The 72,089-nt window shown below is 40.8% G+C and overlaps 1 protein-coding gene across 1 annotated transcript; it reads left to right on the top strand.

The window, feature by feature from the left end:
* Positions 1-38,360: 38,360 nt before the first annotated feature.
* On the top strand, positions 38,361-66,728 carry csf1a (colony stimulating factor 1a (macrophage); the record flags this gene model as incomplete). Its single annotated transcript, XM_083667692.1, has 9 exons — positions 38,361-38,393; positions 51,261-51,374; positions 52,219-52,281; positions 53,368-53,538; positions 55,913-56,102; positions 61,268-62,197; positions 62,506-62,711; positions 65,080-65,126; positions 66,674-66,728. The coding sequence occupies 9 exons, from the start codon at positions 38,361-38,363 to the stop codon at positions 66,726-66,728; spliced, it is 1,809 nt and encodes a 602-aa protein (XP_083523818.1).
* Positions 66,729-72,089: the final 5,361 nt, after the last annotated feature.

Below are 72,089 nucleotides of genomic sequence, written 5' to 3'. Positions count from 1 at the left end.
CAAACGCTGACTCTGCAGGGTTTTGCATGAAAAGTGATGGGACTAGGGACAGGTGTAATGTTGACAATTTGTCCATAATGATTCGGTTTGTATGTAATTCCTTGCCAGAGGAGCATCTGATTGGGTTGCTTGACTTGCGTCAACTTGATGCTGAGTACATTGAGATATCTTTCTGATGCTGGCTACAGTGCTGACAACATACTTAGCCAGTGTTATGATGGTGCATCGGTGATGAGTGGAGTACAAGGTGGTGTGCAAGCATTGCCTCAAAAGAAGCTTGCTAGATATATTCCATATATTCATTGTTGTAACCACCAGTTACACTTAGTGGTTGTGCATGCCATGCAGGGTGAGCCAGGTTTTTCGACCTCTCTAGTTCCCTGTATAAAGCAGGATTTGCTTTAATTTAATTTATTAAAAATAAAAAAGTAATCAGACCCTTTACTCGGCAGGTAGGTAGCGGCAGGTAGCCTGGAGGTTAGAGAGGCTGGCCAACAATCGGAAGGTTGCTGGTTCGATCCCCGCTCTAGGAGGGATCTGGATGTGAGCTGGTGACTGGAGAGTTACTGGCATCATATCCAGGTTGAGCAAGGCACTTAACCCCGAATTGCTCCAGGGGCGCCGAAAAAATTATGGCTGACCCTGTGCACAGCACTGTTGTCTCGGAGTGCAGTGCGTGTGTGTTGTCTCGGGGGGGATGTGTGCAAAAAGATTCATTCCAACAATTGATGAGAATTGATTGCATCGCAAATAAACAGTCTTTCTTCTTTTCTTTCTTCTCAGTACTTTGTTGACGCACCTTTGCCAGTGATTACATTGGGGAGTTTCTCCCATTCTTCTCTGCAGATCCTCTCAAGCTCTGAGAGGTTTACCAGAGGTGGACTCCAATCCGTAGAAACATCTCAAGGATTACAAATGGAAACAGGATGCACCTGATGCACCTGAGCTCAATTTCGAGTGTCATAGCAAAGGGTCTGAATACGTATGTAAAGGTGATGTTTCAGTTCTTTATTTTTAATAAATTAGCAAACATTTCTAAAAACCTGTTTTGGCATTGTCATTATGGGGTATTGTTTGTAGATTGATGAGGAAAAAAGTTAATTTAATCGATTTTAGAATAAGGCTGTAACAAAATGTGGAAAAAGTGAAGGGGTCTGAATACTTTCCGAATGCACTGTATGTTATTTGAGTCAAAAACAATGAGTATTTCTTGGTACTTCATGTGGTGAATGCTCAGGCAGTGTATACTGCTGCTGCTGTCATGAAATGAGGTATCTATTCACAAACTACTGGCCTTCACCTGTGCTAACCCTAACCCTAACCCTAACCCTAACCCTGTGAGAAGAGTCCTATGAATGAGAAAAGCAGAGTGTGTGCTTTATTTAATGGTCCCTTAATTACCTGGTAGTACTGTAGTAATACCAGGAAATCCCCAACAGTTACCATTGATTATATATAAATAACTGGATGTAGTGAACTACTGACTGCTCAATGGATTCCTATGAGAGATGGGATTGTCACAGTGAAGCCAGGAAATGCTGTTAACGGGCACTGCCATAGCGTTCATAGCGACATCTGATTGGTGGCACCAACCTTGACACTGATGGGAATAGTGATTCTGGTTGATTGATAAGTTACATGATACATTAGAATGACAGCTGTCAGATCACTTATGAGCTGGATTTGCTAAATTAAATAGCATAGGTTACAATTTGTCACATCTTTCACCATTATCGTGTGTGTTTTTATTGTGTACAGTATGTGACATTTTAAAACAGAATCTCTTGTCATCTTCTCTTCTCAATATCTCAGAATAGATCATCAGTAGCCTATAGAGAAGATGAGACATGAACTCGGAAACACTATCACACCTTCCCCCACAGTGTAGAAATTACAGAATTAGATTCCTAGTCTTTGGCAGTTTTTTTATAGCCCGTTAAATGTTCTTTTTTTCCATGTTTTAACGGAAAGTCTAGATTTACTGGTGATTGGCCTAGCTGTTCAAACTGCTTTCTATCATAATTGGTAACATGATTTGATATTTGGGTGATACAAATACAGGTAAGTACAAGCAAATGCCTCCGAATTCATCATAGAGTAAGAAAATGACCCAAAACATACTGCCATAGCAACTAGGGAGTTTTTCCGGGCCAAAAAATGGAAAGTTCTCGACTGGCCAAGTTGATCTACAGATCAGATTTAAATCCAATTGAACATGCATTTAATTTCCTGATGATAAGATTTTAGGCAGAATACCTCAAAACAAACAAAAATGTAAGATGCCTGCAATGCAGACCTGGCAGAGCATCACCAGAAAAGATACCCAGCGTCTGATGGGGTCAATGGATTGCAGACTTCAGGCAGTTATTGCATGCAAATTATTGTCCGCCCAAACTAGACATGAGTGCTTAATTTGGACGGTATATGAATCTGTCATATTATTTTTGATGCTCTGAAATAAAGGGACTATGTATACAAAGTGTTGTAATTTCTGAATGGTGAAACCAACATGTACAAAAATACTCATACTGTAGTAATTATTTGATTTAAAATCAAAACTTTTGGAGTATAGAGCCAAAAGAATAAAGAAGTACAGGTAATGTCACGGCCCTCTGGCCTCTGTGTCTCTTTGCTTTTCTTTGCTCTTCTAAATGGTGAAACCAATATGTACACAAATACCATCAAATACAAGCTGAGAATTTATACTTTAACCTCATAGTAATTGTTTGATTTAAAATCCAAACTTTTGGATTATAGAGTCGAATGTAAAAAAAATGCTTCACTGTCACATTACTTACACAGGGCATTGTATGTTCAGTCGATGGTTGTGTTATGGTGTGGTTGTTCAAAGATAATTCATGGGATCTTCTATTGAGGACAATAGCAGCCATGTTATCACTGCCATGTTTTCAGGCCATGCTGTCAGAATCTCACTACAACTGTCCAGTTTGAGGCTGCACAGATGCCTGTTCTTGTCTGGCCTTGCCTGGTTTCTAGTTGGTTTGGTTCAAACCACTCAAACTCACCCATAAGCTTCTCTTTAAAGTTCATCCTTAGGCATCAAGTGGGCACAGATGAGAGCCATTCATTCATGATTAGGTGATTTCACTCCAGCAGCAGTCCAGTCTGCCTGAACTTTCACTTCATCATTTAGGTCTATAAAAATATGTGGTGAAAAAAATGTGGTGAAACCCATGTGTTACCCATATGTAACACATATAGTGCACAGACACTACTACTACTAATTGCGTAGTTTATGCATTTATGGGTCCTGTGGGTCCTGTAAAATTATTGCGGCTGTTTTCATTGTATTGTGTTGGATTCTATACTGTGTGAATTTTGAACAGCCACCATACTATATGTCTTACACGTGGCCAATGCTTGAAATTGAATATGTATAAAGAAATGTATATTTTAATGGGACAAACCTGGATATACAAGATGAATAGAATAAAAACATATCATGTAATAATTTCAAGGGACTTTAAGAAGAGTCTAAAAAAAGTAATCCAAATGCCCAGGTTTCATTTGCAACTTTTCCACAATACTGGTGTTTTCTTGGTAACTGTCAGGGAAGCAATCCTGCTGAGATACTTTAAAACAGATTATACCATGTGGCCATGCAGAGAACTGTAGGGCACTGCATAGGCTGATGCCAAAAAGCATTGAAACTCCATTGAATCATTGCTGGATTATTCGTCTACTCATTGACTGCCTACCTGTGTACCAAGACCTTTTTTTGGAATTAAAGACTATTCTTTTGGATTTAAGTTTTTGTCTCTGAGTCGTGCATTTGAGTCCTCTGCCTGCGTACTACAGTCATTACAGTACGAACTGGCCAAACTATGGACTCAGCCGACTTTGTGCACGCTGCGCTTCAAACCCAGAAGGGGCGGATTCTTTGCCATGACAAGCAACTCACCTCAAACTGCCTAGGGGTGAGGGGGCTGTCAGAGCGAAACAAGAGCTTCCAGGCTCCCATTGGCGGCCAGGTTTACTAGCTGGCTGACCAGATTCAGCAGCTGATGGCGTGCCTCGAGACTCTCATCGGTTCTCCTCTGGTGCCGGCGTCAGTTCTGACCTGTGATCCCACTCCTGTTCCATTTCCAGCTCCTGCTCTCCTGCTCACACCACTGGCACCGGCTCCTCACCTCTCCAGCCCCGAGCGGTTCTCCGGGGACTCTGGTAACTGTCGGTCATTCCTGGTCCAATGTGGGCTACATTTCGAGCTACAGGGGTCGTCATTCCAGACGGAATGAGCCAAGGTGGCTTACGTCATCGCCCACCTTACCCACAGAGCTGATGCCTGGGCCACGGCTGAGTGGACTAGGGATTCTCCAGTCTGCAATTCCCTGGAAGTTTTTACTAACACTCTCCGCAAGATTTTCGACCACACAACCCCCGGTTGAGAGGCAGCAAGAGTGCTTATGGGCCTGCGTCAGGGCAAGAGGCGGGTTTCCGACTACGCCATCGAGTTCTGCACCCTAGCAGCTGATAGCGGCTGGAACCCATCCGCTCTGTTTGACATCTTTCTTTATGGGCGTTCAAGGACCAGTTGGCTCCTCTTGAGCTTCCCCCCGACTTGGGTTCTCTTTTCGCTCTGGCCATTAGAATCATTGACGTTGTTCCCCTGCCCAAGCCATTGGAGGCCAACACTCTAGATGGTCGCCTGTTGTGCAGAATCACTCACCGCACTCAACCGATTCAATTATTCATCGCCAATAACCACACTGAGTTTCTGAGCTTCCATCTTTTCAACTCTCCTTTACAGCCTCTCATTCTCACTCTCCCAGATCCCCGGCAGCAGTTCATTGTGGAGGTGGATGCCTTGGACATAGTTATCGGGGCTGTCCTATTCCAGAGGTCTCAAGAGGACAACAAACTCCATCCCTGTGCCTTCCTCTCCCGGAAACTCTCTCCTGCCGAGAGAAATTATGATGTGGGAAACAAGGAGCTGTTGGCTGTCAAGGCGGCCCTGGAGGAGTGGCGCCACTGACTGGAGGGAGCGGAGAACCCTTTCTTGGTTTGGACTGACCACAAGAACCTGGAGTACATCCGGACCGCCAAGTGGCTCAACTCCAGGCAAGCCAGGTGGTCCCTATTTTTCAACCGATTACATTTTTCTTTGTCTTACCAGCAAGAACATTCAGCCTGATGCTCTGTCTCGCCTGTTTGACCCGGACTCAGCCCCAAGGGCTCCCATCAACGCCTTCTTCCTGTGTGGTAGGGGCTCTAACTTGGGGCAATGAGGAAGAGGTTAGACAGGCGAGTACTAACATCCAAGTACCGGACAGTTGTCCCCCGAACCGGTTGTTTGTCCCTGTCTCCCATCGCTCTCAGGTGATTAATTGGGCTTACACCTCCCTTCTTTCCTGTCACCCTGGAGTACGGCAGACTCTCTTCGTTGTCAAGCAATCTGGTGGCCATCCATGGAGAGAGAGGTTGGGGAATATGTGGCTGCCTGTCCTGTGTGCGCCCAGAACAAGGTCTCCCGACGCCTGACTCTTCAGACAGATTTTCTAAAATGGTGCACTTCATACCTCTGTCTAAATTGCTGTCTGCTAAGGAGACAACGGAGGCACTGTGGTTTCATGTTTTCCGTATCCATAGATTCCCTAGGGATGTGGTGTCAGATCGGGGTCCGCAATTCATCTCTCAATTCTGGAAGGCATTCTGCTCTCTTCTCGGTGCCACCGTCGGTCTCTCCTCCAGGTACCACCCCCAGTCCAACGGCCAGAGCGAACGTCTCAACCAGGACCTGGAAACCTGCCTACGGTGTCTTGTGTCCCAGAACCCAGCTACCTGGAGCATGCACCTCATCTGGCTCGAGTATGCCCATAACACCCAGGGTTCTGCTTCTGGTCTCTAACCCTTCCAGTGCGCCTACCAGCCACCGCTGTTTCTGGACCTGGAGGCGGAGGTCAGCGTCCTCTCTGCCCAAGCTTTTGTTCGGCGGTGTTGCCGCACCTGGAACCTCGGCATGGAACAACTGGAACCTCCTCAGAACCTTGGCCCGGTACAAGAGGATGGCATAGCGTCGGCTAACCCCTGCCCCCACTTACCAGCCTGGGCAGAAGGTATGGCTGTCCACACGGGACCTCCCCCTAAGAGTGGAATCCTGCAAACTGGCTTCCCGGTCCCTTCCCCATCTCCAAGGTTATTAACCCTATTACTGTGCGGCTCAGACTCCCCAAATCCCTGTGGGTGCACCCTACCTTCCATGTGGCCAGGGTCAAGCTGGTGAATGAGAGTCCTCTCCATCCAGGCCCCCCCCCCACCCCCCGGGTTGTTGATGGAGGTCCGGTATATATGGTTAAGTGGCTCATGGCAGTTCGTCGTCAGGGTCGGGGCCGTCAGTACCTGGTGGACTGGGAGGGGTACTGGCTGGAGGAGAGGTCTTGGGTTCCCACCACAAACATTGTGGACCCTGACCTCATCCGGGAGTTCCACCGGGCTCATCCTGACATGCCTGGGACATCAGGTGCCGTCCCTAGAGGTGGGGGGTACTGTAACGTCTCGTCCTGTTCCTTAGTTTATGTTTGTCTTTGTTTCATGTTATTCATTTATTGTTTCCTGTTTGCTTTTGTGTTACTCACCTTGTCTCTCGTTTTAGACACTTCGCTATCTGCCCTTGTATGTTTCCCGCCTGTGTGATTGTCTTGATTGGTTTCATCTGTCCCTCATCATCCTTCCCTGTGTATTTAGTCTGTGTTCCTGTCTCTGTGACAGTTCGTCTTTGTACCTTCGTGTCATACATCCCAGCAATTTTCCTAATGTTAAGTTTTCCTGGTTTTTGATCTACAATTGGTTTTCTGACTTTTTTGCCTACCCCTTACTGGATTATCTGCCTACTCATTGAATGCCTGCCTGTGTACTGAACCCTGCTTTTTTTTGGAATTGAAGAGTATTCTTTTGGATTTGAGTTTTTGTCTCCGAGTCGTGCAGTTGAGTCCTCTGCCTGAGTACTACAATCATTACAGGAAGAATCTCTGAGAAGCCAAATGCCAGCCCTCAGTTTTAAGCTAAACTACAAGCAGTGGAAAAGTACTAGAGATAGCAATTCTATTGAACTCGCTCAGCCCCCACTCTTGCTCTCTGTCTTATCACATGGGCAGCAGGTGATCACCCTGAGGATAAGGTGTTTACCATGCTGAGTATGGAAATGGCACCAGCAGCTTGGCCTAAGACAAAACAAATCCTTTTGTGGTCAGAGAGACAAAGGCCTGATCGAGCAGCTTATAACTGATCTGACAGCTGTCATTCTAATGTATCTTATTAATCAACCAGAATCACTATTATCATCAGTGTCAAGGTTGGTGCCACCAATCAGATGTCGCTATGAACGTTATGACAGTGCCCGTTAACGGCATTTCCTGGCTTCACTGTGACAATCCCATCTCTCATAGGAATCCATTGGTCAATCAGTCATTCACTACATCCAGTTATTTATATATAATCAATGGTAACTGTTGGGGATTTCCTGGTATTACTACAGTACTACTTAATTAAGGGACCATTAAATAAAGCACACACTCTGCTTTTCTCATTCATAGGACTCTTCTCACAGGGTTAGGGTTAGGGTTAGGGTTAGCACAGGTGAAGGCCAGTAGTTTGTGAATAGATACCTCATTTCATGACAGCAGCAGCAGTATACACTGCCTGAGCATTCACCACATGAAGTACCAAGAAATACTCATTGTTCTTGACTCAAATAACATACAGTGCATTCGGAAAGTATTCAGACCCCTTCACTTTTTTCACATTAACTTTTTTCCTCATCAATCTACAAACAATACCCCATAATGACAATGCCAAAACAGATTTTTAGAAATGTTTGCTAATTTATTAAAAATAAAAAACTGAAACATCACCTTTACATAAGTATTCAGACCCTTTGCTATGACACTCGAAATTGAGCTCAGGTGCATCAGGTGCATCCTGTTTCCATTTATAATCCTTGAGATGTTTCTACGACTGGATTGGAGTCCACCTCTGGTAAACCTCTCAGAGCCTGAGAGGATCTGCAGAGAAGAATGGGAGAAACTCCCCAATGTAATCACTGGCAAAGGTGCGTCAACAAAGTACTGAGTAGAAAAAAAAGAAGAAAGACTGTTTATTTGCCATGCAATCAATTCTCATAAATTGTTGGAATGAATCTTTTTGCACACATCCCCCCGAGACAACACACACGCACTGCACTCCTAAACAACACACGAGAGAACAGAGCGCTGGGCTATGGGTCAGCCATCATTTTTTCGGCACCCCTGGAGCAATTCGGGGTTGCCCTCAAGGGCACAACGGCAGTGGTAGGGACCTGGATATGATGCCAGTAACCCTCCAGTCACCAGCTCACATCCAGATCCCTCCTGGAGCGGGGATCGAACCAGCAACCTTCCGATTGTTGGCCGGCCTCTCTAACCTCCAGGCTACCTGCCGCTACCGACTAAAGGGTCTGATTACTTTTTTATTTTTAATAAATTAACATTTCTAAAAACCTGTTTTGGCTTTGTCATTATGGGGTATTGTGTGTAGATTGATGAGGGCAAAAAATTAATTGAATCCATTTTACAATAAGGCTGTAACATAACACAATGTTGAAAAAGTGAAGGGGTCTGAATACTTTCCGAATGCACTGTATAAGCAATAAGTTCTAAGTGTAAACTCTGTCATTCCTTGAACCTTGAGGTACCCCACACATCATGCTAGTTCGCTCGGATGTGTAGTTGCCAATGGAAACAAAATAGTCCCTGTCTTGCAGATAGCACCTGAACCAATCTAAGACCGTGCCGGAGAGTCCAACCCAGTGTTCCAGTCTGTCTAGTAGTATTGAATGGTCAACAGGGTCAAAAGCAGCACTAAGATCCAGTAACTAGGATTGACATTTTGCAGGAATCAGTGTTCATGCAAATGTCATTTAGAATCTTAATAAGAACAGTTTCGGTGCTGTAATTGGGACGAAAACCTGATTGGAATTTGTCTAAGAAACTATTTCATGTTAAAAAGTTGTTAAGTTGTTGGTAGACAACTTTTTTTTGATTATTTTACTTATAAAGGGTAGATTTGATATGGGAGGGAGCTGTTAACTATTTGCAGTAAATCAGTCGGCAAGCAGCTGTAAACATTTTTATGGAAGCTCGTTGGCAGGGTGTCAAGGCAGCATGTTGATGGCTTAAGATGTTTTACAGTTTCCTCAAGAGTTTTATAGTCAATGGCATTAAACTGGGTCATGTTTATCAAGTTACTTTTATGTGAATGTAGTGGTGACACATTTTTGTTTGTCTTATGTTTTGAATTTTATCCCTAAAGAAAGAAGCAAACTCATTGCATTTATCAGTGGATAGGAGTTCAGGGGTTATTTGTGCTGGGGGGTTAGTCAGCCTATCAACAGTGGCAAATAAAGTGTGTGCATTATTAATGTTTTTGTTGATGATGTCAGGGAAGAAAGATTGTCTAGCGCTTTTCAATTCCAGATTGTAGGAATGAAGTCTCTCTTTATAGATGTCATAGTGAATGTGGAGCTTAGTTTTTGGCCATTTACACTCAGCTTTCCGACACTCTTTTTTTTTGATTTTCACAGATTTCTCCATGGTGCTTTTTGCTTACCAGAAGTTGATTTCACCCTAACAGGTGCAATGACATTAATAACATTCATAATTTTAGAATTGAAATTATCTAAGCTATCATTAACAGAGGCTGAGGTAAAAGTTGGTGACAGGGACATAGCCTCCTAAATAGTACACTAGTATTGTCATTGATATATCGTTTTTTAACAGTTTCCGATCTAATATGAATGTCAGGAGTAATAGACATTTCAAGGAAAATGCAAAGATGATCAGACAGAGCAACATCAATAGCCTTAACAATGATGACTTAAAACCCCTTGTGATAAATAAATTTAAGGTATGGCCCCGGTTGTGGGTGGGCCTGGATACATGTTGAAGTTAGTAAGTTATTACGTTTTTTGGCATTGTTATTGTTGGGGTTGTCAATATCAATGTTAAAATATCCTGATATAGATAGACAGTCATATTCCATGGAGATTATGGACAGTAGTTCAGCAAATTCATCAAAGAAACTACTAGAATATTTTGGCGGCCTGTATATAATCAGGAGTAAAACACAAGGAGAGCATTTCAGTACAGCAGCAAGATATTCAAATGATGAGAAGTCTCCAAGTGATACCTGCCTGCATTGAAACAAGTCTGAAAAGATAACAGCTACTCCTCCCCCTTTCTTAACAACTCTGGGTGCATCAATTTAGGGGTGCTGATTCAGTCAGAGCAGCCGCTCTGTTAGTCAAATCAAGCCAAATTTCAGTAAGGAATATGAGATCTAATTTATGATTCATAATCAGGTCACTGATTAGGAGAGACTTATTTGATAATGATCTTACATTAAGCAGTGCAGTTTTTATGGTTTTAGTGATAGGGTGTAGGGGCACCATGGGCTGTTGGGGAACAGCTATTAGGTTTGATGTACTACAGAGCATGTTGAGTACTCATCATTTAGTGGAGTAGTAATCAAAACAGGAATGACAGAGTTTACACTTAGAACAGTTTGATGGCCACTCTTTGTGGTGACTCTCTCTTGTCTTGACACAGTGTTCTTGACAGTGATGGGGGTAGACGTCGAGTTCTGACTACTGGGCGAGGTGGAGCTGCCTTGAGCATGTTCTCTTCTTTTGGCTCCAAAAGTTTGGATTTGAAATCAAACAGTTACTATTAGGAGTAGACATAATTGATGATTAACTGCTGATGGCAGCAGCAGAATGTATTCTGAAGGGAACAGAAACATATTGTCTGCTCAAGTACAAGCAAATACCTCCAAATTCATTGGATGGCGCTTCATCATACAGTAAGACAATGAGCCAAAACATACTGCCATAGCAACTTGGGAGTTTTTTTTAGGGCCAAAAAATGGAAAGTTCTCAAGTGGCCAAGTTGATCTACAGATCAGATTTAAATCCAATTGAACATGCATTTCATGTCCTGATGATAAGATTTTAGGCAAAAATACCTCAAAACAAACAAAAATGTAAGATGCCTGCAGTGCAGACCTGGCAGAGCATCACCAGAAAAGATACCCAGCGTCTGATGGGGCCAATGGATTGCAGACTTCAGGCAGTTATTGCATGCAAATTATTGTCTGCCCAAACTATACATGAGTGCTTAATTTGGACGGTATATGAATCTGTCATATTATTTTTGATGCTCTGAAATAAAGGGACTATGTATACAAAGTGTTGTAATTTCTGAATGGTGAAACCAACATGTACAAAAATACCATCAAATACAAGCGAAGAATTTATACTTTAACCTCATAGTAATTGTTTGATTTAAAATCCAAACTTTTGGATTATAGAGTCGAATGTAAAAAAAATGCTTCACTGTCACATTACTTACACAGGGCATTGTATGTTCAGTCGATGGTTGTGTTATGGTGTGGTTGTTCAAAGATAATTCATGGGATCTTCTATTGAGGACAATAGCAGCCATGTTATCACTGCCATATTTTCAGGCCATGCTGTCAGAATCTCACTACAACTGTCCAGTTTGAGGCTGCACAGATGCCTGTTCTTGTCTGGCCTTGCCTGGTTTCCAGTTGATTTGTCTCAAACTACTGAAACTCACCCATAAGCTTCTCTTTAAAGTTCATACTTAGGCATCAAGTGGGCACAGATGAGAGCCATTCATTCATGATTAGGTGATTTCACTCCAGCAGCAGTCCAGTCTGCCTGAACTTTCACTTCATCATTTAGGTCTATAAAAATATGTGGTGAAAAAAATGTGGTGAAACCCATGTGTTACCCATATGTAACACATATAGTGCACAGTCACTACTACTACTAATTGCATAGTTTATGCGTTCATGTGGAATTCATTTGCAACTTTTCCACAAAACTGGTGTTTTCTTGGTAACTGTCAGGGAAGCAATCCTGCTGAGATACTATAAAACAGGTTATACCATGTGGTCATGCAGAGAACTGTAGGGCACTGCATAGGCTGAAGCCAAAAAGCATTGAAACCCTATTGAAACCCATGTAATGGGCTGCGATTTAAATTTCTATGATTTCCTAATATTATATGTAGTCTTTTCTCAGGGACTGATTTATTTTTTCGTAGCACACAAGCCACGTCAGAAGTATATTTGTTTCTTTTCGATTTAAAGTCACATCACAAGCATATGTGCATGTCCAAGTCACGTGCGTCTGTGAAAAAGGTGTGAAAGATCAGATATGGGGAGAGATACAGCAAACAGCAAAGTAGGAAGGATCTCTGAGAAGCCAAATGCCGGTCCTCAGTTTTAAGCTAAACTACAAGCAGTGGAAAAGTACCAGAGATAGCAATTCTATTGAACTCGCTCAGCCCCCACTCTTGCTCTCTGTCTTATCACATGGGCAGCAGGTGCCCACCCTGAGGATAAGGTGTTTACCATGCTGAGTATGGAAATGGCACCAGCAGCTTGGCCTAAGACAAAACAAATCCTTTTGTGGTCAGAGAGACAAAGGCCTGATCGAGCAGCTTATAACTGATCTGACAACTGTCATACTAATGCATCATGTAACTTATTAATCGACCATCATCACTATTCCCATCAGTGTCAAGGTTGGTGCCACCAATCAAATGTCGCTATGAACGCTATGGCAGTGCCCGTTAACGGCATTTCCTGGCTTCACTGTGACAATCCCATCTCTCATAGGAATCCATTGGTCAGTCAGTCATTCACTACATCCAGTTATTTATATATAATCAATGGTAACTGTTGGGGATTTCCTGGTATTACTACAGTACTACCAGGTAATTAAGGGACCATTAAATAAAGCACACACTCTACTTTTCTCATTCATAGCATTCTTCTCATTCATAGCACTTTTTCAGCCTTATTAAAAAAAATATATAGAAAAGACAAAGAAGATAGATTACATAAAAGTATTTAAAAGTAGGTCCAGAGGTGCAAGCACAGGTGAAGGCCTTTTTCAGATACCTCATTTCATGACAGCAGCAGCAGTCTAAGCTGCCTGAGCATTCACCACATGAAGTACCCATTGTTCTTGTCTTAAATAACATATAAGCAATAAGGCATGTGAGGTCGTGCTTTATCGTGAATAAAATCACAACTGAGGGGTGTTGTAAGCCCTGACACAAAGCAGTTACAAAACAAAACAGATAATTGTGACAAGGAAACAATGCCTTAAGTGTTGATTGCATGATAGATTGTGGTGGTTTCTCAAAACAACCACTGTTGTCAAGGTAACATGATAAACAAATCTCTGTGATTCAAATGTTTGCACAGGGATATTAATATAACATATGGTAAACAGGAAAAAACGTGTCATCGGTTACGTTATCAGAGAATAAAGCACAGTTTGACACATGTCCAAACGACTAAAAGACTACTCCTAAAAGCATACATGATAGTACATTGTGTAAATCAAATGAGGAAAAGGGAAATGATAAAACATGTAATTCTCCACATCTCTGCAGGTTTTGTCCTTGTCCCTTATTTGCCCTGTCATGAAACAACTAACACTTCACATGTTCTGTAATTTTAGAGAGGGTTCTAGAATCAGCTACTTTCTGATGACCCCATTAAGACTCAGTCCTTCCCCCATCTTCCTGACACACACACATACACACACACACTCACAGCATTGTTAATTAAAATACAGTGCCCTGTGTAGGCTCTACACTCCAACAGTGTTACTATGAGGTTAAAGTAGAAGTTTTCAGCTTTTATTTGATGGTATTTGTGTACATATTGGTTTCACAATTCAGAAATTACAACAGTCTTTATGCATAGTCCCCCTATTTCAAGGTACCCAAAAGTATAAATTAAGCACTCATGTTCAGTATTTGGTTGACAATCCTTTGCATGCAATAACGTGCCCGAAGTCTGTGACCCATTGACCCCATCAGACGCTGGGTATCTTCTCTGGTGATGCTCTGCCAGACCTGTACTGCAGCCATCTTCAGTTGTTGTTTGTTTTAAGAACGTTTTGCCTTAAGTCTCCTCATCAGCAAATTAAATGCATGTTCATTAACATTTAAGTGTGGAGATTTACTTGGCCAATCCACAACTTTCCACTCTTTGGGCCTTCCTAGTTGCTATAGCAGTATGTTTTGAGTCATTGTCCTGCTGTATGATGAAGTGCCGTCCAATGAGCTTGGAGGCATTTGCTTGTACTTGGGCTGACAAGATGTTTCTGTACACTTCAGAATTCATCCTGCTACTGCTGTCAGCAGTTACATCATCATTGAAGACAAGTGAGTCAGTTCCAGTGGTAGCCATACATGCCCAATCCATAAAACCCCCTCCACCATATTTCATAGATGAGGTGGTATCTTGTGGATATTCGGCCACTCCTTTTTTTCTACACACTTTACTCTTGTCATCCTTCGGTTACATGTTAATCTTTGTCTCATCTGTGTTAGAAATTATTTTTATAAAAACAGTTTATTATTGCTATAATAAAAATACATTACTGCAGTGTGCTAAATTTACTAATGTGATGGCCTGTTGATAAATGAGCGATGAATCAAGCATTAGTCCCATAGTGCGTTGGATTAATACATGGAGAGGTTGAGCCAAGTCATCAAGAAAGATGTTGCAACACACGCTTACACAAAGAGCTATAGTGGAATAGTACCAGGCTAGGGAGGACAGGCTAGGGAGGACATACCAGATTAGGTATCTTATCTCTTACAGGGTGCTGACTCCGCAGATGGGATGAATGGTGTGACCAGCCCGTGAACAACAAGGGATGCCAAGTCTAAACCGCGGTTCCTCCCCAACCAAATAGCCAATCACAATCATTTTGTATACTGTAAATGCTTTATTTGACTGTTTGAATGCATCCATTTTTGGAGGGTTGGTTACAGATTAACAGCTTGCTGACTGTGATTTTCTTCTCCAAAAGTGGTCCTTGTACAAGTTTGGAATTCTGACATATAAATAAATAGCTAAAAGTAAGAAGTAGTTTGTCTTCTCCTTCAAATAAAGAACACGTTTTCTCACATCTGTCCACAATATCTCTTTTAGGTATTTATTTTTAGCTAGCTTTAGCTGGCCATGCCGCTTTTGTGGCTAACTAGTGGTTTGCACCTTGCAGTGTACAGTAGCCTCTGTAGTTTTGCTGGTGAAGTCTTCTGTGGATGGTAGTCTCTGACATTCACGCCTACCTCATGGAGAGTGATCTGTGGCACAGTTGTTTTGGGGGTTTTCTTAATCATAGTGAGCATTCATCGGCCATCCACTGTAGAAGCGATTTCTGAGCTCACCAGTGGTTTCTTCCCTTTTAATGATATTCCAAACTGTTGATTTTGGTAGGTTTAAAGTTTTGGCTATGTTTCTGATTGATTTTTTTCTGCAAAGCCTAGAATCAGTAGTAGACATTGAGAGCTCTCTTATGCACAAATGATGTGAAGGAACATATCTAACAAACCAGAAACACCTATCAAGCCAATTGTCCCATTACTTTTGGGTACCCTGATATAGGCGGACTACGCATAAAAAGTGTTGTAATTTCTGAATGGTATAACCAATATGTACATAAATACCATCAAATAAAAGCTGGGAATCTCTACTTATGTCTACTCCTAATAGTAACTGTTTGATCTTTGAACAAATCCAAACTTTTGGAGTGTAGAGCCAAAAGAAGAGAACATGCTTCACTCTCCTATTATTATTATTGTTATTATTATTATTATTATTATTATTATTGTAGACCTTTCCCATTACTTACAGTACACAGGGCACTGTATATGCCAAGGGGGTCAATTAGGTCATTCTCCCTAAGAAAGTGAGAGATCAAAGTCTTTAAATAAAAGTCCAAGTGAGTTATTCTTTATTGCATTCTATATAACAGTGTACAGCTTTTATTTGTGAAAGTTTGTGAAATATTTTTTCAGGAGGTTTAAAAGGGCATCAGGTTTCACCACAAAGCCCAGGTGGTGTTTGTGAAATTACCATTAAATGGAAACCAAGACATTCTTTCCATCTGTTGAATGAATCAGTATTTCAATGTGCTTCAATAAGAGTGTTATACTCATGGACTGTTATGATATTGTTAGGGGACTAAGGGAGGTAACCCAAGACACAAAAAGACAACACAGTAGACCAGACTGTCAACCTATTTAGTAAGTTTACTCTGACCCTTCCAATAAATACAGAGGGAAGTAATATCTGAAGGGGCTGTTGTGAAGAATGATGTTCCTTCAAGAGTGGGATGAGGGCCCGGAATTCGGCTCCTTTTCTTACCTCCTGCTGATCCGACGGAATGGTGCCTCTTTTCTGATAGCCATGCGTCTGATTCACTGAGTCAATGTAGCATACAACTACACCTGCCTCCAGGAGCTTCTGAAAAAGCCTTTAGTAACTTGGCTGGGTTGTTGGTTCTGGAGGTGGGAATTGTCCAATATGTCAGGGAAATCACAGCAACATCCACTAGGAATATGTTCCTGTGCATTTGTGCATGTGAGCTCTTTTGAGTTCACTTGAATTATGAGCACATGTTTATGTGTGCTTTGAGGCTTGCATAGTGTGTCTATATATATGCCATTTAGCTGACGCTTTTATCCAAAGCAACTTACATTGCAGTGAGTGCATACATTTCAGTATATATGGTCTCAGCAGGAATCAAACCCACAACCTAAGCGTTGTTAGCTCCATGCTCTACCAACTGAGCCACAGAGGACCACAGAGATCTATATGTGTTTAAGAAAGAAAACGTGTATGTTATCAAAGTGAAAGGTCCACAGATATGAAACAAGAGTAGCAAAGCTACTGTACAGTGCAAGACTGCACAGTCCTCAAGGATCAGTACAAGTGTTTGTTGGCTTTCTGACTTCTACCAGGATGTCTTGCTTAGGCGATGCTTAGCTGAAACATCTCTGAAGTCATTCCACTTCTTTTAGTAACATCATATTGCTGAATTGCTGATATTTTTAAAAGCATAGTTGTTCTAGGTTGTAGGGAACAGCCCACAAGGTCCCTGAATGTTAATTTTGACAATGAAAACACTAGTCAATGTGACCAAGGATTTCTAACTCCTTGATGTGACTACATATTCTGTCTACAATTTACTTGCATTGTGTAAAAATAACATTACAGAGACAGTGCAGTGAGTTAAAAGTGGGTGAAATCCGATTACTGTACAGTAGATGTAACCTGTCTGGCTATAAGTATACATGTAAATATATACAGTGTTCCAGGTAAACCCACCATTACAAAAATGTCTTCTTCCCACTGATCAAAGTACATGCCAATCAAGTGATCACAATGTGCCAATCACCATTGGCTGCGTTTTCAGAAAGGCAGGCTTGTCATTGCAAAAAGCCAGGCACGTTAGATCTACTGAGATAATTTTTCGAGCAAGATGTTCATTTGAGATTTGAGGAACGACAACTGATGGAGTTCTACCTTATACCTGTAGCAGATACAGTAGGACCTTCATTGGTTCACCATGTGCCAAGAATTCATTAGCTGGTTAACTTCCTGTGTAAAGATGTGATTTGTAATCAGGCGCTGGGAGAGACTTTATATGGGGTTCATATGCATGAAGGTAGGTATGAGAATACTTATTGTTTTTGATCATGCTTACATTCATTCAAATTCAATACAAAGCCCTTTGATGAAGGTCTGAGATGGCGGGAGTGGTTGTCTCCTTAAATCAACCATATCATTGGTCTTAATTGGAGGAAAGCATCATCACACCATTTAACAAACTCCTCCACCACAGGCCCATGCTCAGTTTTGGCATTTTGGAGCAGACTGATTAAATCATCGGCAAATTTCAGGATGTGCCTGTCCCTATACTCGCTTCTACAGTCATTGGTGTAAAGTATGTAGAGTAATGTGGACAGGACACACCCCTGAGGAGAGGCTGTAGAGGAGGATGTTAAAAAGTCTACAATCCAGCCCACAAGGTTTACATCAACATATAAAATTGCAAGCTATATGTTGGCTAAAACATGTGGCTGGATTGTATTAAAAGCAGACGAAAAATCCACAAATAAAAGTCTAGCATGTGTTTTGGGACATTCTAGGTGTTTATAAAGAAAGTTGAGTCAGGTTACCATCAGCATCTTAGCCCTATAGGCAAACTGCATGGGGTCCAGTGCCTCTTCAACCATTCCCAATAACTCCTTTTGACTAGCCTTGCATATGACTTCATGACCAGTGATATCAACACAACTGGTCTGAGGTCATTTAGCTCCTTGGGGGATCTACACTTTGCTATCGGGACAATGATGGAAAATGATGGACTCTTTCCACAGTTTTGGGACCCTCTGCTGGTCGAGTGACATCCTAAATATATAGTAGAAAATCTGTAACTTGGCCTTCTTAATATTTGATCTAACCTCTATCCTTGCCTCCCTTTTGTCTGTCTCATTGCCATGGATGACATGTTTTCTATTCAGTGTATTTTTCAGGGATTTATTGACCCAAGGCTTGTTGTTGGGATACATTTTAACATGTTTCTTGGGAATAACAGCGTCTTTACAAAATATAATATAGCTACAAACAGCATCAGTAAGTTCATCAATATCAGAAGTGTCCTTAAACACTGACCAATCCGTGCAATCAAAACATCCTTGTAACTCAAGAACAGAATCATCAGAATCAACAGAATCATCAGACCAAACCTTCACCTCTCTTGTATGTACCTTTTCCCTCTTCAGATCGGGCCTGTAAACGGAGGTAAGGTGGATGGTGCTGTGGTCAGCCTTGTGTGCCCCTCTTATACTGTAGACCCATAGCATAAATCCAGAGTCTTACTGTTCCTACTTGGGCAGGTGATGTACTGGTAAAAGTTCATTGATTTATTCAGCTTGCATTGAGTATTAAGCTTGGGGCATAAGGGGAAAGAGACTGTAGTTTGTGTGTGACTCTGTAGATGGTATCAGCAGCGATGTGGGCATTTGCTTTTGGGTGGATATATACCACGGTCACTTATATCTGGGGGAAGTCCCAAGGGAGATAGGGTTAGGGTTAGGGTCACTTGAATGGTAACATTGTTGCACCACTGTTGATATATGTACACACAAACGCCACCTCCCTGAGATGTCCCCGTGCCGGACAGGCACCCCAAATCCACTAATAGCCAAGTCTGAGTCTGTGTCTGCAGGCGTGAGCCAGGTCTCCTTAAAATACATAATGCAGGCCTCCTTGTACTCATGTAGATGGTCAGTGTTTGCCTGCAACTTGTCACTCTTGTTTCTGAGGAACTGGACATTTCCAAGGGTAATAGAGGGGAGAGGGATACGCCCAAGTTTTTGCCTTTTCAGTCTAAGTCGGACACCACCCCTTTTCTCACGTTTCCTCACTTTAGTACAGTCATTTCTGTCCCATCCATAACTTCTGTGTCTCGAAATCTCTGCATTTAACCCCTGAATACAAAGTGGATCCATATGCATGTCCACATGGTTTGAATCATCCCATTTCATTAGGAATTCTCGAGTATTGGATTCTGTTTATCGGTTGGTGTGGTTCAGGGTTAGGGTTAACTCTGAGCGTGATAAATTAAAGTCCATAAAATGACCACGAAAAGCACTGGATGTAAAAATAAATGCCACTTGCACACAACACCGGCAAAACCAACTTTTGTACACAGCAAACAAACAAAAGATGCGCAGACACAAACACAACACTGCCGGTCGCTACAAGAGCACGCAAGAGCACATCCGTCCATCTACAGAATTATATATTTCAACATAAAACATTTTTTTATTCTGGTGTACTTCTATAATTGATAATAATTGATCTTGATAAAGGTATGAGAACAGGGGTTGTATCATATAAGGTCCTTTGGTCTGAGAATGAAGTCTATTTGGTCTGACAACTGAGGACATTTGTTTAGTGGTTGAGAAATAGCTCTGTTTGAGGTGAGAACTGAGGCCGCAAAGGCTAAACATTGACTCTATCAGCTGAGAACTGAGGATGTCCTTAAATTAATCTCATTAGGCAATCATAAGTCTTCAAGAATCAACCTCTTCTTCAAAAATCAATGGGTATAAATCATACATTGAAATGACAACTAAAAAGCTGAACAAATCCCAGATTGTGCCTTTAATAATATGTATAATGCTATATGTATGCAATTTTCTATATCTGAGGCAACCAGCCTATGAATAATTTTGTAATACATACTGTAGTAAGTTTTCACAGGCTGTCACCCAAGCCATGGGGTTCTGCCAGCTGTGTTTTGTGTGTTCACATATTGCTAACCTCTCATCCTGTAACCCAGTATTGCTCAACTGCGGTGCTTGGGGTACCTCAGGGGTTGCACATCTTCAGAGATGTACACTTTCCCATAGCCTTTCGTCTCATCAGCCTAGTAGACAGTTGGTGAACGTGTGGAGGACATATGTTATGTCTTGTTCCAAGTATGTGTGATAAAGAACATCTGATGATGCATAATCAACACAAAACATCTTCTAGCAGCCAGCAGGCTATTGTTTGTTATTCATGCTGTAGACGCATAGAAATTAAATAAAAAATGAATGTTGGGGCGCTTAGTGGCATAGCACACTAATGCGCTTACCACGTAATAGCAAGGTTCCTGGTTCGATTCCGACCCTCGACCTATATTGCATGTCATCCCTCCTCTCTCTCCCATCCTTCCTGTCAATCTCTACTGTCTCTATCCCAATAAAGCAGAAATTCCCTAAAAACATATTTAAAAAAGAAAAGAAAAAAAGAACGTTAAGGCTCTGTTTAAATCATATGAGGAATTAGGGCTGGGCGATATGTCCTAAAATTTAAACATTTTTTGGCAATACTCAATACATATACATATATATCTTGATATTCTTTATTCTGTTCCTTATAGCCTGTATGAGGCTTAATATAAAGTTCAAATACACTTATTAATAAACACTCAAATAAACGTATTAATCAAATAAACTCAAATAAAGTCATTTCTATTTCTGTATTCATACAACAAACCAGCAGATTTTTTGCCTGAAATAAGGAACATTATACAATTACGCCTACAGATTATTTTCTATGAGAGGCTAGACTACCTTGTTTTGAGTTTTGGCCTATCCAATTCTTAAAACAATATTAGCTGTCAAAGTCATGGAAATATCTACAGTGCATTGGGAAAATATTCAGACCCTTTCACTTTTTCCACATTTTGTTATGTTACAGCCTTATTCTAAAATGGATTAAATTATTTTTTTCCTCATCAATCTACGCACAATACCCCATAATGACAAAGTGAAAACTGTTTTTTAGAAGGTGAAGCATGGTGGTGGCAGCATCATGCTGTGGGGATGTTTTTCAGCGGCAGGGACTGGGAGACTAGTCAGGATACTGGTGTGCCAAGTGTCATACCCAAGAAGACTTTAGGCTGTAATCGCTGCCAAAGGTCCTTCAACAAAGTACTGAGTAAAGGGTCTGAATACTTATGTAAATGTGATATTTTATTTATTTATTTTTAAAAATTGGCAAACATTTCTAAACCTGTTTTCGCTTTGTCATTATGGGGTATTCTGTGTAGATTGATGAGGAAAAAAATGAATTTACTCCATTTTAGAATAAGGCTGTAACAACAACATATGGAAAAAGTGAAGGGGTCTGAATACGTTCCAAATGCACTGTATATGTCACACTGAGGACAAGCTCATTGCAACATCTATGATCATGTTTTTATACTCCCCATTCTCTGTGGGCCATATCGTAGTCCAAAATGCACTCCTGGATTTCTAATGAGATATCTATCCAGCTGTGATGATTTTGTTGCATGTCTCCCCTTAGCTGCTCGAAAATAAGATACTGTCGTGTCTAACACTCATAATATTGTAGAAACATATCTGTGTGTACGTGTGTGTGAGAGATTGAGAGAGAGTGGGAGGGAGAGGTAATCACTGACCTCCTATCAGTCATAATCTGTTTTCCCCACTTGTTGGTCCCCTCTTCTCACTGCAGAGTTTCCTGTGGTTTCTATTGGTCCTCCCTCTCACCACGTCCAAGTCACTCAACTATCAACAGTATTGTATTCACAGACAAGCACAGCAGGGTACACACAAATATGATGTGGAAACAAGTTACAGTTATGAAAGAGGACATTCTCAGACATATTTTATTACTAAAGTTAATATGTCACCCGGTCAGATCAGGATAGGGAAATTGAAACAGGCTATATGTCTATTTTGACGAAATAGGACCTTACCTAGACATCTATTTTGATAAAATAGGACATTGCCTAGACATAGTATATGGATGTTTTGCAATGATACCATGTTGGTATTCAGGAACACAGAGAAAAATATATACCATGAGGCTACCAATAGGGCTCCGAAACGTGCTATCGGAATGTAGTTCGTTGAACTTACTTCTGGTTGAAGTCTAAAATCCCCATACATTTTCCCATTGGGAAACACCTAGTTTGATTAGTCTTTAGGTCTCTAGTCTCTAAATTAGCTTATTCATTTTCAAGTTTTCACTTAGAGCCAAACAATTCAGAAACGGATGCCTGAACCAAACTTGTTAATGTGAAAATGTACAAGAAACTGTATGCTTTCTGTCAGAACGCTTACAGTGCCTATAGAAAGTCTATACCCCCTTTAAAAATGTGTCTTTATAGGGTCCCTGATCCGAATAGGAATTGATTAATCAATTATCAATGACACACTTAGGCTGTCACTTCCCACTCTAAATGTTCTCTTGATCCTGACAAACTCTTCAATCCCTGCCGGTGACAAGCATACCCATATCATGATGCACCGACCACTATTCCTAAAATAGAACACAATGGAACGGAAACTGCGATGTGCTGGATTTGCATTCAAAATGTAATGCTTTGTAGTAAAACTAAAGAAATACATTTCCAGCCACTCTTTTTTGCTGTATCACTAGAATTCGTTGTTGCAAACAAATGATAGATATGGAATACATTGTTTTCATTAACACTACGAACATCTGTGCATGTTTTCACGTGTGTGACTTTAATAAATGATACAGTATAACTTTTCCGCTGTGAAAGCCACATCCCCTTCTTCCCTGACTTTTCCTCAATGGTTGTTTTTTACATGTTAGGCCATGCAAACTTGATTAATTGTTTAACTGATTTCATTTTCAGAAAAATGAGGTGAGCAAGCCAAACAAAACTAAAAAACTGTATCAAAGTCTATTGAGTGTACGAATATCCAGCTTCGATGGATAAACATGAAAAGTATGAGAAATATTATGCTACAGTTGAGTCTGATTATTAAATACATTAACATTGAATTAGGGGTCCCTAGGCAAAATCTTAGTTTAACAGTAGTCATCCCAACGGAGGTCCATGGGCACGGTGTGATAATTTATAATAAACTAACTCTGCTATGGCCTTGTTCCCTGACTTTTCCTAAATGTCTGTTTTTCACATAATAGCATTGTTACAATTCCTAAATCACACATCTGGAAGCATTTTCATGACTACCATATAGGCCAACATCTCCAGGTCACATACTGAGGAGCAATAAACTGTTCTGAAAAACTTCATCCTCATCATGCTGATTCAAAAATTACCTTACAGTTATGAATGGCTTACCCATTTCAAATATAATGGGTTGCACACATAGACAGAGACAATAACACTTAGTTGCATTATCAATGCATGATTACATGTGAATAGAAGCCAACACCCAGCCTCACAATGAAATTTGTTTTATCTAATGCCATTTAGCTGATGCTTTTATCCAAAGCGACTTACATTGCAGTGAGTGCATACATTTCAGTATATATGGTCCCAGCAGGAATCAAACCCACAACCTAAGCGTTGTTAGCGCCATGCTCTACCAACTGAGCCACAGAGGACCACAGTATGTAAAGTCAAATCAATTATATCCTGAATATGTTATATTCAATACGTAAGCCCTTCAAAATACAAAAGGTGGTATTCTGATTATTCTTAAATCTTGACTTTTGATGATTACACTGTTACACCAACTTAAAAAAATGCCTTAGGGTAAATGACTTGTAGGTCAGTACTTATCACTTTGTAGTGATAAGTAAAGCATAAATTCTCTTGACCTCATTCACCACTGTTATCCCCTGAAGCCAAGGGAGGATAATGCATCAAACACAATGTTCATCTTAACTTGTGTGCCATTTGATAAGTTGTAGGGCAATGAGTGCAGGCATCGCGGTCTATCTGTACCAGTTGACAATTGATTTAGAACCCACCATTCACATGGTGTAAATCATTCAGGATTGTTGGCAAACAAGGAATAACCTGGCATGTGACACAACCAACAATTTCTTAATCCAGATTCAACTTCCTCCATCCGGGACCAGCGGCTGTGCAAATCAAACATGCTTCTGAAACTGTAGTGTGGAAAACTGCTATGTGCAATGGATTAAATTCTGGCCTAAACATAGCAAAACTGTTTTTGTGGTACTACTATCAAAAGGATGGTCTAGTAACAGTACAAATCAGACATTCCAGCCTTGTTCTGGGACTAGAAGCAGATCAACATGGACAGCTCCATGCAGTGCAGTTGAAGCAACACAAACAGTGATTTCCAAGAGGCCTGTAGATTTCCCAGTGGGAAAATCTATGGGATCTTGTGTTTCAATGAACCATTTAGCAGTTGGATGAAACATAATCTATCTAACAGCGATCACAGTGGAGCAATGTAAAAAAAAAAAAAAGCATATTGAATTTGGTACAGCGTGGCATGTCAAAGGTGTTCTGTGTAGGCGATGGTTATCTTAAGCATATCGACAGAGACAGTGATAGAATATGCCTTCTACACCAGGGGGTGGAATTCAACTCCTCAGACAAACTGTGTGTATGTGTAGGTGTATGTGTGTGTGTGTGTGTGTGTGTGTGCACTAGTTGAAGTTCCATGCCAATTATAAGTACTGTATATATTGCTGAAAAGTGCTGGTGCCCCAAAAGCCAATTTCAATTGGACCGCTGAAGGGGTGGTCAGTCCTTGGAATATTAACTATATCAGAAAAGAGGTTCTGTGTGTCAACTTGGTCCCTTCAAAAATATTATTTGCTGAAGCATTTCAGAACAAGCTCCTTCGTCAGAGACAATGCAACACGTGAGACAACATAGTATATACAAGAACACACGACAAGGCAAACATGCTTGTAAGCAGCACCACCTGGCCAAAGGGAAGGGGCTATACAATGAAGGTGTTACTCCATTTACTCAATCAGGTTCCACTAGAGGACGAATCTGGCCTGTTGGACATCAAGCACTGATCTACATATCATCTGAATCTATACAAATATACATAAGTGATCCTTTTGAAAAATAAAAAAAGGATAAACAAAAGAGAGAAATTAGAGGCTACGAAAGGTCTGGTGTACATACCGTGTTTTGATGGTTAGTATCGTAAAGTATAGTAAGTAAGGTGTTGTTATCTACTGTGAAGTATAGTAAGTAAGGTATTGTTATCTACTGTAAAGTATAGTAAGTAAGGTATTGTTATCTACTGTAAAGTATAGTAAGTAAGGTGTTGTTATCTACTGTAAAGTATAGTAAGTAAGGTATTGTTATCTACTGTAAAGTATAGTAAGTAAGGTGTTGTTATCTACTGTAAAGTATAGTAAGTAAGGTATTGTTATCTACTGTAAAGTATAGTAAGTAAGGTGTTGTTATCTACTGTACGTCTCTGTTTGCAATTATACTGTTGACTCGTCTTCTTCTCTACCAGCTATTGCAGCCAGAAGGATCATTTAATGCATTTGTAATTTATCTTGAATTGATCATTCTTGACAGCAAAGACATAGCTACAAATGAAATGGGATTATCTGGCCATGCCCTTGGTGGTCTGTTTCTATATGACTATTTCCACTGATTAGACACATTGGCAGAGTCTGGGTTAGGGGACACAACTGGATGTTTTCCCCCTCCGTTGCAGCCACACCTTGCAGTAGCGTGATTCACAAAAATTTAATTTACTCAGTAAGGTCACTCCCATAGAATTCTATGTCCACTCCTGAGGCCACTTTGAGTGGTTGATATTCCAGGCTTGTCTGCACTGTGTGCAATAGCCTGGGGACGAGGTTATTCAGCGAACCACAATGAGGTGAGGGGTCTCCTTCATCTCCTTCAGATAACCTGGGTTACATTTGTAACCTTTAGTTCTCCTTCAGTCAACTCGGTTTGACCCCTCACTATGGGACCCTGCAAAACGTCCTGATTGCCTGGTCTGAACTGGAAAGGGTGTTACTGTTACCTGCTCTGAGTGGTTTATCGGACAGATTAATTTACATGATTTGACAGTACTTCATGACTCCTCCACATACCTAAACATTTCTCTAAAGGAGTGAGAAGAGTGAGTGCTTGGAAGTATCCCAATCTGAATGTTCTGGTATGTACACTCTTAACCTCTCCATCACAAACACCGTCAGTTCAAACCTCAGGGTATTATAGCCACTTTCCAGAAGTAAAGCTGCATTGCTGGGTGAGAATTTGTCAGAGATAATCTTTATCTATGACAAATGACTGGTTAGTTAGCAATTATGCTGTATCTGGCCTGCATGCATACCATAAACTTAATCACAACATGTTTCTGTCCTTCCCCTTGATACCTCTTTTCTTTCTTCTCTTTTTGAGGAAACAGTGATGTGGGCTTCTCACAAATGATAAAGAACTGCACCACGGAAAACAGATCCATATAGCACAAAGAGTAACACACCCTTGCTCTAGTCTTTGGATTGCACTCCTAGGATGGCATCACTGCTCTGGGATCAGAGAGAGGAGAGTTGGCAGGGCTGGCAGAGACCTCAAGGCCTTCAGCAGTGCCAGGGAGAAACCAGCCCCATGAACATTCCACAGGAAAGCTGGCACGAGCTGGTGTTTATAACATGTCAATATAATAATAAATAACATTTATGTAGGCCATTTTTTAAAGCACTTTTATTTGTATGTAATGATGTTTCAGTCTCCCAAAGCACTTAATCCACCACAGCCACTATCAATAATGTGCTTGACTCCATCAGTGTAGAATGTGCTCTCAAATACAAACACAACAGCAGGTTGTGTAAGCCTATTGAGAAAGTGTATCTTGGCCCAACACAGTGTTGGATTCAATTCTATGTGTCTACTACAGTAGCAACCTGCCCTTTGAAGTCAACTATTGGGACACAGACTTGGCATGGAAAAAAGTAAGATTGGGAAATTACTCAAGGCACACTGGGAGACAATAAATCCGTACTTACAAGGTAGATCTGTCAGTTTTCTATTAGGCTGTGGCTGTGAGTACGTGACCAGATTGAAATTTACTAGACTGTGCATCAGGACCCAATTGCTAACCCTATCTCTTACACATAACTCATCCATAACCATAACAGTTAGCCTAACTGTAAGTTAACCCAAACCCTCTTCGTCTTCGACATTGCAGTCTCAGGAGACCATAGATTTCAAAATCAATTCAAAAATGTGTGGATGATCAAATCTTTACATGTTTTTAAGTGTTAGTTAAACAAAAGGTAGATACATTGTTTTATTAAATAAGAGACTGTGACAGGATTAGAAACCATGCAGGGATGTAATGATTCAAGAGAGTAATAAGAGCTCTACATACACTTTATACTACCCCAGACCACGACAATCACAGAAATTGTCAGTAATGAAAGCTGGTAGAAAAAGTTAGTAATAACATAATAATGATGGTATGAATAGTCTGAAGACATATTCATGTTTAATTAAGACAGGATTCTCCAGAAGGCAACCCCTTTATTTGTATTCTAGGGGCCGTTTTATTCAAAGTGGGAACTTACTTATTGAAAGTCGCTCTGGATAGGAGCGTCTGCTAAATGATTAAATGTTTGGGAAACTGGCCCATACAGATTAACAACGTTTTTGGGTACACCAGAATCCCCGGGCCCTCTTTACAAAGTACACAGTACCCAGAGTGAGGTCTAGAGACTTCCATTTGTTGACATTAGTGTAAAAGTGTAAAATGCTTTAATTTTGTATGTGTGATTTTGAATTTGTAACAACGCTATTATGTTAAAAAGATATTTAGGAAAAGTGAGGGAAGGAGATGTGGGTTTCAAAAAAGGAGTGAGCTTAGTTTAGGTAGGACACTCTCAGTCAGTGCTATAGTAGCTGTCTGTCAGATGACAGATCAGCTGTTTACAACCGACACAATCACATGTTACACAATGATATGGCGGCATATACACCTCTATGCAGCTTACAATATTGTTCCTGGTACTGTTGGTCATTAATGTGGTATGGGAGTGTGCTATTGTTTTTGTTCCCACCACCTCCCCCAGTTCCCACCTGCTTTGGTTCTGTCTGTATCTATAAGAGGGTTGAGAGATGTATTGGCTTCCTGCCATGTAATATACATGTATGTTTATAACTCCCAGACAGGGAGCTCTCAAAAGAGGTGAGTGTCGTGTGTGTGACGTGAGTGTTGATTGTTTGTATCATCCTTATGCTGGTGCATTCCTCAGAAACCAAACTGGCTAGGTTTAGACCGTAGGTTTTCGGGCCGATGGAGAGCAGAGAGTGGGAATCCCAGATCAAGTCACGCAACGTTAGGTAGACCTACACACAGTTGTTTCGCGGGTGATCAGCTTGAATGATGGGTGCGTGTAATCAGCTACAGTATATGGTTGTACTATGCAGACCGTGGCGTGTGCAATGTGAAGTTGGAGCTAGATAGCCATTCTATGTAGACAGACACGATTATTTAGGACTATGCTTTGGCACCATCAACATTAAAGTAAGAAACTGCAATTTATTTTTAAGCACCAGAGAAGCAGGAAATATTGAGTTGTTGTTTAGATATGAAGCTAGGCTTCATCCCTCGCACCGGACGATTCCCTTGTCCAATAGCTACTGTATTGCGTCACTGTGAACTCAGGCTGCTGAGTAGTGGACTGCATGAAACCTCCGAAACACGGTGGAGGGCCCGCAAACTGTAGTCAGTCACCCCTGGTCCACTGTAGGGAGAGACTTTGCACATGTGCCACTACTCTGTATAAAGCATCAGGGTCCCCACTCATTCCTCAAGAGGCAGCCTACCTGCAGTGACAGCCGCCATGGCGGGGTCGCAGGGTCTGCCTGGTCTGAAGGTGGGGCTGACCTGCCTGTGAGAGTTTGGCAACAATGTATTTTTTTGTCGAAACCTTTGTTTGCAGAAGCTCCTCTCACCAAAGGCCCATGCACACTCAGGGGCTAACAGTGTTTGGGGGCTTGTGAATTACCTCGCGCTAGGCATGTGGCTCCTTCCTCCGAGACCCTCACGATGGGATGGGGGAGGTCCCAGCAGAGCAAGAGGCAGAGACCCATGTCCCCAGGGTGTCCTTAGGACCAGGGAGTCCCACAGGTCCTTAGCCTACACTGCCAAGTAGACAGAGAGGACGGTTGTGGAGCTGATGGAGCATGTTGCCTGGACAGCAGCTCTGTAAATCCTGTCGTGAAGCTCTGTAAAGCTTGTCCTCTCAAGCTTCAGGATGGCCATGGTGGAGGAGGAGGAACTCAGCCAAGCTCTCTATGGGAGGATGTTCTAGCTCACTAACTCTGCATCACTCATGTCTATGACAATGGCGGTGGAGAGGGGCTTTAACCCACGTAGACTGAACCAATAAAAGGCAATCTGGGTCATGTGTGTGGATGGGGAATCACCTGCAAAGTTTTTTTAAACTACAACTAAAATGAATAACAATAAATATATGTTATTATATTTATTTTTGTGGGCGGAGGGGGGGGGGGGGGACAGGAAGCTCAACATAGTAACCCACACTTGACTGATGAAAATCTCACAGAGCCTCCACTATTACAAGAGCCTTTTTTAATCTGTTTCTCTGTCACTGATCGGATTACCCCAAAGCATCTGCAAAGCCAGTGGGAACTTCTTTTGCTGATCTGAAATTGTATTTTGGTGACAAAATTGATTGATTTGAACAATATTGAAAGTACCTAATGAAATGTTCTTTTCCTTCCTTGAAGTATAACAGATCCCCTTACTATCCCATGGCTCCATAAAGAGGGAATGGAGGCCCTGCTGATTACATATTTTTCAGATCTGTTCAGAGACAGGCAATCGACAGTGGTTCCAAGGAGCTTTGGACTGCCTTGAACAATATGGCCGATTTGGTGAGGAAAGCCCACAGGGTGGCTTGACAAGCGGAGCAGGACTGACTGGTAAAGAATGGCGCCCCCCCCTGGTGTCTGGGTTGTCTAGAATTTGGACATGTGCTGAATCTGTGCCGAGAACAGGAAGGGGCTGGGGTTCAGCAAGGAGACCAGGGCCTTCTCAGTGGATTATGTGATGTGGACCAGAAGCTTTCAGCTTATTCAGATTTCAGCAGCGGTTGAGAGACAAGGGAAAGCCTGCTGGAGCAGGAAGTTGCTCTTCAGCGAGCACAACAGAAAACTGCCTAAACGGAGAAACAATGGAGGATGACACTACAAAACCTGCAGGCGTTACAGAAGGTAGAGAGAAGCACACAATTGGAGGAAGCTGAAGACCTAACTGTTAGGGTAAGGGATAGAGAGAGAGAGAGAGAAATCAAGCATGTTTGTGATGAAAGCAGTGTGCATGCTGTAAACCTGTGAACTCTGCGGGACAGAAGCACAGACCGTCATAAAATTCATAAAAACCAACACCAGATTCTGAGTCTCCTATCATTTTAAATCTTACATTGCCAAGAAAATGATGTCGCTGGCAAAGAAAAATTGGGATTTATAAATGTTACAGTTTTTCTTGTTTGCTTAAACACATTTGTCGATTCTGTCACATTTTCAAAACAATTAACACAGGCTGAAACAGAAGCTGACTGGGCAAAATGACACATTTTGTTTGCAACATGCTCTAACACTCACAAAACCTTAAAAATATGCAACAAAAGCAAATATTTCCATCAAACAACACAACTTGTGGTCAAATTAATATATTCTTTCAATCAATCATTACACAATGGACAACAAAATACAGCTATCAATATGAACCGGTTCAGCCTTAATTTGTGCTATATGTGCCTGTGTCATTTGTTGATACTTTATGGTTATAGTATGTGCCAAAAAAGGCAAGCAAGCATATCACAGCATGAATTGTATTCTTTTCTCCAAAGATGATTTTACTAGAGATAACAAACCTTGCTACACTCTGCACCTGCACTTTTTACACTTTTTTGAGATGCCCTGTTGAAATACTTAAAAAAAAGAGACATTTTCTAAGAAGGTTTTCTTCATTCATTTTATTCTTGTGTGCAGGTCTTTTCGTGCCCATGAACTGTCGTTGACATATAAGACCTACAGTAAGATATAGACTAGACAAATTCGGACATTCATTATGGTACAGCTTTTGTGCTGCATTCTTTCTTCACCAAAGAACCAATAAAGAATTTCACCCAAAATCAGAAATACTCAGATTTTTCCATTTCATTCTTTTTTCCATACTTTTCAAACTCAAATTAATACAAAATAAATACACATAAAAGCAACCAAAGGAAGCGTATGGGTGGAAATATCCAAAAAACAAAATAAAGAGTTGAAATACTCAGAACGCAAGGCGAGAGCAGTGGAAGGCAACATTGTCCCAAATGATGACATACAGAGTCATGCCAGGCCACAACAGCCCTCTCTCTTCAGGTGGAACCAGTCTTTCATTCAGTGCATCAAGAAATGTGATGAGGCGTTCTGTATTGTATGGGCCGATAGTTGGTATGTGGCAAAGGACACCATCATTGGAGATGGCAGCACACATGGTGATATTGGCGCAACTCTGACCCGGCACTGTAACAGTGGCCCTCTACCCAATGATGTTCCTCCCGTGTCTCCTCACTTTAGAGCGGTTGAAGCTGGCTTCATCCACATAAATGAATGTGATGTGCCCCTTCAGCTTCAAGCTCCATTATTATCTAAGAAAAAAGCAAATTCATAAAGCAAATTATTTCAGTTGCATGTAACTGTATGGTATGACAAGGCATTACAATAACAAATCCTTACCGGCACATATTGGAGTCTTGCCTCCTTCACGAGTTTCATTGGAATGGAACTCTGTACAGCTGCTTCATTCCGACATGGTTTCATGTAAGGACTTGATCAATAGTAGCCAAACTCACACTGTTGATATTTCTAAATGCTCCCTGATCTGCAATTACTGCTGCCTGGATTTCACACAGTCTGATCGCATTATTTGCCATGACCATATCTACAATGGCAGCCTCCTGTTCAGCACTAAAGGTCTTTCCTCTGCCACTACAATGTGTGGTAGTCTGTGGATTCTATAAAGTAAACGCAAAAAGCATGTCAAAATTGACATTATGACAGTCACATAAATGGGATTGATAAAACAACTGCGTTACTGTAGACACAGTTTGTTCTGCCAATAGGGCAATACAGTAAAGCTGAAATACACAGTGGTATACAGTAACATTGTGACTTTCCTATTGTCATTCTGAGAAAAAGTCTGATAATAGATGCCACAGTGCTCCGACTCAGAATGGGCTGGACCCTTTGTCCAGCCTCTCTAAAGGACAAGCCATGATTGATGACATGGCCAATAATTGTTGCCTGAATTTCATTTGAAACTTGAGCTCTATTTTATCGTCTTGCTGCGGCTCCTCCACCACGCATGCAAACTCCTCTTCCTCAGGCCCTTCTGCCATGGCCTCTTACTTTCCTCACGTGCCTTTGGCCTCTTTGATCCATGCTTGCAAATAGCAACACAGAGGTAGCATCTTTCATAGATGGATAAGGACTGATTGCTGATTGAAGAGTTGTGCAAAGGAGTTTCACACAGGTGCATTAGAGATTCAGAATTATGCAAGTCATTTCTATCAGCTGTGAATAGATTTTCCTTTCGTTTAACACAGTTAATCCAATAGAGTCTTTCTATGAGATCTGTGTTAACTGTTTTGAAAAAGGGTGTGAAAAATGTGTGAAACCAATGAAAAAGTGTTAACACATTTGCAAGAGAAGACTTATGCTGTGCTGAAGAAGGTGATGATGAAGATCAAGTGGATCCCAGTTTCATTAAGCGTGTCTTAGCAATTGAAAAAAAACTGTATTGGACACCATCTGGGAGTCGTAGACAAGGGCCAGGTGGTCCAAAATTGCCCTGATTGACCAGGTCAGCAAACTGGAGATGGTGCCAGAGAGTAAGGACAGCCAATGTCTGACTGGTGAATACTGTTATCTTCTAGATGTGAGCTGCCAAACTGATGTGTTCTCAATGGTAGATGAGATGAGCCAAACAGATTCACCAGCCCTTAGCATTATTAGTAGCCAGACAGGTGGAGTTGATGCATCTTGCCCAGTAGACTATGGTCATGTTGAGACTAATCCAGTGCCAAGGAGACGGTCCACGGCACTGAAGAGGAAGCCTGGCGGTGGAATCCAGAATGGAAGACTGACTGTAGCAGGTCCAAAATGAAGGAGACCTCTCAAAACTCTCAGAAAACCCACACCATGGTCAAGTGAGGTCAAGTTACCCCTAAGTTATGCTTTGTGTGAGCTAGGCCTTGCATTTGAAGTTTACAGTTACTATTAAACTCTTAGTTTCCAATAAATACACCAGCAAGCCTGGTTTTACACCTTGCCTCTGTGTGTTGAGCCTCTGTAATTGTCTCTCATCACTACACTCCTTTCTGCCAAACCCTAAGCCTGGCTGAAGATTGTCACAGACGCTTCCTTGAATCAACTTTTAATAATTAATATTCATAATTGTGTGTCAACAATCATAAATATAGGCATTGTGATGGCTGGGTACAGTAGGTTTAAGGTATTGCCGGGTGAGGAGACAGCCATTTGATGTCATAGGTACAGGGATAACTGTAAAGTGAAGGCCAGTGTGTCAATCAGTGATTCCTAGTTTGGAAAGCTAGTGTTGCACGGTATACCAGTACTTTGATACTACCGTAAACAGAACAGGTACTGGTAGGACTGAAGGTATCTAAACAGAAACTTCACATTTTCCGTGAATTTGTTGTGAAATTTCAGTGTCAATGCATAATTTATATGAGTTTAGAAACTCAAACCACAAGAGGGTGCCATATGTCCAGTAAGCAACGCGTGGCGCCAAATCTTGTGTGTGTGGGTTTGTGTGAGGCTGTTGGTACGTGAGAAGAGGAGAAGAACAACAAGACGGCGTGACCAAGAGCGCAGCATGGCAGCCACAAATTATGTCCCTGTCCCAACTATTCTTGTGAACAAGAAGGGCAGCCGAAGTGAGATATGGCGCTATTTGCCCTACAGAGAAAATTCTGAGGGACAACCGATAGACCTCACAAAGCCTGTGTGCAAAAAAGTACAGCACCTGTCTAGTAGGCATCCCACACTCTTCAAAGAGTTCAAACAGCAGCAGGTTAGCGAGCTAGTGGCTAGCTAGGTAGACTTGATGAAATTAACATACATACAAAATGTAGATATATTTGTTATGAGTTGATTGTTTTGGGCTACATTTTGAATAAATAGCATAACTTAGCGGCATCCATTTGAAGGAGAAAATACAGACACGTTGCCAACGAACAGCTAGCTACTGCATGTGAAGTAGTGTAGCCAATGTAGTGTTGGAAAGGCTGTAAAATAATGGGAAAAAAATATTACTCTCATATAATGTCAGTAATTTGTATATCAAGATTGAAAGTTGTTAAGTATACATTCGTAATTCGTTATTTACTATGCAAGTCAGCTAATGTGTTAAGTTTCAACCATAGTAATGGGCAATCTACATTAAAACAATGCAAACTACATTTCACATCTGTGAATCAAATACATCTTAGTTAATTCAAAAACAGTATTGATCTCTTTGTAGGTGTTAAATTATTGTCAGTGTTATTGTGAGTAAGTACCATATCCAAACCAAACCTCATTATAGATTTCCCATCCCTCTCTTGAACAGAAATTGGCATCTGTGAGTGAGGGAGAGACCCCTACAGTGAGGCCTACCCTTGAAGCTGTAATTCACCAGCAAAGAAAATATGAGAGAAACTCAAAAGAAGCAAAATGAGTGAACAGATCAGTGGCGGAGTTGATATCTTGATGAGGCGCCAGTATACACTGTTGAAAAAAGTGGGTTCAGGCAACTTGTGCAGCAGCTGGACAGAAGGTATGATCTGCCAGGTAGAAACTACTTAATGTTCACAGAAATATTCAAACTCTACTCTAAGAAGTTTAATTAGAACTGAAAAAAAACATTATTTTCATACACAACTGATCTCTGGACAAGTAAGGCACCAGACTCTTACATGGCTGTTACTCTTCAGGTTATCACAGAGTCATGGGACATGCACGGCTGGTGTCTTGGATGCTCTGCTTTGAACTCAGACCATACAGCTGGGAGTCTGAATGAGGCACTGGAGGACATTGTTCAGAATTCATTGAATTTAACCACAGACAATGACTCGAGCAGCTATAAAGCCTTTGATGCATACACCTGGATTCCATGTTTAGGGCACAACCTACTCCGAGCAGTCAACAAATCCACTGAAACATACTCAGTTTGCCATCAACAGGTCATCACAGATGACAAGACCACTAAAAACATATAGGCTGACTTGGAGTTCCCTCAGCACAAACTGTTACAGAATGAGCCCACACGTTGGAACTCCAAATATGAGATGGTGGAGCGCTTCCATGAACAGCTTGCTGCCATCTCATCTGTGTAGAGAACCACAAAAAGTGGCACCTCATGCCCAAGGATACTGACATCATCACATTCCACTGAGCACGTTCGCAGGTGCATTAAGTGGAGAGAAAGACCCAACCCTCTCTTCTGTTCTTCCCCTGACTAGACGATTGTTAACCCTTTAATTTACAGGTCCCTAATTACCAGTTATTTACCAAGAATGTAGAGGGTAACAATAACAATTAATGGGTAAGTATATAATGATTAGGTTAGTAACTACTTAGAATTTACCTTGTAGGTACATGTAAATACTGATATTTTGAGAGTAGACGGAAACAATTTAGATTAGTGGAAGGTAAATACTGATGGAATGCTTAACATGTACATGGAAATTACCACTGTCATTCTGGGCACAATAAAGTACCCAAGGATATGTTTGTAAGGAATGACTAAATACTGGTTTTCTGGTTCTACCTGAGAACATCTGCAATGTTCGTTCGTGGTTATGTGTGAGGTAAGACAAAAGCAATTAGTGAGTGTTTACTGGGGAACTACTCAACCTTCCCAAGACAGGACTAAAACCAAAGTTATGGTGTACACAGAACATTCTTAGCATTCTCAGGTACAGTAGGTTATACACAGTTACCTTGATTTGCCAATGATACTCCAAAAGTATCCTGATCCGTGGTGTTGTCTGATGATATGACGTGTAAATACTATGGTGTTACCCTTCAAGTCATTCTTAAATACCAGGAATCTATGCAATAACTGGACTATATTAAAGTGTTGTCTGTTCCCCTCTATAGACTACAGGTCTACTAGTCAGTGTTTTTTGCATGAGTTTCTGTGTTACAAATTAACTTAAAATGATGCATGTCTGTATGCATTCCATATTTTACAGTAGAGTAATGGATTCTATTGATTTTGAGTAATTGAACAAATACAACATTAAACAAGTGTACAGTAAACATGATGTAGCGCCCCTCCTTGTGTGAATGGGTGACAATTCTTGAAATGGAACTGAGAAGTGCTGAACGTGTAGTGCTTATTTCATTCGTGATCAGACTTCAAGCAGCTTTGTGTTTATTTGAAGGCAGTCCATGTATTTGATGTAGGCTGAATAGTTACTGGAACTTGTAGTGCTTATTTGATAAATTTTCAAGGATTTGACAGTATTATTTGAAAACAGTCAATTTGCCAAAAGATGCGGTCTGAGGTGCGTTTTTAATGATCACAAACTATCACTTCAGCCGCACCATCACAAGATGAATCGTGTGTCATCTTGAAACTCTGAACAATCTGTATGGCAAGATGCATCATTCACCCAAGTTTTGTCAAAATTGTCCCAGTGTTGTCGGAGATAAAGCATATGACATGAACAGACAGAATGTTGTGACATACGAACGGACAGAGAATCCTTAGTCCCCTCCCCATTTTCATTGTGGGGGACAATGATTGTTTTCATGAATGCATTTATTCCTCATTCCAAGTTATTCACTCATGGAGCCGTCTTAATTAATTTTTAATTTTTTACCTTATTTTCATATCTAATGATGAAGTTAATATACATGTAAACAACTGAATAAATGTGAATGTAAAGAAAAAAAGACACTGAAGTACTGTTTTCTATGGGACAAGTGAGCCACTTGGATGTAGTTGGTGAAATCGAGGTGACATTATGGCGCCCCCTACTTACCACCTATCCAGGTAAACACTCACTGCACACTTTATTAGGAACACTATACTAATACTGGGTAGGGCCTCCCTTTGCTCCTCAATTCTTCGTGGCATTGATTCCACAAGATGTTGGAAACATTCCTTTGAGATTCTGGTCCATGATGACATGATTGCATCATGCAATTCCTGCAAATTTTTCAGGTGCACTTTCAAGCTGTGAATCTCCCGTTCTACCACATCCCAAAGATGTTCTATTGGATTCAGATGTGGTGACTAGGAAGGCTACTGAAGAACACTGAACTCATTGTCATGTTCATGAAACCAGTTTGAGACGACTTTTGCTTTGTGGCATGGTGCATTATCATGCTGGAAGTAGCCATTAGAAGATGGGTAAATTGTGGCCATGAAGGGATGCAACAATGCTCAAATAGGCTGTAGCATTCAAGCGATGATTAATGGGTATTAACAGGCCCAAAGTGTGCCAAGAAAACATTCCTCACACCATAACACCACCTCCACCATGAGAAAGTGTACAGGTGTTCCTAATAAAGTGCGCAGTGAGTGTAAATAAATCATTCATCCTGTGCCTTGAAAAGATTTATAGGCCACTTAAGAGACTCAAAGAGTGCTCAAACCGTGCCTGGGACTACATTAGCGTTAATCTGAGAGGGCTATTTTACAACAGCATACCGTATCATCAACAGCATGCACTTTTATGATTGCCACACAGGAATGTATCCATGTGGAGAAGAAAAGTGGAGCATTCCCCTAAAAAACACAAAAGAGAGAGAGAAAGACAGCAAGAGAGAGAGAGAGTGAGTCAGAAGGAGAAGGAGAGAAAGAGGAGGTCTTTAATACTCAGCCCCTCAACAGAGTACCAGTGAGGAGAGGCGGTCACACACACCCACACCCTCACTCCCTCACACATACACACACTCACACACTCAAGACAGAGATGGCTAGGCAGCTCTGACTATTGAACCTCTTGTTAGTCCATGCTCGGACATCGACCGGTCCATGCTCTCCCTCTCTCCATCGCCCAGACTCTCAAGTGTGAAATAATCCTATCTTCGGCAGAGACAGGAACTCTGCTCCAATGACTCTAAAAGTGGACTTTACTATTTTCTACTTGCCCAGGTCAGCCAGATGAACACACACAAACCAGCCCACAAAGCCAAGGTAGGTTATGTACTGCGCCACACTCATCCGCCTGACTTGATTGTGCATGTAATTCCAGTGCATACTACACTATGGACATCTCTTTCAGTATCATACAGTCCTGTACAGTATGTGCCCACTATCAATAAGGGGTTTGGGTTGAGAGTAAAATAGTGCTATTTTGTCATGATGATCATAGACATCTCACATTTTTATTCCGAAATAAGATAATTGGTCATTTGAGCTTGGCTTATGATGCGTCAGGTTTTGCAAAAATGAAGCAACAGCACACTGGAATTTTGTTTGCTCCACATAATTTAATGGACCTTAAAAAAAACTACAGACCTTCAACGTTTACAGAGAGAGTAACGTTTTTCGTACTTTTTGAGGTTTTCTTTCCCGGCACCTGGAGCAGCATAAGGTGTGCTAACTTTGTTGTGTAAGATTATGAACAGGTCTCACACAGTGTGTGAGAAGTGTGTTGTTCAGTAGTGGCACATCAATAAAGCCATTAGCACAGGTGCAAATGTGACACTGAATTAGTTATAGAGCTGTGTGTCATCTGAGCATAGTAGGCAAACAAAAGCAGAAATAAGTGTTTACTAAGGAAACACATGAGCAACAGATCACTTACACATACAGCTGTGGTGTGTTAAGGAAGCGTGAATAGTTGGAAGCATGTTTCATTTATGAAATGAACACTGCGAGTCATGCGTTCATCAAACGACTTCTGTGACGCAGCTAGAACACACTGTACGCGCCCAGATCAACTGAAATGTTCATTCTCTGGCTGTCTATTTTTAATGTCTCTTTTTGACTTTGTTTGCTCAGCTTGACAGGGAGGTCTCTTGTGGTTCTTTTTTTTCTGATTGTGTTTCAACTGCTGGTCTATATAGAGTGTTGTAGGTATGTGCTGTAATGTGTTGCAATGACAAACTATAAATCATTAGGGTGTGTGTAAGCTCTCGAGACCAGGCTGAGGGCAGAGGCAGGCAGCCAGACAGAGCTCCAGTCAATGGGATTACTGATACAATTATGATTTGTGATATCCTGCACAGGACTTTTAAGTCTAATATTTAACATTCTCTATATTAAAATGGTGTTATGCCTGCCTGCTGAAATCCAGCTATTGTTGTATGAAAATAACTATGTTCCTTTTCGGGAGGCAGATGCACAAGTGCTGCCAGATTTTGCGAAGTGCCTGTTGAGTTTATGGGGTATTGAAATGCAAATTGTTGCTTTAGCTAGTCTACTCGCAAGAGCACACAAAGACTTCCAAAACTGGGAATGAGAACAGCTGAACCCAGACAGGAAAACAATCTATATCCAATAACCTAACTACATTAACAGTTATGAAACAAGCTGCTTATCCTGGCTATTGCTACTGTGTCTGAATGTGTTAATGCTGAATCACATTCTGCCAGTAAAACATTGTTGGCTGACACGTGTCTTAGGAAAGATGACTAAGAACCACATGATAGACTGAGTCCTTTCTTCTCCTCCCTCTCTCTTTCTCTCGCACTCCCTACACTGTGTAATGAGTTATTTGGCATTGACTGGTGTGTGAACGCTAGCGCAAGCCTACCCTCTGAATCACTGTGTCAACCTGACAGAAGTGTCACGAATTGACTTGGGACTGTCTGTTATATTTGGTAACACAATCTGACATGTTTCTCAATCTGTCTATCAATCTATATGTATACTCTCCCAAAATATTGCTAAAAATAGGCACTGGAATGAATGAATGATTAGAATTAAAGATTAGGCTTAATAATGTATATCGATGACAACCAACCAACCTACCATCTTGCTATAGATGCTATGTTTATCCCACTAAATAGTCAAGATGTATTTGATTGATATGTTATTGTAGCTATATACTTGTGATGGGATATTACCTTGTTCAAATACACAATGTAAAAAACTTGAGAGTAATTGAGGCTCATTTGATATAGCTTTGAGTTTGCACTTTTGGGACTATTCTATTAGCTCCAATGGATCATGCAGGCAAACTAAATCAAGCACAACTTGAGTATTCCAAAGTGTTTACAATTACATTTTTGGCATTTAAATACGTGAATCATCTATCCATCAGTCATCATAAGAAAAATTAAAGTAATCTATGCTAGGACCAGGGGCTATTGGCAGTCACAATGCTAAAAGAAGGAAGAATTACTTTTTATAATTTTTTGTATTAATTTATTTACAGTAGAGAAACTGTACAGGGGGGTAGTGGGGATGAAGAGGTCTTTAGGAGGGACAGTTAAGCCTGAAGAGATGGGTCTTCAATCTACGACGGAAGATAAGTAGTGACTCTGCAGTTCTGACAGCAGTGGGAAGCTCGTTCCACCAGCAGGGCGCCAGGACAGTGAAAAGCTGTGACCGAGTAGCACGACTGCTGCATCCACGCAGAGCTGGCAGAGCCAGGCAGCCAGCTGAGGTGGAAGAGTGGAGTGAAGGGGCAGGCAGGGGTTTGGGGACTGACCATTGCTTGCAAGTAGGGAGGGGCTGTTCCCTTTGCCGCCGGGTCGGCGAGCACCAGGGTCTTGAATCTGATGCGAGCTGCTACCGGGAGCCAGTGAAGGGTGCAAAGGAGGGGGGTGACAACATGGGAAAATTTGGGGAGATTGAACACCAGACGGGGGCCAGCATTCTGGATGAGCTGCAGAGGTCTGATGGCAGAAGCGGGGAGCCCGGCCAACAGTGCGTTGCAGTAGTCAAAGCGAGAGATCACAAGTGTCTGGACCAAGAGTTGTGCTGCTTCTCTGGTGAGGAATGGACGTATCCTTCTGATGTTGTAGAGGAAGAATCTACAGGAGCGTGCTGTCGCTGTGATATTCACCACACAGGATAAGTGGATAAGTTGGATAAGTCTTGGAGAGGGCAGGCTTTCCCAGGGAGGAAGAGCAGCTCAGTCTTGTTAAGATTGAGCTTGAGGTGGTGGGCTGACATCCAAGCAGAAATGTCTGCAAGACACGCAGAGACATGTGTTGCCATCTGTGAGTCAGAGGGGGGGGGAAGAGAGAAAAATGTGAGTGTCATCTGCGTAGCAGTGGTAGGAGAAATCATGTGAGGAAATTACTGAGCCAAGAGATTTGGTATAGAGGGAGAACAGTAAGGGCCCTAGGACAGAGCCCTGGGGGACCCCAGTGGTGAGGGCACATGGAGAGGACAGCGATCCTCTCGATGTCACCTGGCAAGAGCGATCGACCAGGTAGGATGCAAACCAGGAGAGTGCAGAGCCAGAGATGCCCAGTTCTGAGAGGGTGGAGAGAAGGATTGGGTGGTATACTGTGTTGAATGCAGCAGAAAGGTCCAGAAGAATGAGAACAGAGGAGAGGGAGGAAGCTCAAGCAGAGTGGAGGACCTCCGTGACAGTAAGGAGAGCAGTCTCAGTAGAGTGCCCAGCCTTAAAGCCAGATTGGTGAGGGTCAAGGAGGTTGTTCTGAAGGAGATAGTGAGACAGTTGGTTAGAAACAGCACATTCAAGGGTTTTAGATAAGAAAGAGAGAAGGGATACAGGTCTGTAGTTATGGACAGCAGACAGGTCAAGAGTTGGTTTCTTGAGAAGAGGCTTGACTCTGGTTGTCTTAAAGGCAGCTGGGACAGATCCTGTGGATAGAGAGGAATTGATTATGGTGGTAAGGAACGGAAAGAGGTCTTGGGAGATGGATTGGAGAAAGGGGGAGGGGATAGGATCGAAGGGGCAGGTGGTTGCCCGCTTGGATGTGACTAGTTTTAGACTATCATCAGAGGAGAGGGGGGAAAGAGCTGATAAACCAAAGACCAAGTGTAGCACAGTGGGTTTGGGAGGAGTGGTAGCAGTGTTGGCGAGAGGTCTAGAGAAAGAGCTGCTAATGTCATCAACCTTCTTTTCAAAGTAGGTGACCAAGTCATCCGTAGACAAGGAGGAGGGAGGAGGGGGAGGAGGTGGGTTGAGGAGTGAGGAAAATGTGGAGAACACATCTTGGGTCAGAGGCAGATGATTGAATTTTGGAATGGTAGTAAGAAGCTTTAGCAGCTAATGCAGATGAGGTGTAGTTGGGGAGGAGAGAGAGAGAAGGTTTTAGATCATCATGGAGGCCAGTTTTTCTCCATTTCCTTTCAGCTGCCCGAAGCCCTATTCTACAAGCTTAAAGGGTTTCAGACAGCCAAGGAGCGCGTGGAGAGGATCGTGCTGGCCTTGAGGTCAGTGGACAGAGAGAGTCGAAGGATGAGTAAAGAGTGGACAAGAGGGTGGAGGAGGCTGCATCAGTGGATAGAAGGGAGAAGGATTCAACAGAAGTTAGGAAGGATAAGACAGAGGAAGAGAGAGCGGTGAGGGAGAGGGTATGCAGGTTGCGACGAGAGGATACAGTGTGGGTAGAGACTGACTGGGAGAGGGTGGATTTGAGGGGAAGGGAGAAGGATACAAAATGATGACCAGAAACTGGAAGAGGGGTGACAGTAAGGTTGGGGGTATGGGAGGATCTGGTGAAGTCGAGCTGATAGCCCTCCTTATGAGTCGGAGGAATGTGACACAGGGTAATGCTGAAGGAGGAGAGAAGGTCAAGTACTCCAGATGAGCGACGTTTCTCTGACTGGATGTTGAAGTCACCCAGTAGTGAGAGCGATGTGCTGTCCTCAGGGAAGAAGCTGAGAAGGACATCCATCTCATCTAAGAAGTTGCCAAGCTGACCTAGTGGACGATAGATAACGACAATGTGAAGTTTGACAGGGGAGGTGACAGAAAAAGCATGGAATTCAAAGGTGGATATGGACAGGTGTAACAGGGGAAGGACATTATGTGACCACTACGGTGCGATGAGGAGTCCTGTGCCTCCCCCTCAACCAGAGAGTCTAGGGGAATGAGAAAAGGAGTAGGCATCAGAGAGGGCTGCCGGAGTAGCTGTGTTTTCCAGTGTAATCCATGTCTCTGTGAGGGAAAGGAAGTGGAGGGCCATGAAGCAGGCGTAAGCTGAGATAGCCTCTGCTTTCCGGACCGCTGACTGGCAGTTCCAAAGTCCTCCTGTGACAGTGAGGTTGTGGTCAGTTGAGCATGGTGAGTAGATTAGATTGGAATGGTTGCGAGGGGAGGTGTAGCATCGATGTGTCCTCCTGAGGGATGAAATGGGGAGAAAGCACATTGTGATATTTGCTGGTATAGAGATAGAGGGTTTATGGGCAATACAAGATGTAAGTAGCACTCAATACACTCAGAGTAATGAAAAATAAACTAATAGAATAAAAATACTTAGTAGTTTGGCCTTTCTGTCAGGCCTTCATCGATGGACTCCACAGATTGACTCCTTCGTCTTCGTGTCAAGAGGTTGTCGCAGAGGCTGTCGCTTTTTGACTGTCAGGATAGAAATGCAAATTCTGTAATTGCTGATGACTTAGCAGGGTTGCAGCCCCTCCCACCTAACGATCAGTTAACGACCAGACAGGTTTCATCACTCAATCCAAATGTATTTAGTCCTAGTCCAAGGTGAGTAGGAGTTAAATACCTTGCAGAATAGTTTCAGGCCTTCCCTCTGGAGATTGACAGCAATTGACTTCAAACAGATAGCTTTCAACAGAAACTAGGTCCCAGAACTTCAGGTAGGATAGCCACAGCAAAGAAAAATGGTGCTGCAACCTTACTGGGAGGATTATTACTGCCATGACCTTACAGCAACCTCAGCTGCACAATACACACTCAGACTCGTGCACTGAAACCATGTGCAAAGACTGTTTTGGTAAATTGGTATTTAACCAATTTAATAAAGGTGCGTCTGCTCCGACCAATATAAATTTAGCACCAATATAGGTGGGGCAGTAAATGGGAGTATCGGTGGACTTGTCAAGGTGAGTGGGCAAATTATTCATTCCATGTTCAATAATTACCGATAGGCAAAAACAGACACTTACTTGATCATAACGGGTACAGCAGTTGTTGGGATAATCCCTAATACCACCAGTACATCCTCTACAAATACAGTATGTGGAGTAAATTGGCCTAGTGTTTATTCTCACATTCTAAAATTCTGTGAGCTATGTTACCTTATACGAATGACCAATGTTGTCTCCGCTCTCTGTGCCAATTACTAAAGAAATCATGCAAACATATGGTATGATATCAAATAGTATAATATCTTAAACATTGTACTGTATAGATTATAGGAAAATATGCATACAGTACTTACTAGGAAATAAGTTTGGAGAGCCTTTACACACAAACTGAAAAGTTAGTTGTTAGACACACCCTGAAAGTTGTCAAATTTCACTTCTTCAATCCATGGTAATATTGATAATATAAACTACCATACAATAGGCCTACTGTATGTAAGTCTACCTCCCACACTGCATGGTCATTACCACTGATCACTGGAACTGTGCTCATCGCTGTCTTAACAGGTTCAAACAACCGTGTTTATGTATCCTCTCCAAAATGATCCTGAAATGTATTTATTTTTACGTTGAATATTATTATTCTATTCCACTATTGCCAGTGACCCTAGGTTTACAGTACTGTAATTATAACCATACAGTTGTGACGGCGTATACAAAGAGGAAACAAAAATGTATTAGTAGAGGCAACTGAAGTAAGACAGGAGTGAAGTATGAGACGAAGACTGGCCAGGACATCTTTGTCTCATATTCAATTATCTCCACCTACTGCACAGCACAGTTTTAGCAGAAACAATTTAGAGTCCCTAGTGTCTCTGTTTGACCTGTCTACTCTCTTTCTCAATTGGTTTTTTTTAAATATTATTTAGCCTAATTTGTGGTGTGTGTGATGTGGTGTGTGTGACTTTGTGAGAAGATAAAATAATTTCAAATTAAATGTACAGTCATAGTTTTTTTGTATTCATTTTTGTATTGACTTTGATGCATAGGAATGTCTCTGTGTCAGTGCAGCTGGAATTGTTTCTCCATGTCTTCTTTCTCTTGTGTACTGTAAACCAGCATAGTTGAGAAATAATATACTGGCATCCTTTTCTAAAAATGAATTGGCAATACCATCATGTTGGTGAAATGATCTGTAGCTTGTTCAATCAATCATTTCAAGTCAGTAGCAACATGACAGGTCAACACTTTATAATAATAATAATAATAATAATGCATTTATTTTGCTTTTCTCACTACTCAGATACATGACATTCCATGGAAAGAAGTAAAACAAAAGGACAGTCAGTAAGAACTATAATAAAAATAGTTCAAGATTAAAAGCAAGTTTAAAAAGATAGATTTTGAGGGATGGTTTGAAGGAGGAGAGTTCTCAGGATTATTTGATGTGGTTTGGGAGACTGTTCCAAAGAGTGAAACTTTGACCCAGAACCAACAGTATAATTTGTCAGAGAAAATGGGCTGCTTGCAAGAATTACAGGATTTCAGGATTTCATAATCATCTTAACACACACACACACACACACACACACAAATCTTTCAAACCTACAGTATTACATAGAGTATGTCTCTTCAACAGAATTCTAGTCATGTCATTTGTAATTGTATTACCATGTGGGCATGAAAGACTACACTGTGCCTGCAATTTTGTACTAAGAAACACATTTAGCTTACTTAACCATTTGATTTTAGATGGAGAAAAACTGTTAGACTTATTTGGTCTTCCTGCCGTATATAATTCAGGGGTCCACAACCCACAGACCTTGAGGGCCATCATGCCCTAGTAATTTCTTTTTAATTCTATAGGTCACCTCTATTAGAATCCCATTGGAATCGTATTGGAATATTTGTTTTCCTATAGGATAATCAAAAGTATAAATCCAATCAAAATCCTGTTGGGTTTTTTGGTTCCTATAGGTATGCAAAAGAGAAAAATGTCTGTTACGTTATGTTAATCGTAAATGGGCAATAAAACCCTAACCCTAACCCGTAATTGTAAATCTAGCTATCTATTCAAAAAAGCTGAATGTTTTGTTTTTCACCCTTGCCGTCACAAACATATGAACAGTGCCTTCGGAAAGTATTCAGACCCCTTCCCTTTTTCCAGATTTTGTTGTGTTAAAGACTTGATTTAAAATGGATTAAATTAAAAGAATTTGCCATCAATCCACACACAATACCCCAGAATGACAAAGCGAAAACAGGTTTTTAGAAATTTCTGTAAATTTATTCAAATTGAAATACAGAAATACCTCATGTACATAAGTATTCAGATCCTTTGCTATGACACTCTTAAAATTAGCTAAAATGTCATCAACAAATCACTCCATAAGTTTAACTGAGTCCATCTTAATGCAAGGATAATAGTTCATGTAATTTTGGAATTAATATCTTTCTTTTTATAGGGTCTCTGATTTGCATAGGAATCAATTACACACTGTGTGGATCAGGTTGTCATTACAAACTGAGTAAATGGAGAGGAACAAAACTGCTCAGGAATGCGACCCTGAGGCCTGGGCCAACTTAAAAAAATCTACAAAGTTGAATGGTGGAGAGGAAAAAGCACAGTCGATGGGACAACATCATCTCAGTCACTCTATAAAATAAAAGATAAAAAAGAATCCCTTAATGGAATATAATCTCTCTCATATCCATAATTGTGTTTGCAACAATGAAATCAAGTGATACAGCAAAGAAACTGGCTGGAAATGTGTTTATTTGGTTTTACTACAAAGCATTAAAGTTTGGTGCAAATCCAGCACATGCAATGCAGTTTTTGCACCATCTCTGAAGAATAGTGGTAGCTTGCATCATGTTATGGGTATGTTTGTCACCGGCAGGGATTGGGGAGTTTGTCAGGATCAAGAGAAAATTATGAAATTTGCTGAGTTGGTAATGACATCCTAATCTACACACTGTGTAATTGATTCCTAGAGACTCCTATATAAACAAAGATATTAATTCCAAAATTACATGAACTATTATCCTTGCATTAAGATGGACTCAATTCAACTTATAGAGTGATTGGTTGATTACATTTTTGCATTTTAGCTAATTTTAAGAGTGTCATAACAAAGGGTCTGAATACTTATGTACATGAGGTATTTCTGTATTTCAATTTGAATAAATTTACTCAAATTAAAAAAAAATTGTTTTCACTTTGTCATTCTGGGGTATTGTGTGTGGACTGATGGCAAATTATTTTAATTTAATCCATTGTGAAACCCATGTCCCCCTCCTTCCCTGACTTTTCCTAATTGTCTGTTTTTAACATAATAGTGTTGTAACAATTTCTAAAACGCACATAGAACAGAATCTGGAAGCATTTTCATGACTACCACAGCTTTTTATGATCCAACATTTCCAAGTCACGTCCTGAGGTGCGATAAACACCTGCTCCCAAAGGCATCCCCACAGTTTTGAAATTAATTGCTGACCCATTTCAACCGTAATGGTGATATCAGCAACATGGACAGTTATTTGTATGATCAAAGTGACGATTACATGTGAATAGAAGCCAGCGCAGTGCGCACCCAGCCTCCGAAGAAGACACACCCATATGTCGAAACAAGTATTTTCTCTCAGTCTATTTATACCTTCAATGAGCAGCATCCTATGATATCTCCCCCTGTGTGTGTATATAGGCTACTGTATTTGTGTCTGCATAAAGGCCAGTGATGTTGACAACAATACTGAAATTGGGCAGCCTAATGATGTGGATAATGGATAAGACAAACAATTTGCTCTGCTGTGAGTGTGTGTCTAGCAGGTTTATGAAATTGACCTTATAGTTATGAATGACTTACCCATTTTAACGTTAATGGTGATATCAGAAACATCGGCAGACCGACAATAAGTTATGTGCATGATCAAAGTGATTACATGTGAATAGAAGCCTGGCAGTGCGCACCCAGCCTGCGAATAACAGACACATACCCTTCATCACACCCGTATTTCGAAACGTACGCCTATTACATTTGTTTTACTCAAGCCATAGTTTTGCTCTCAGTCTATTAGAACCTTTTCTCCACTTGTGTGTTTATGTAGGCTACAGTAGCCTATGTGTGTCTGATTGCTGATAAGGGCACGATATCCACGTGCAGGGAGATGGTGAAATTCGCCACGATTACACACATTTGGTACATAATTGTGCGTAACTCGATTGCTTGTTATAAGCCAGGAAACATCAATATTTGTTTTGAATGTGGTTTGCATGGTGGAGCGTGAGATTTGACAGATTTGTCTGTTGACTTTTGCATTTGCGTAAAGGCGTGCAGCCACAATTTTGTGTCCACTTTTACTTTTTTTTTTTACTTTAGCAAATAACTGGTGTATATACCTTCTTGGTATATACACAATGGTGCTTCACATATGACTGCATTTTAGGCTATGTACAGTTACACCAATGTTATATTCAATGTGCAAGGTCTACAAAATGTGATATTCTAATGATATTAGAGAGCTATATTCATATATATATATATGTCGTCTTGAGGAGGCACTTTGAACTGTTGGGCACAGTAAAGGGCCAATAACATTCTGCATGACACCCCTCATAGTTGAAACTCACTTCATATGTATACCACAATTGCTGCTGAATAGAGTGGGAGTAAAAATAGCCTTGGAAAATGTTTTGTGTAGTCCATTATGTGTTCCCTATGCAATCTAGACAAAGCACTTTGAACACTTTGTATGACAATCCTCATGGTTGGAACTCACTTGATAGCCTATGTATACTAGAAGTGTTGCTGAGTACAGTGGTAGTAAAAATCATGTTTAGCCTTGGAAAATTGTGTTCAGTCCGTTACATGTCTGGAAGTCCTCTCCCAGGAGAATGTGTTTTTTGTAAGCACATTTCATGCAATTCTACAACAACATTTTTCAGCATGCAGCATTTCGCTTGATACTGAGCCACAACACTGGGGAATAACCTGCACCAATTGAGTGGCATGTATCAAGGGCGCATATTTCACTTGGAGAGAGCAGAGTAAATGTCGCTTGTGTTTAATTGTTTCAATGTGCCTCATTGAGCAAGCATAGGCACTGTTGCGCACATGAAATTAATCTTGTAAAAAAGCTGTAAATGTTGTTTTTGCTTTAAAAAAAATTAACCTACCTTGTTTCTTTTACTTTTTGAGGTCTGCGTACTGTAGGCTGCAGTATTCTATGTAAGGAATTAGAATACAATAAGTAGCCTAGGCCTAATGGAATACAGAACAGATGGGGATTTCCAAAACTACATTTGAGCCTACAGTACGATCAACAAACTGTACACAGCTGCCATACTGTGCCTTATCCAATGACGCCCAACTATCCATGGTTCTGAAATTGAAAGACATGGTTCTGAAAATTCAACACACATATGCAAATACCCACATGCTTAGGTGTAGAGCAGTGTTCAGTAGGTACGAACAACCAGTGCAACAGGGAGGGTACGAGCTGGATTTGTCCAATGAGAAAACATATTTAAATTTGTATTGCAAAACGTTTTGCTACATTGTGCCTACTGAACATGACCCAGTATTCTATATGTCCTGTAAGTGTTAGTGTAATCTCATATGGAAATTAGATAAAAATGAAGGTACAGGTTTTGTCCAGGACTGATCTCTGTCTCTCTCTCTTTCTTAGAGGACAAGGCATCGAGGTGATCGTGCCCAGCAGCAAGATGGCTGGCAGCTAGATCATTTTCTCAGATAATAGTAGATAGGACATGACAGGGTCATCCCCACTACAGGGTCTCGATCTCAAGTGGCAAGAATGGGATAATTCATCGGTTGCTTATTATCTTATGATCTAGTTCACATGCATTTGAATGGAGCGGTGTCCACTGAAGTGTAGAGCCAGGTTTTGAGAATAAATCCTTTAGAATGTTTTGGAAATATCTAATACTTTTCCTATTGGAAAAAATCCCTAGAAATCGTACAGGAAAACAATCCAATTGATCTTTTGACTAGGGTGAGGAGGACTCAGGCTAAACGATGACCTCAGGATTTTAGTTGTGTTGACTGATTCACAATGTGCTAGAAGTACGTGCCAGACCCCTGGCCATCCTCAGTGAGTTTTTGTGAGGTTGAAATTAAATTAGTTTGAAGGGGGGAAAGGAAATGAATACAGAAGATCCCCAATAATTAAATATTTTATAGAGGAAAACTGATTTAGATTCTAATAAAAAGACAAATAATGTGGGAATGCATGATGGAGGAGCTCTATAACTACAGTATAAAGCAATCAAGGACTAAACAATTACTGAATTACAACTGTATCAAACTACATGTTAACACAATGCTATTATTCAAGTGATTAATGTGTTACTAATTATTCTGTTACAGACACATACAGCAATGTTAAGTGTTACATAGGACACTGCTAAAATGGCTTTCTCTTAAATTGCTGTGTGTGTATTAGGGATTCATATTTTCCCGAAAATCTACCGAGTTTAAATACTGGGAATAATTCAGAGAGTATCAGAAATAGTTATCAGAGAGTCCCGGAAAATACCACAACAAGTGCCCATTAAAAGTGTTTAAAACCAAGCAAATTAAACACATATTTAGTAATGACAGAGTAACTCTTTGATCGGCAATGATGTGATTTGCGAAACATGCTTTTCATGAACTGACTGTTATATCATGTTCCTCAGCAGTGTAGGGAAGCAGGGGAAATGCTTTAGTGCTATTTTGACATGAATAGGCGAGAGACGTGCAAGCTATGGATTACAGGATAAAGCTAGGAATTTTTATGCAAGACAGGAGTCAGGATTTTGGGTTTCAGTGGGATTTGGACTGGATAAGAAAATGACCTAGGCTCTAGGACAGGAGAGGTACACATTATTTTTTTTATATCATATCCTACTATAGGTTTTCTTTTGCTAATCTGATGCTCCACATGTTATGTATTTGTGTGGAACTACATTAATGCCAACATTGAGGGGAAATGTTGTAATTTCCCAGGTTTCATCATTTTATTTGGACATTCCCGGAATCCCGGTTACTCATGTTAATTTCTAGTGTGTATTTACAGGCTAGGCATCTGTGCTTCCTCATCCTTCTGTGTCTCCACCTGGCGTGGGCTGGCGTCCCTGGTCCATGTCGGCACTCAGTGACAAAGGATCACCTCCTGAACCTCAATCGCCTGGTGAGGACACCCCACACACAAACAACAACACCAACAGCTTGGGGCTCGCATTCAGGGATGTAGTGGGGAGTTAACGCATGTAAACATATCCCTACACTAGCATTGTTACCCTTGTTACCCTTCTGGACATCCCTTAAATGTATCCAGAGTAAAACAATTTAAAAAAAAATTATGAAACAGCACTTAATTTCTTATTATTTAGTTCTGGACTATGGAGTCCCTAACTAAAATAAGTAAGGAATAATCTGATGTTCTGTGTGAGGTTGCTTAAAAACATGGGATGGAACACAAATTGCAATTGTTTGTCATGGAGAGCACTGTAAAAACCTGTCACATGACACATTTGGGCGGTCTCAAAATACATCTTAAATTAAGTCAGGAGTGGATGGTGATAACAAAACAAAAATGTTCAAAAAGTTTTTGAAACAAAACTTTCAAAGGTTTTGTAAATTAATTTGAAATGAACTGTGTCGAAACGCTAAATTATTGAAAAAAATCTGCATGATTCTGCAACAGAAGCCAAGTAAAAGGAAATCTGAACTAGAGTTTGGAGGAATTCAAATGAAAAAGCAGATGAATCCTCTTAATCCTGGACTAGATCGCATGTCTAAAATGGTTGTTCATGGGTCATGGGTTTGCCCCCAAATTCAAGTGTGCAAGTGTATCTGAAGGATTTTGCCTTTATTGGCCGACAAACAAAATTTTCTTTCAATATCCATTACTATTTATATGTTAAGATGATGGGCACATTTGATATTTGGTGATATCTGTGTGGCAGTATGACTACCTCTATTATACGGGACAACATAACTCCCTTCCTCTGTTTCTACTTTTTGCTCTACAGATTGACAACCAGTTGGAGAATGGCTGTTCAATAACCTACTCATTTACAGAGCGCCAGAGTTTGGTGAGTAGCCTATGGTGACTATGCTGTCCTGCCTTGTTATCACATTGTTTAAGAAAAATATGTTTAATACGCACAGTTAAAGTCAAGCATACCAAAGACATACACAGGGTCACAATCAGTCAGTATCAAGACAGGTCGTGCTTTCAAGCAGTGCCAAGCTAGCATACTGGTACTGGCATATTGATGCTTTCACATCTGACTAGAGGACTCTAGTTCATCTCCTCCCTTGGGCTAATAAGTCAAAATCTAATTACATATAAAAGAAAACTTAATCCCATGAAAGAGCTATTGGTTGTTTTTCCCCGGAATATAAAACGATTTGGAAATACCTCTGAACTGTGCCAAGATAGTGTTATAGAGGAGATATACAGACCAAGTTTTTAGGACAGACCATGTTTTTAGATTTTTAGGACTGTCCCTTCCAGGAGGCACTCATTGGGGGAAGTCCCTTGCATTGTAAAGGTTAAACTGAGGGTTGTGTCTGCTGTGGACTGGGATATGGGTTAGAGAGGTGAGTGATGATGAAGGAAGTGAGCATTTCTGGTGAGAGACAGGGGTGAGTGTGAAAGTTGATGGAAAGTTGCGATCGGAATGGTGATAAGTCGGGACCTTGCTCTCTGGTTATTTGGTCAGGGGTTAATGAGTTCAATGAATAATGATAAGGGCCCTTGAATTAAAGAGCTACAGAATCAAAGAGAGAGAATCCAGAAGACAGATAAAACTCAGGGTGAGAGAATCTCAAAGTAGAGAGAGATTTGATAGTGTCCATGAAAAGGAAGCAGATTAACGCTCATTGGGGAAGCAGAGATTAGTGAGAGGGGGTGATTAAAGGGCCAGGACCTTCTGTCAAAAGTTGTTTTAACATCCAGGGGCATGACTGAAGTGCCCCAACAAAAACACCAGAATGTCAGCCCTACAAACCCCCTAGTGCGACCTTGAATCAATCTTTGGGTCCAGCTGGTCTCTTCATCTCTCTCCCTCTCTCATTCCTCCCATCTCAATAAATATCAATATGTTAATATGAAAGGAGAGTGCGATGCAAAAAAAGTCAGTGAGAGATAACTTTGCTTTTTGCCTGTTTTTCAGGGTAAAGTCTGTTACGTCAAAGCAGCCTTTCCACAAATCCTGGAGCTTCTGAACACACACTTCCAGTATGGCAAGAGATCAGACAATAGACGCTACGTCAACGCCCTAAAAAAGGTGATCTACAACCTCTACTCTCAAAGATGCATACCTGAGATCAACGAGGAGATCGAGGTGAGCACAGTTTGGGAGCTTTAAAGGTGTCGGCTAGTCAAAGTAAAGGCCTAATTCTCCTCCATAAGCCTTTTTGGTTGTGTCATAAGTAGGAGGTCCCAGACCTCTCAATTGTTATTGACGAAAGCGAAAAATTAGGTTTTATATATAATGGAAAAGCAGCCCCAGTGTGGCTGCTTCATGCTGGAGCATGATCTTATTCAACTTATTAAGCTAAAAACCTACGACAGTACATGAAATCCCCCTGATTTTCGTGATTTAGGCACCTTATGGTGCAAATAACGATAGGGTAAAATAGATCCAAGTCAGCCATGTTCAATTGAGCCATCACAGAGTTAATAGAAGAATATTCTTGACAGCAGGCCAAAAATGAAATCTCTGTATTAGCAAAGTTTAGGAGACAATCTCATCTATCCATCCATCCATCCATCCACCCACCCTTTCCTCCATAACCATCTCCCTTCCACACCACAAAATGCCAGTGAGCCTGAGGGATTCAGCCTGCGTATTAATTGGATTAGATTTAGATTGAGGTCAGGGGTGGAACTGGTGCCTGTGCTGTCCCTCTGATGCTGGTCCTCAGACAATGATCCCTCTTCAGTAGCACCTTGCTTTCTAAGTGAAGCCTTGTCCAGCATTTACAGTTCCTACATGGTATCTTGCATTTGGGAGATCAACAAGCCTGTTTTGTATATGGATGTATTCTATACAGTGGATGACCAAAGAATACAATATATATAAAAAACCCACAACAACTGTCCCACAGATCAGGAACACTGTCCAGGAGGTAGACGTGAATTTGTCAGAGACTACCTTCCACAGAATACTTCCGCAGCCAAACTACATACACTTCATTGCAAGGTACAAACCACTAGTTATCCTCAACAAGGATGGTCAGGTTACAGTTTGCTAAAAAATACCTAAAATGCCTGCAGAGGTCAGGAAAAATGTATTGTGGACAAATAAGATGAATATTGTCATGTACTAAAGTGAGTGCAAGAGGTTTGGAGAAAAAAGGATCTACCAAAGATTTACAGCATACCACCTCATCTTTGAAACATGGTGCATAAGGTGTTAAGTTTGGGCATGTATAGCTGTCACTAGAACTGGCTCACTTGCCTTTATTGATGATTGTAACTGCTGACGGCAGCAGCAGAATGAATTCTGAAGTGTATAGAAACATCTTGTCTGCTCAAGTGCAAGCAAATGCCTCCAAATTCATTGGATGGCCCTTCATCATATAGGAAGACAATGACCCAAAACATACTGCCATAGCAACTAGGACGTTTTTCAGGGCCAACATGTGGAAAGGGCTTGACTGGCCAAGTCAATCTTTAGATTTAAATCCAATTGAACATGCATTTCATTTCCTGAGGATAAGATTTTAGATAAAACGACCTCAAAACAAACAACAACTGAAGATGGCTACAGTACAGGCCTGCCAGAGCATCACCAGAGAAGATACCCGGTGTCTGGTGGGGTCAGTGGGTTGCAGACTTCACATAGTTATTGCATGCAAAGGATTGTCGACCAAATACTAAACAGGAGTGCTTACTTTGGACATTTGGTAAGTCTGTCCCATTATTTTTGGGTACCCTGAAATAGGGGGACTACTGTATGCATAAACAGTGCTGTCATTTCTGAATGGTGAAACCAATATGTACACCAATACCATCAAATAAAATTTGATCATCTCAATTTTAACCTTATAGTAATTGTTTTGAACATTTGAAATGTGGAGACAAAAGAAGAAAACAATACTTCACTGTCCTATTATTTATGCAGGGCACTGTATAACAGTAGCTAAAATGAACTCCTTTCCAGGTGCACAACTCAATCTAGTCCAAGAGATTCTGCTTTGCCTCAGTTGAAGTCCCTATACAAAACAATGTTTTCTTCCAAAGAAAAACTCCCCATTCTGAGTATTATTGCAACTGAACCAAGAGCAACAGTGGAGGAATACTGTACTCTTCTGGTCCTCTGTAGCTCAGTTGGTAGAGCATGGCGCTAACAACGCTTAGATTGTGGGTTTGATTCCTGAAAAATGTATGCGCTCACTGCAATGTAAATCGCTTTGGATAAAAGTGTCAGCTAAATGGCATATATTATTCTGGCTTTTCCCTTTCCATACAAAAAGCTTTGTTTTTGTCATTACATTGACTTTTTAGGAGCTTTTAACTGTTTAACATTCCTCATGTGATTGTTTTCAGAATGTTTATGTCTGTTAATGAATGGAGCCTTTAGAAGGCACACAGTGTACGAAACATTGCTCCATATAAACTCCAGGAGCATCCGAACAGTTGGCAGGTATTTTCTGTTATTTTGATATGTCATAACTAATCTCTGTCCTCCGCTCATTTCCTCTCCTTGGCAGTACAACCCAGTGAAATTTGTGAGGGTGCACAACACCTCGCCCAAACGGGCTCTACAGAAAGCCAAAGGGGTCATCCAGATGTACATGACCCTGATGACGGAGAGCAGTGGCCCTGTCGACTGGAACTGTGAGGAGGAGTATGCAGAGGATTACCCAGAATCCACCACAGCCTTCCCCACTGCCACTACAGGTTGTTTTTAAAAACACTAAAACAACTATTTAAAACATATTTCTTTATTTTGTACCCTCTAGACACTGCTCCAAGTGCTAACAAAAATTAACATAGAGGATTAGAATGACCAAAGAGAAAACCTTAGAATGTACTGAAATAGGAATAGGAGATCTTTTTGCAGTCAGGTCTGGGTAACACTTTAGTCTCTCTTATTGAGTTAATCCAGGACAAGTTATGGCACTGAAATTCAATTATGGAATGAGGCATGACCATAGTTCTCAAAAATATTTTGCCAAATAAATTAAATTAAATGTCAACTTCAACTCAATCTCCTGAGTACAATTTAAATCCACAATCTGTAATTGTGAATCTCCATTTGGATATATATATATATATATATATATATATATATATATATTTGTATGATATTTTGTATATCCATTGATTCTTGAAGAAATTACTTATAGATGCTTCATGAGTTTAATACAGCTGTCTTACCCCATCATAACCTAAAATATAAGGCTTTTACTTAAATGTTTACAAACAACATGAATGTAAACAGGTACTGTTTAGCTTATATATATATATGAAACACAGATGTTACCACAGACTGTCAGTCCTTGCATCCAGAGTTCTGTCTATGAATTTGGGAGTAGTAACATTTTTCGCTAACTTTATTTGAAGGGTCCCAACATTCATGTAGCATTCATAACCTCTGCATAAGTATTTCATGAAAACAACTACAAGTTGACATTGAATGCTTTATGTCAGCCGTGACATTACCATGACATATGAAACAGCATGACAGGATGCGTCCTGAAAAAGGTTGAGGGAGCCAAATGGACTTTTGTTGAAACGTAGGCTTATTGTTTTACATTTGTTTTACTCCAGCCACAACATAGTTTTGCTCTCAGTCTATTTAGACCTTGTTTTCAATGAGCGTCATTTTTATACAGTTTATCATACAGCTAGAAGCAAGATCTAGGCCTATTATGTTTCTCCATCTGTGTGTGTCTGTGTATGTATGCTACAGTATGTGTGTCTAATATATGATAAGGGCACGAAATCCAAGTGCAGGGAGACGGGCACATTTGCCCCCATTACAGACATTTGGAAAACTCGATTGCTTGTTATAAGCCAGGAGACAACGTCACTGTTGATGAGCAGTTGTTTCCAATAAGAGCTCTGTGCCCCTTTACGCAGTTCATGAGTAACAAGCCCGACAAGTTTGATGCATCTCGGCCAGCAGGTGAGCAAGAGTCTGCTTTATATGAAGCCCTATTCTCTGGCCATGTACATCTCCTGCTCCATAACCTCTCCATCTATGCTATATAAATGATTTACTTAACCCCAAACTAAAGTGATGGAATACTGTTCATTCATGACTAGGGTTGGGCCGGTGGATGGAAGCTAGAATGGTGGGATCAAATTACACTCACTTGGAGAAGGGGAAGAGTTATTTTGGTGTAAAAAAAAACTGTCCCAGTATGGCAACAATTTTGATTCAAACCACGACAAGCCAACGACAAAGGTATATAATTTCCGTAATGCAGAAAGCGTGGACGGAATCACGGAATTCAGACATAAAAACGGCACAGCTGGTTTTACATGTGTAGCCAGTTAGCGAATGTTAGCAATGTAGAGGCGAGTGTTGCACGGTAGTACCAGTGCTGCAATAGTACCAAAAATGGCTTTCGGTCCAATACTGCTGTGGGTCCGCTTTCGGTCGTACCGAAACAGTATGAAACATTTGTATCAAAAACCCTGCTGCCACAACCACATACAGCGCAACATCGTATCAATTGTCGTGCTGCTGGCCGCATTTGTGAACAATGCACTGTATATTTTGATTGCGGAGAATGTTTCTATGCATGAAATTGGCTGATAGCTATTAGCAAAGATGATACGTAAGAGGATGCAAAGATAACAAAGATGTGAGGTCCAAGTTGAGTTGAGAGGTATCCCAGTCAGCAGACAACTGTGGGCCAGATCTGGTCTTGTGGTGGCACATATGGCTGAGTGCCGGAAACAGCAAGTATTATATGGGCTAGATCTGGTCCAAATGTGGGGGGCCAGACCTGGGTGAGAGTTAGCATTTTGCTCATGGACCAGCTCTGGTATGTAATATCTGACCCTGATAGGTTCCTGTAGTTACTGGGAAACTTTTGGTTTAAATGTGTGGCACCATTACTGGGTAAGAGTTGGAACTTGCTCATCGGCCAGCTCTGGAATGTGATATGTGACTTACTCTGGCTTGTGTTATGTAGCCCAAATAAGTTACTGTACTGTAGTTGCTGGGTCACATGGATTTGCTAAGAAATTCCATGATGATGTTAATTCTGTTAAACCTATTCCTTGTCTCCCCCTACATGATGAATGTTGATCCACTGCTGGGATCAATATAGCAATATTTACTCCTATAGCCAATGAGAAGATGAATCATACATTTTGTGATAGATCTTGAAATGGATAAACTGGTGGTTTGGGTTTTCAAAGCACTGGGAAATTGTCTCATACAAAATACCAAGGCACATCCCAACCGAGACAACAGTGTTTAGAAATACACAGTCCATTTAGGGAAATCTACTCATCTCATCTGGTTTAGAAGAGCTTGACTGTGGAACACTAACAAACTCATTAAAACGAGAAACAAACAGACTATCTGAAGAAATCTAGCCTTATTTCATTTAGTTTTGATGAGTCTGCCAGTGTGGCCAGTAAAAAAAAACAAAAAACAGAGCAATAAGATCTGAGCCAATCAGCTTGAGATAAGTCTAGATTTCACCAGACAGACCATGTGTCCCAAACTAAGATGTTAACAAATGACTGGACTGACAAAATCTATACATTTAGTTCTAAACAAATTGGATAAGAATCCAAACTGGTCAGAACACAACAGCCTCCTCTGACTTCCAAAAAGCTCCCTTGACACATGACACATCCTCCATTTATAGGAGACACCTAATTAGACTCAGGTGTGGCCAATTAAGAGCTTGGTAGCTAAGTGGTCTTGTAATTAGTCATTTTCTCTTCACCTCTCAAGTCCTAAAGGTCTTTTATCATTGTCTTAAATGTTCTTTAGTTAAATTGTAGTTAACCTGGCTAGAATGGATTTTGTAAAGTTTTTTGATCTGCCCTTAACTTAAATAAATACACAGCACAGCCTGGATTTGACCTGAGTCTCTTGTGTGATGAGTGTGTTTTGTGTTGAGTCTCTGTATTGTGTTGCTACTGTCCTCCTAAGTGCTCAAACTGTTTACCTTACCTTAAATGATAAGTTTGTGATATATAATGTTATAATAAGATAGATCCTTATTTGGAAAGTAATCTTTGGGCCAAAGTGGGAAACTCTGATACCAGAGTTTCCCACTTGGACAGTATCAAAACCAACCAATAAGAAGCTTTACGCAAATAACTTGAACCTTATGAAAATAACTTTATATAACGTTAATGTTAACTCTGAGGTTCTGAGTTTCTGACTTCTCATTAATGCAGCATTATCCATGTTTTTTTTTTTTTTATACAAGCTACTGCTAACATCAACATCAACATTTTAGCACTTGCTAACAAAGAAATGTGCTAGGGGCATTCAACCATGTTTTAAACTGCACAACCGAAATCTACACTAATTGCATCAAATTAAATACTTGGTTACACGTGAATTCTTATTTGGCTACATAGATTACTTTCAGGCTAAGGAATCATCTGACTGAAGTCCTTTAATTGGGTATCTTGTCAAAAATAAGCACATTGTGAATCCAATGGAAATGTTGATGCATCCCACTTAACATAACTATAGTTGTGCTGGATCTCAGACCAAATCTTAGCCACAATACAACCACAAGTGGGCCTGATCTTGTTGCAGTACAATTGCCAGTTCTTGACCACAATTTGTGTAGAACACGACCAGATCAGGTTACTATAACTAACCCAGATCTAATTGTCATAACTAAGCCAGGCCGTTCCTACAAATAGGCCAAGTCTGGGCCAGAATGTTTGTTCCCTCGCCAGATCTTAGCCAACATGTGGAAATCTTAGCCAACATTCCACTTCCACTTGGAATTTTGGCCCAAAAGTGGGCTGTCCACGGTTACCACATCTAAGCCTTAAGCAATCAGACCGACCCATATCTGGACAATGTATGTGATAACTGGACCACATCCACATACTGGCCATTTTTAATGGCAAAGATTAGGCTTAGGAATGGCAGCCAGAGCCGGCCCACTTCAGGCCCAGGAAAATGGTTCACACATTTTTCACATGTTCCTGATTTCTCAAAGTTGAATTAGAGACTGGTTGAATGCACAGTAGTGTTTGTTTTGAAAGCCAAATATTTTGTTTTATGTAGACACACACATAGTATGGTCGTGGTAATGTCAACGGCTTGCATAAAGCATTCAATGTTAACTTGCGGTTGCTTTCATGAAATGCTTATGCACTTATAAATGCACTAAGAGGAGGTTTTGAATGTGACATGGAGTCATGGCAGTACCCTTCAAATAAAGTCTTACCCATTTTTCCAACCCTATCCCTAATATGTGGTGGAGCTGACCTTTTGTTGTTTTTCAAATTATTGCTTCAAATGGATGTTTCTCTATCATTTTTTTTGTCTGTTTTATTATGTTTCCAGTATGAGTTTCTTGCTTTGACCAATTTGCAGATGCTTTACTGTATTCCAAATGGTGAGACCACCCCTATCTAGTCTACATACAATTAATTGTACAATTAAATAGCCTTATAAAGGGCCTTATAATGTCTGTCAATGTGAGTTATAGGTTTGTTGTAGTTTTATTTGTTGTTTTTGGGCTCAGTTTTCCACACTTACCACAGCCTTTATTGATCGTTTATTGTTGGTCCACCGTCTTGGAGTAATGCTGGCAGGGACATCTTTCGCTTGGATGTACTGTCTTCCATGTTATGAGAAAAACATACCTCCTCTGGAAATAACCACACTTGCTCATGTTTGTGTCAAACAATACTTACTTTTAAAAAGTGGAAACATAACTCCCGGTAACCATTTGAATCACACTATCCTCTATATTGGACCATATTTTGCATGTGTTTGTAAACTCTACTGTTTGTTGCCTGAAGTTTTGCCGTCCATGAGTACCAGCTGTTTTCATGCCATTCTTGTAAAAGACATCCCCATGTAAACACAGTGCCCCTATCCTTCTCCCCTCTAGGTGGTCCAGAATGCCAATGCTCCTGTCCAACATTTGGTCAGACAGCCCCTGACGTCACTCTGTTGACCCCCAGCATATGGGGCAGCTGGCCAAAATCCATCCTTTCCCAGCCCACCTCTGCCATGCCTACCAGGCCTCCTAACCCAACACAGGGCACTACCAGCATTGAGACCTGGGTGTCTCCTGGAAATCCTGATACTGGAAGATTCCCCTCTCCAAAGGATGTGGAAGGGACTTTATCCGATAGACGTTCAATCGAAGGGGACCGGGAGGGTAAGGATTCCCCTCCTCCCACTAGAATTAAGACTGATTCTGCACTCTATAAATCAGAGTTGGACGTTCCCTCTGCCATTGATGACCCTCACCTATCCACTCAGTCCAACATCATGGTGGGAACCCACAATTCTTTGGATGAGACTTTATTTTCCTACACTAAGACTGAGGGAGCAAAGAAGGTCTTTACATACAGCTCATTGGGGAGAGGAGTAGCAGGCTCGCCCCAAGATCAGTTTGTCCCTGTCTCCGAGGTCAAAATGCTCACCCCGGTCCCTTTCCTGTATGGCTTGATCGGCCTCACCCCCAGCAGTGACGAGAGCACAGTGTTCGTGTTGGCCAAGAGATCATTGGATGCCGGGCTTTATGGAGTGCAACATGACTCCTGGCCTTACGTCAGCCCGCATCAGGATGGGATTTCAACCCCTGGCCCTCAAACAGAGGACACCAGAGAGAGGCACACAGGCCCAGAGAGTTATCAGATTGAAAGCCCCACAACCAAGGTGGTCTCGTCTTTAGAGATGACCGAGCAGGATTCAATGGAATCGAAAATACCATCAGGAGATCTACAGACGTCAACAGAGGTCCTCCTGAGCCCAGTCACCGAGCCTGAGCCAAACCATCTTGGGAGAGTCTACAAGGAAGTCATCAGCACAAGTAATGCCATGTGTCCCTTACACATTTAATTGCATGGTTATTTGAGCTCTCAAGCCCGATCCAAACTTCTCTACATCTCTCTCAAACTGCTGTGAGCTAATTACTTGAAACATGGGAAGCCCTTTATTTTACAGAACATTGAAACAACCCTTTCCATGTAATCCTCACACATTAAAATTGACACACTAATGTCCCTGCCTTGTCTCTCTGCATTGTCTGCATGTTTTCCAACAAACAACAGACTATTTTCAATGCTGACTACTATGTGCTAGATTTGGAAATGTACACCTCCCTCATCACCCTCTTAGATATCCAGTCACAAGGATTAGGCAAGGATACAGACAGGACTTCTTTGCCAAAGGAGCCCAACGGAGACTTGAGGAAGGAATTCCAGAATGGGAAGACTGGTCATTCGGGTTGGAGCATCTCTTACCAGATAGTCCTCATCATTGGAGCAGTGTGTGGAGGACTTCTACTACTCATCACTACCCTATGCTGTCTCAGACCAAAAAGGGTAAGGGTTAACTCACAAAGTGATACACAACAAGCATGCATTTTACACTTTTACATTTTTTGAGAGTAGATCTTTCAAGAGGCATGTCATTTATATGCATTTATTGATGACCTGTAGTAGCATGTCAAATATGGAGCTTTTGATTTAAATTGAGACTGACAGTTAGCACTTAAAGGGGCTGTTCACCCAATTTACAGAACTACAGTTGGCAGAAGTTTAGAATTGGGCTGTTGGAGTGACGATGTCGCGGGACAGCACTCCTGAGTTTTATTTCAGGTCATTCACCTCTGCAAAAAAACAGTCATCATTGAGCATGATGGATATGCTTACAGTGTGTTATAGTGTGTTTACAAACATTGACACATGATTAATTATGTGAAAAATAGCTTATGAATTGTTGTTTCAATTTGGAAATCATTTAGAACAAATCATGTCTTCATGGACACGTCATAAAATGATTTCAGACATGGAATATGTGTGTCCGCGAAATTGCAGATTATTAACCTATAGCGAAATAATGTTTCTAAGTTGATTCCGCACATTTCAGCAGTAGACTATATGGACACAGCTTGCTCAGAATCATTAACACTGACTCACTCCCATTCTGCTCAATTGTATTTGAATAGAATTATTGGAGAAGGGACGTAGGAAGTATATTTCGCGAGAAGGACCTGAGCAACCTCATGATGGGTATAGAGTGGGTACATTTGAATGTCATGCCCGGGTGTGGCTATGTAAATAGTCTAAACTTATCGATGTTACATTGAACTGGGCGAATGGAATATGAATGACAGTCATCCAATAAGTTGTAATAGAAATAACGCCATGCTCATAAAAAAAGAAATCGTCCTCCCTCATCTTGAGGGAGGCACCTCCCAAATGGGCAATGGCAGTATGATAAACAATGTGTGCACAAAACAAGATTGCATTATTTTATTTGTTCCCTGTTTTAACGAAAATCAAGATTAAGCCTACTGGTGATAGAGCACAACTATGACAACTGTAGCTAACTGTGTCTCTACAAATCTCACTTTTGGCGGGTCTCTATTCACAGACTTGAGTCAAAGTTATGGCTGATGTACTGTACAGTGGGAGGCTTTATGCATTGTGCTACAGTCCCTGCGTGCCTCCTTTCCCTTCTACATATTTCAGAGAAAATACATGGCAGCAGTTGGATTGACCCTGTAGCCTATATTGATGATTTGTGTAAATCGCATTTGTATTAATTAGAGTTTTGAGAACCTGAGGTATTCAGTAGTCATTGCCAAGTCCAAAAGGCTGTTTTTTTTTTATTTGCGGAAATATGGAATTAGCGAAACCAACATCTCCAAATGTCAATTTCAGTCTATACAGAAAAAAAGATGCCTCTACTGTGGAAGACATTGAAGAGAGATGTGGCCAATCAGTCAACAATGGTGTCATTTTTACCAACATGGCCTCTCAATAGTGTCCTATTCATCACCAAAAATATCCGACTCTGCCTCTCTCACCAATGAGGATGGAAAGAGCGCATGGCGGATGGTTAGAGCCACCTAAAATCATTTTATTGTTGAAAATACAAGTACGAGCCAGTTTAACGTTTATTTTTTTTCTTGATAGTTTCTGATTAACAAACAAAGGCGTGACAATTTATCCAGCATGCTCTACCCCTTCAAACGATCCCTAAAAAACAGTATACAAAGTAAATGCATCATTATTATTATTTTTATTATTATTATTATTAATACATTGTGTGAATGAGAGGGCTGCCCTTGCTAAAAATGTGGACGTTCGCACCCTATTATGGAACCTAACATCCTTACTGCTGTCTTGCTTGAAAATTCCTAACTTCATTCTGTAATCATTCTGTTACGTTATTAAGGCTGACTCATGCTTATTCATGTCAGACTGTGCTAAAACATTTCCCCATGTGAGAGAATGTGTTATGACGGTATGAGAGTAGAGGAGTTGGTCCCATTGCTTGGTCCTCCTTAAAATAGCCTAATATTTAAACCATTACCACTCTTCATCTCCAATTCATGAGCTGCTATAATAAACTTGACTTGATTGATCTGTCTGATAAGGCAAACTTAGGATTTGGGTGAAATCCCTCAAATGATAAGGGAGAAAATGCATGTGATATTACACATAGACAAATATCTAATCAAAGACCATACATTGAGATTTGATAAGTGGGTTTGACTGGCTAATACTATGGTGTGACTTGCTATGGTGTTGAGATAAGAAACAACTGAAACAAGAACCTAGGTGTAATCAATTTAGATTTGGGTCAATTCTGTCTATACATCATCTCTGTGCAAATCTGTATTTAATCTTGACCCCAAATACCTCCATAAAAAAAGTAATTGAATGTGTTCTTGATTTGCAGGGATTCTGGGCCCTTCTCCACAGTTCTAGAGTAATTGAGAACCAGAGGTACATTTATTCAATAATATCCTTAAATGTCATGGTGGTAAAAACAGAAAACCGAAAGGCACACAGAGAGACAGTTGAGTTCTTTGAAGCCTTTTAGCCATAATTCTGTATGACAGTATTGCTAGGCAACAATAACAACAAAAACAGTCAGATACATTGTTGTTATTTGTTCACTCATCTGTTAAGACATAGGGACAGATGGGTTGTACCACAGTGTGTATAGTGTGTTCTCCATATAAACTCACTGAACACTTTATTAGGAACACCTGTCCACCTTCTCATGGTGGAGGTGGTGTAATGGTGTAGGGAATGTTTTCTTGGCACACTTTGGGCCCATTAATACCAATCAATCATCACTTGAATGCCACAGCTTATTTGAGTATAATTGCTGACCATGTGCATCCCTTCATGGCCACAATTTACCCATCTTCTAATGGCTACTTCCAGCATGTGTTATGGTCAGAGCTAATGAACCCAGGCGTGGAACACAGAGTCAAGACACAAATATAAAATAATAGGGTATTTAATGACGGAATAGCAGGGAAGGCAGGCGAACAGGCAGGCAGGTGGTTAACTGGGTCGAGGTCCTGGAGCACAAAGAGATAATGATCAGACAGAGTACTAAGACACTAGGACTTCAGAATCAATACGAGAGTAAGCGGCCGAGAACGAGACTAACTTGGAAACAACAAACAACGATCTGGCAAAGAGTGGATGGGAAGCCGGGGTTTAAATACAGCAAGGTGATGAGCAGATGACCAACAGGTGAGCAGAACGAGCAGGTGGAGATGATGAGTGACAGGGAACCAGAGCCTGGCCACGCCCCCACACAACACTAACAGACAGACAAAGACAGACAGGAGAGACGGAGGCACTGGCACAGACTAGGTGGAAGTGGAGGGCGTGACAGCATGATAATACACCATGTCACAAAGCAAACGTCGTCTCAAACTGGTTTCATGAACAGGACAATGAGTTCAGTGTTCTTCAGTGGCCTTCCCAGTCACCAGATCTGAATCCAATAGAACACCTTTGGGATGTGGTAGAACGGGAGATTCACAGCTTGAAAGTGCACCTAAAAAATCTGCAGGAATTGCGTGATGCAATCATGTCTTCATGGACCAGAATCTCAAAGGAATGTTTCCAACATCTTAGGGAATCAATGCCACAAAGAATTTAGGCTGTTTTGAGAGCAAAGGGAGGCCCTACACAGTATTAGTATAGTGTTACTAATAAAGTGTTCAGTGAGTGTATGTCACAGATTAAGTTTAAGATCATCTGCAACTTCATTTAACTAATCATATACAGTACACAGTTACGTCAAACTCTTGCAATTAAATGCTTTTTACATGATGTGCTATGAATACCACCCCCTCACCACCACCATGTTCAATTCAATCCTAATCTTGATCAAGATAATATACTTCAATACCCTAACTTGAGTTGTGTAATGTTCACATGTGACTACCCTCAAAATCATTACCAGAATGCCTAAATGACCCGCTGTGATTTGAGTTGACGCTAAACCCACACATTATGTTTCACAGGGCATGCTTGGACACCAAGGACATGGAACTGCAATATTATGAAACCAAGGAGTGAAAGATCTGATGAGAACCATCCTTCCTTCCCCTGTCTTCTGTGAGAGTCGCACAGCAACTGATTTATGGTTGTCATTAAAGAGCATCTTATATTCATCTCCAAGCCCCCAGGAGGTCTGGAGATGTTTTCTGTCAACGCCTTTTCATTTTGAAATGGTATTTGTTTGGCTTTATGAGTGGGTCCTGGAGATGGCAATCTGTGATTTAAACCCATATGTGAGCATAACTAGGATTAGCCATCCAAGTGTTTACTAAAGCAATTTGGCTCTGAGGGAAAGTGCTTTAGGGTTTTCAAAAAACTGTGTTATAATGATAATAATTACATAATGGATGCAATTAAAGCAACTGACATGTCTATCTCTCTGTGTCCCTTCCTTCTTTTCTCGGTTTCTCTACGTCTCTCTTTCCAGGGTTGGCGCCACCTGCCAGTGAATGACCAACAACCACATTATCCACCAAAACAAGTGGAGGACATGTAAACATTTACCAAAATGTCAATTCTCCTCATGATGTCATTAATGTTTTTGTATATAAACTATAAATCTATGAATATCTAAAGTTATCTATTTTTATACAAATTAAGTTTAATTAAGTTTAAGTATTATTGCTTTGAGATTACAGGATTTTATCGAGGGAGGACTTTATGCTTTGAATTGTATGTAATGTTCCTCTGCCTCCGTCTTTAACAGTTAGTCAGAGCTTTGAGTGAATCTGTTGGTCATGACACAGAATGTTACCTTGACTTTTAAGGACTGTTAGGAACGTGTCATGTACTCAACATAGCAGTGCTCACAACTTTGACCTTCCCTGAAACAGAGGGAACCAAACAACCCTACCTGGACTCTTGTCGGTCAAGGCCGTTCTTCAGACAGGGGTTAGCGACAATATGCAACTGACATATTTTTTTGCGACACTGATGTTTTTATGAGCCTCCCCAGACCCTACACATGTTTTCAATAACACTAATTGTATGATACCCAGACCCTACACATGTTTTCAATGACACTAATTGTATGATACACACGGTGTGGCATTCTTCATGTTGAGAAAGCTCTTCTGCTGTATTCACAGTTTGTGTGTGGAGTTATACACTATAGTGTTTACAACTAGTGGCAGTAGCTTGGTAGTGTTTGCCGGTCAATCAAAAGGAAGTCTGTGCAACAGACAAAATTGGCTATATGCCTCCAACCATTTTATTGGGTTGTGGTCCAAAGCACTACCAGGTGCCACTACAAAAGGGGTTAGAAGATGTATCCTTGGGGGACAGACTTACTTTCGACGAATGTACTTATTGTAAGTCGCTCTGGAGAGCAGAGCATCTGCTAAATTATTAAAATGTAATGTAAATGTAATGTAAATGATATACTGCAATAAATGTAATAGAAATTTATCTCACATGCCCTGCAGAGCACAAGATTAATTTGACAGTGATTCTCTTGTATTGTCATTATCCAATAAAAAATATGATTGAACTATATATGATCTTTCTCTCACAATATTGTCCTGATTAATGAAGGTGAATGCTATAATGTCCACCTGAGTGTCCCATTCCATGAGGTGAATTTTCCAATTACCAAATATTATGTTGTGGCCGTGATAATAGTGATAGTGATAATTTAACTTAAAGGAGCAGGGCATAAGTTTGTCGGAAATCTGCCTCCGGCCATCGCGGGGAAATTCAGTTCAAAGTTCCAAACAACAACATCCTTCCTAATAATAATACAGTACAACCCCCCGAAATGGATTTGCAGTGTCAGTCATTAGCTGTTGTGTTTCTGCATGCGCGCACGATTTGAAGAGACAGAAAGGCGAAAAATGGGTGAGTCCACTCCCCTAGAACAGCCCTAACAGTAACAACATGTTTATATGCAAACCGAGTTTTGGGTAGGACACTCCATTTTAGAAAGCACTTTTTTACAGCTTAAATGTTTTATTTTATTTAACCTTTATTTTAGCAGGGAGTCCCATTGAGACCATCCTTGACAAGGGAACACTGCATATACACAGTTTACAACCATACATAATACAAAATTACATCATTATAAAACACAATCAAGAAAAACAAACTTTATAACTTTATATTTTTCAACAAAGAGATCCTCAATCAAAACTGTAAACTGCACCAGAGCAACCAACTGAAACATTCTCTTCAGATTGTTCCAGCAGTGAGGAGCACCACAACTAAAAGCGGATTTACCCAATTCAGTGGAGACCCGAGGAACCTCAAGAGTTAACCACCTCTGAGAACGAGTTAAGTAATTGATGTTCTTGAATTTCAATCATGAGGTTAGGTAAACCGTGATTTATGCAGGAGGGCTTTATACACAAAACGGGAGTAATGAAGAGATCTACAGGACTTTAATGAGGTCCAGCCAACCTTTTGATAAAGTATGCAATGATCAGTATTAAAACTATCACTTGTGATTAAGCGAAGGGCACTATGGTAGATGGCATCCAAATGTTTAAGAGTAGTGGCTGCTGCACTTCGGTAGATGACATCACCATAATCAAGCACTGGCATGAAGGTTGATCTATTCCTATAAAAGAAGCTCACCTTAAATCTTAGCTTTTTAATAAGCTCCTCCGTATGTTTTCTGAACGTACACAACCTTCGATCTACACAACCTTTTCAAATTGAAATACAAATTATAAAAATTATAATTTATTATAATGTGAAGAAATTAATCAATACATGAAAAATGAAGATATGTGGATTACAAGGTACAACAATATCCTCAACAAGTCAATGTTCAATGGCTGAGATTAGAGTAACCTGTTGATGGATTAAAAACGTCCCTGTCACTCCACAAAACTAGTCTGTCTGAGTGCAAAAACTTTACTTTGAAAAACAGTTTTATATCCTTTTTTTCATGTAAATGAAAAGAGACATATGCAAATGTGAGAGAATAATATAAATATGATGAACATTGTTTGAAACTATAGAAATGTTCTGATCAACTAGTGAGTTTTCAGTCTGAACACCCAAAGTATATAAATAGCACCATCTTCCTAATTAGCTATTGGCTCTCCTTTGAGAAGGTTGCATACCACTATATTTCACATCCCCACCAAGCATGTCTATTATTACGATATGGTAAACAAAAGTTAGCAAAAATACTCATTACAACCATTAGGAAGCTTTAAGAGAGCTTGAATGTTACATACTGGACCTTTAATTAATGGTAAATACTGTACTATATGTGGAGTAATTTCCTTGTATTTACCCTTAACTACCACTAACTTACAGAATTAGCTAACTTAAAAAGTAAATAGTCAGGACACTGTACAAGCTGGAAGATTTCTATTAAGATCCATCATATTAGAGTCCAGAGGAATGCTTGTTTGAATCCAGGCCTAATACAATGGCGGTCTTGATGCACATGAACGTGATTAGCTCCTTAAGGAAATGATCAGGCTCATATGACTGGATAGCATTTGATGAGCACTATTGTTATGTAAGAATAAAATTTATTGTCATGGTTATAGATCTTCAACATAGGAAGTCGTGAGAGCAAGAGATGTAACACAGGCTACAATGTGTTATTAACGATGATGGTCTGGTCACAAGCTGGAGGTGGAAGTCAAGGTGGGTTGTTCAATTTTACATGGGCTCCACTTTGATGTAACACGATGGGTATATCCTCTGATCTCACCAACACTTTTACCACACAGCGACTCTCCTCAGTCAGAAGACAAGATCACCCAGATCTGGTTTTGGGTGGCGTGTGTGGCTCAGTGCCGGAAAGTACTATTCGGGCCAGACCTGGTATGTTTGTGGGGGGTTAGCCCTAGGTGAAGGCTAGCAATGAAGCAGAATAGAGCGGACTATTGAATAATGAGTAAACTACCCAAGAATACCATTCCTATTGCTTCATAATAACACAGCATGAAACACACCAGGCCTAAACGTAAACATGCTTTTTGACTTTCATCATTGTTGGAGAAAATCCTCTATCCATTTTTTTAAACTATTTTATTGAATACATATTACAATTCAAGATAATGATGATAATGATTTACAGTTTTAATGTTTACTTTCTCAGTCAATGAAAACAATATCAGATTTTTGCTTTGCAATTTCAATTCACTTAATATTAACATTAAAAGTGAACCCGCTGTTCTCCATTGGCCATAACTTTGGCTTACTTCATGTCCTTATTTATGGCCTCACAGGGCAATAGCCTACTTTATATCATGTAGCTGTATTTATTTGTGTCTAATCTTATCATTTCATGTGATAGACAACTGATTGTGACAATTATAGTATATTTTTCAAGACAAGCTAATCTCACATCTGGGACAAAATACACATTATTAAATATGCAGTACTACCTGTAAACATTTTAATGTTAACATTTAGATGTCAATGTTCATGAACTTCAGGAGGGTGCACTGTTTGTGGTTTCAGATAGTTGGTAATTCAGATGGGTGGAGGTAGAGAGCCTCAGGTTCAGATTTTTCTACCACCTGCTATGAAAGCGAATTTACACTGTAATATACACTCACCGAACACTTTATTAGGAACACCTGTACCTTCTCATGGTGGAGGTGGTGCAATGGTGTGGGGAATGTTTTCTTGGCACACTTTGGGCCCGTTAATACCAATCAATCGCTTGAATGCCACAGCCTATTTGAGTATTGTTGCTGACCATGTGCATCCTTTCATGGCCACAATTTACCCATCTTCTAATGGCTACTTCTAGCATGATAATGCACCATGTCACAAAGCAAAAGTCGTCTCAAACTGGTTTCATGAACATGACAATGAGTTCAGTGTTCTTCAGTGGCCTTCTCAGTCACCGCATCTGAATCCAATAGAACACCTTTGGGATGTGGTAGAACGGGAGATTCACAGCTTAAAAGTGCACCTGAAAAATCTGCAGGAATTGCATTATGCAATCATGGACCACAATCTCAAAGGAATGTTTCCAACATCTTGTGGAATCAATGCCACAAAGAATTGAGGCTGTTTTGAGAGCAAAGGGAGGCCCTACCCAGTATTAGTATAGTGTTTCTAATAAAGTGTTCGGTAAGTGTATCCAGCAGACTAGTTGTTCCCCAGAAAAAATTGTGCCTCTGTTTGGTTGCAAATGAATTAAATTTCACACACAGCTTGGTGGTCATAGCCCATTGTTCTCCCTGCGATCTCCTGCCTCCCTATTAACTAACCAGATAAGCAATCACCTAATTGGCAAGTGAACTCTTATGGTAGCAATTGACCCACCACGTTTAGCTTAACCTAAAATATTCCAGATGGCAGTCAGTCACTATGCAAAATAAACAACACTCATATCATAAGGCCAACTGTCAAACAGCATGATATTAATATTAATATGCCAAAATTAGCAGCATCTTCCTCAAG

This window comes from Argentina silus (assembly GCF_951799395.1).
Source record: "Argentina silus genome assembly, chromosome: 4".
NCBI classification, from domain to species: domain Eukaryota; kingdom Metazoa; phylum Chordata; class Actinopteri; order Argentiniformes; family Argentinidae; genus Argentina; species Argentina silus.
This window is presented reverse-complemented; position numbering and strand designations above follow the sequence as displayed.